Below are 65,770 nucleotides of genomic sequence, written 5' to 3' on the forward strand. Positions count from 1 at the left end.
AGGACAGGGTAAGACGGATATGAGAGAAAGGAAAAGAGGGAATGGAGAGCGAAGTTGAGAAAAAGAACGGGATTGGATGGGGTGTTGAAGGAGATGGCGCTTGGGAGGGGGAAATATAGAAAAGCAATAGAAAGAAATCGGAGAGAAAAGAGGGGAGAAAGGGATGGAATGGAAAAGAGGGTGCTTGGGAATGGGTAGGGGCTGTATACGTCCACATTAAACTTAAACAAAACACGATTCGACAGAAAATATGGGTTGTAGTACATGTACTACATGTATAGTATACACTGGTAAATAATCTTCGTTCAAATATAAATCATTTAATGGGAATCGTATTGTTAAAACTAGGTTAAATGGTTAAAAAAAAGCTGCGTCTTATTAAATCTCGAGCTTCTAGGTTGTACCAGCCAACATGTGCATATAAAACTATGCAATTTGAATGAATGATACAAGAAAGCTCTTGAGCAAGAAACAAACCCCTAGCTGTAATGCTTTAAAATGAACTCATTTCGATTTACAGTCTATAATTGTGAGAAATAGTTGGTAGGAATGGCGACAGATCAAATAAATATTGCTCAGAAAAGAACCATAGAAAAACATCAAAAGGGACGATTTATGTAGGTGTAGTGTTTAAATAAAATCGTGGTTAATTTCTGTCAGTATTTAGCAATAATCCAGTGGACTTTTGAGGTTGACTTCTATTCGTTATCTCCATATTTTACATGTATTAAGCAATTACTAACCTGGTCTTTCAAAAGGAATATAACTTTCTATGAGAAAAATAGAAAAATGAAATCTAATCCATTGAATGATGTCGCTTTAAATTGATGACTATAAAATCTGTGTTTTATTTTTCGGCTTTGTGTGATGTTTGGGAATAAGTAGGAGAGGTGAACGCTAAACAGAGATGTTACAACGCCAAATGTAATAACAACGCAAAATGTAATAAACTGGGATTATTATATTTTGCGTTATTACATTTTGCGTCGAGATCAACGCAGAATGTAATAACGCGAAATGGAATAACACCATTTTGGATTATTACATTTTGCGTTGGGATTAACGCGCAATGTAATAATGCACTTTTTGGTTGTTACATTTTGCGTTACTTAATTTTTGCGTTGAGGACAACGCAAAATGTTATAAAACAACAAGTGATAAAACAAAATATTATTATTTTTTTGTATTGTGTTCAACGCAAAACATCACAAAATTGATTGAAACATATAACAATGGGGAAACTCGCTTCATTAATAGATAGACATATCTATGACCATGAGACAAAGTTTAACGTTACGGCTTTTACGGGTATTACTAAACCTAATTTTTTTAACGCTGTTTCTACCATTTTTATTGAATACTTATAAAACATTAACTAAACTTTGATTGACATGTCTACTTATAAATCAGTCTGTATTATATATTCAACACTGACATTCTTAATTACCAAAGATTGACCAAGGATCCATTAAGAACTCTTGATATGCATGCACGACGTGCATGTGAACATTGGTTAGCAAATTAGAAGTGCATGTGTGTGTGTCTAGAGAGATGAAGCGGGGGGTGGGGGGTTACTCGTATGTTGATCATTGTATTTTTATGCATATGCAGAAAATATCCATTTCATTTTTGAAGAGAGAGAGAGAGAGAATTTTATTTCTCCTGGTCTGCAATGCACATGGTTTGTAAAACAGTATGAAATCTTAATTGTCAAGAAACCCCCCTTCCCGCTATATTTACACCTGCCAGTAAAAATAAATAGATTTCTTTTCTAAATTTCAGGCATGTGCCTATCAAAAAGCAAAAGCAAACTGATACACTGACCCCCCCCCCCCCCCCAACACACACACACATACGTGAACATGCGCGTTTCTAATTTGCAATACCTATGATTTGGATATCATCATATCAACTTATTTTAAATGGCTAATGAAATCAATATATAATGAAATGAGATCTAATAAAAGAATTAGCACATGTTTATTTTTCTTTTTTTTTTTTTATTTTTTCAATTTATTTTCTTCACCAATTGAAGAATCAATTGAAAATTATTCTCAACATGACTGACTTAAAAGTGTGTTATTACATTTTGCGTTGTTGCATTTTGCTTAAACTCGACGCAAAATGTAATGACGCAAAATGCAATAATCCAAAAATCGTGTTATTACATTTTGCGTTGATATGGACGCAAAATGTAATAACGCAAAATGCGATAATCCCGGTTTATTACATTTTCGTTGTTATTACATTTCGCGTTGTAACACTGAGAAAGAGAAAGAAAATTCCCGAGAGTCAATTACTTATTATATATTTTCTATACGACAACTTGAGATTTTGTGGACTAGTGCAGTTTTGGGAATAGAATAGGAACACTAAAATGCCGAAGAAAACATTACCTTATATTTTTATTCTTCTTCAATATATATTCAATAATATTTTCCACCGATTTTATTTAAAAATAAACTTTATTGTTATGACTTCTTTAAATTGATTCAAACTCTAAATGTTGAGGACAAAAGATAAGCAATGGCGAACCATGCAACAGGGGAATATTCAAAGTGATTTCATAATTCATAAAAGATTTGAGATTTGATTTATACTTGTGCGAAAAAAAAAATTAAATGGAAAGATTGTTCAGCTGTGAGTTATTAAATTGTATTATTTCTTGTTATTATTACATATTGATTTTTATGAAGGAAAAATTAAATAATTGTGAATAAGACACTCTTAATCAAAACTGTCCAGTAATAGGGAGAAAAACTTATAAACATACATGTATATATTAATATAGTATTTACGTAAATATTTAAATTAAAAGTACATATAAATTACTATAGGGCATATGTATTTTAACAATACATAAACCCGAGTAATATATATGTACTTTTAATTTAAATATTTACGTAAATGCTATTTCAATGTTGCATTGAATTCAAAGCAGTGTTTAATGTGTGAATTGTGGAGAGAGAGAGAGAGAGAGAGAGAGAGAGAGAGAGAGAGAACACGGATAATTGAAGGAATGTTTAAGTACATGTCAAAATTTTGCGTTCCATAGATTGATTTTTTTTTCTCAATTGCTATTAAGCAATCCTTTCAGTAAAATCAAAAATTTTAGGAAAAAAGAAATAGATATCAGATTAACTTACGACACTTCCATTTTCCTTCCTTGCAATCTAAAACTGCATTACACTTAAAAACCACCCTGGGAATATTTTGCTAAATTATCCACACTACTTGTCAAACAGATTTAGTATTCAACTTCCAAACGCTTTGTCATAACTGTTTCAAATTATCAGATAAAAAGTAATTTTTGAATGTTTTTGAATTGTTAAATTAGAATTTGACGATGAATTCCTACAAAGGAGGAGCATTGCAGACAAAGGACTCCGATATATTACATCTGAAACTCCCATTGTTCACACCTTGGGTGTCAGGTTCTATGCCTCCCATTTAAAGTTACTGTAGATCTATTAAATAAATTGTTCAAAATATTCAATAAATGCAGAAACGGATGATTTCTATCAGTTATTTGTTTGTGTTGGGAAGATAAAGTTTAAAGATCCAACAAAACAGTAACCCCTTCAACACATGATAGATTCATCAGCGATTCGTCATTTCAAGACAAACCCTGGGACTACTTTATCAAAGAAAATATTTATAAGCGTTAAACAAAGAACTGCTTGACACTTACGATGTAAGGTTTCATCACAACTTTGGCAAAAACAGGCCAAAATACAGAGAAACAAGCAAGTGTTTGTGTCAACAGAATATTTAGTAGAACTAAATATTTACATGCATTTGAAATACACTGTAGAAAACGTGTTCAGAGCCAATGATAACTCATTTTCAAGAACCAGTTTGGCTGTTTCCATGGAAACCTTTAGATACCTAGCAAAATGCATTTGATAAAAATTACTCTTCACTAATATCGAAAATATGAAACGTTTGAAATGTCAAAAAAAGTCTGGAATTAGAATAAAACGCATTGGTTCCATCACAGGAGTTCGCGTACCTATCAATTTAACCGAAATTTTCAGTAAATAAAAAAAAATACGTAATACCTATAATAATTGTTATTATTAAAGGTATTACGTATTTTTTTTATTTACTGAAAATTTCGGTTAAATTGATAGGTACGCGAACTCCTGTGGTTCCATGGAAAGGGTTTTTTAATGCTGTTTTAGAGTTCATACACAGTACTTGATCACAATCTCACCTGTCTTTGACTACCATCAAGGTCAGTTCTTATTATGCTTCATGCGCCACGATCTCTTGGCCCTGAGAATCAAAGATTAGAGTACACGTATTTTGTTTCGCAATTGCAAATTCTTTAAATGCCCTTGAACATTTTGGAGTGTAAAAAATATCAGTGGCGAAAGTAAATCATTTCGCATTCTTTATAAAATGAGAATTTTCGAAAAGGATTTGCTTGTTTTTTCCTTTCTATTTCCGTGTCTTTTCTTTTCATAGTTTACGGGTACCTGTTTCATATGTGTTATTGTAGTATTACACTATTTATCGATATTTGGATAACATTCATAAAACAGCAGTCACTTTACATGCAAACACGAGCCTCTCTAAATCGTCATGTCAAAACACGTGCATTTCCTATCGTATTGTATTAGAAGAATAATTTATAAATTTTCCACATATGAACATATTATATCTAACAATTCCAATAGGGGGAAGCTTCAGAATGTAAGAAAAGGTAGAAATTGTCCTAAATTAAAAGATGCATGTATTTAATGTACATCAAATACATGTAGCATTCGTTTTTACCAAAGAAATGAACTTTAACATCGACAAATAGACGACAATACATAAACGTTAACATACTCTGTTTTGTACATTGAGCATTTTTTCAAGACATCATTGGATGGAAACCCCATTTGCAGGTACATACTGCATTACCGGACATTGGACAGAAGGCACGAACGGACTATATGTATTGTATAGATTTTTCGTACTACACATGTTAACTGATGTGCTGTATTGCCAGCCCGTAGATCCCGGGGGGGGGGGCAGTCTGAGTGTAGTATTTTGCTCTAGTAAATTTTCCTTTAGATGCGGATTGCTTCCCCCCCCCCCCCCCACACACACACATCCTCACACACACACACACATTTTGTTGCTATAAGGTCGAGCACTGGCAAATTCTAAGAATTGAACAGTTATTGATGTGTTTTTTTTGCTTGTCAGATTTTTGGGGGGAAGCCCTCCCCCCCCCTTTGAAACCGTTGCTACGGATCTGATTACCTAAGGTTCTTTTTACTGAGTAAATATACCATTGTGGTGGAAGTTTCCGATGTACAGCTATCAGTATATTTTCAGCGTCTGTAAATTAAATTGTTGATCTTGTCCAGACCATCGAAACTTCCCAAAAAGCTAATGTTTGACCGAAGGAGGGAGGGGTTAATCAATAAAAAATAGTGGGAAATATGTATGAGACAATTAAAAGAATCACCAGGTTAGAAAATACATAACTTACATGAAACCTCATGATTATAAGTTTTAATATAAATTATATGTAGGTGAAATCATGACCCTACGGAAGCCGGTAGGTGCCAGATAGAAAAATATTTTATCTGGCGGCCGCCAGATAAATAACTGGCGGCCGCCAGAAACCTATCTGGCGGCCGCCAGAAACTTATCTGGCGGCCGCCAAAAATTTTTTGGCGGCCGCCAAATAATTATCTGGCGGCCGCCAGAAAAATATTTGGCGGCCGCCACATAATTTCTGGCGGCCGCCAGATAATTATTTGGCGGCCGCCAGATAATTTCTGGCGGCCGCCAAATAACTTTATGGCGGCCGCCAGATAAGTTATCTGGCGGCCGCCAGTTATTTATGTGGCGGCCGCCAGATAATTATTTGGCGGCCGCCAGAAAGTTATCTGGCGGCCGCCAGATAAAATATGTTTTCTACCTGGCACCAACCGGCTTCCGTATGACCCTCTAGGTCCAAATGAAATTACATTGTAACTACAGATATTTCAAAATTTCATCGGAGAATACAGAGCAATATCCTTTATCCCGCAGAATACCCGTTCTTCACTTAGATTTATTTACAAGAACCCCTATGTACTTCAGCTTCAAGTTTTCCCAAACCATGTCCTCCTGGGGTTGTGGCTATAAAGGGTTCAATTTTTTAATTAAGGCCACAAGTTGTTTTTTTTTATACGGACCACCTCCTTTAGAGGAACATTCTTTAAAATCTCCGGCCGTCAAATGGATATATTCATGCAATGAAAATAATCTGTGTGACCAAGTTTCGGAAAAAAAATTTCCTGTACCTGTGACCCTTATCACAAAAATGTCTTAAAGATAAAAATATGACAACTCTGTATTATCTTCTTTCATAAAGACATTTATTTGTTTCCTTAATATTATTTACAATGTAATCTAATGTAATGTAGATATATAAGATTTTTTTTATGACCTACTCTCTCTAAGGCACTTATTGGAAATGGGGATATTTTTGTTTTAGTCGTAAGATTTTTGGTGAAAACGGCAGGCTAGTAGAACGCAGGGGGGGGGGGGGGGGGGCTCCCACTTTTTGGACAGTTAAGGGTTTTAAGATGTGTGTGTTTGTTCGTGTTTTTATTTTTTTTTTGCTTGTAAGATTTTTTGAGAGCTCCCCCCCTTTCCACTTTTGAAATCGTTGCTACAGGCCGGAACGGTCACTGAAAACCGTATTGCTCTTCTACAGGATAACCGCCAGTCAAACTCAAAATGATGATCTGGCTTCTTCGTACAATATAAAACGCGTTCTGGGAACCATTATTTCGTAGGAAAACACCGTTTTTCGATCCCTTATTCGTTCCTAGGATGAAAATGAAAATTTCCGAAACCTAATTGCACATCAACAAGACACTTCCAGTCAATATGGTTATTGCATAAAATGTAAGATTATTTTGAGCAGGCACATAGAACGAGTGGGGGTGGGGGGTGGGGGGTGGGCACTACCCCCTCACTTCTTTCTGAGTATAGTTAGTATTTTGCTATAGTAAATTTTCATTAGGTTGCTGGTTGCAACCCCCCCCCCCCCCCAACACATACTTTCTGTTGCAGTGAGGTCGAGCACCGACAAATTCCATGATTTGGACAGTCAAGATTTTTTTAAAAACATTTTTTGGGAGCCCCCCTTTGAAACCGTTACTACAGGCCTGTTGAGAAAGAATAAAGTGTGACAGATAGACGGATACACCATATATAACAATACACCAAAATCTTTTTTAGAAAGTGTGGGTACCATGTTTCTGAATTTAAATTAATGAATATCATATTGTGGCACCACCATTAACCCCATTTGGTGAAAGTATATCAATCTTATAATCTAGACTATGATTCTGTAAATATCTATATGAAGGATATTAGAATAAAAAGCAAGAGTCACGAACTATCAAAATGACTCTGTTTTAAAAATCAACGTGTTTTTGTTCATAGATAGTAGTTTTTAGCTTTTATGGCCGTTTTTCTGTTTTCCTAAATCGATTTTTTTTTTAAAAAGAAAGAATTTGAAATAAGACGATATTTTGATAGATAAACCCAAATAGCACGTCGGTTTTAACGTCAAAGGGCGATAAAATTACAAAGCGATTATTTATGAACATTTGACTTAAAATTTATTATGATTGGGAATCTATCATTTGTTATCTATAATATTCAATACGTAAACTCTTAACTGTATAAATGCGCAAGCCTCGTCCTGTCGAATTCACTTAACTTTTTGATATAAAAGCAAGATCTTGTGTGAATGTTGGAACACAGGTGGAGTTTCAACTTTTCATTTATCGATTTTAATGGGCTAAATATGGTGTGGCTATAATAAGATTTCTTTCATTTCTTTAAGAGACCAATGTGACTCGGATGAGCATTGTGGCATCTCTATATACTAACTGTGGTTCATGACAAAAATATCAGAGTCAGACACATACTTCACAAATATAACCTGGTTTATTATAATTACTAGTATAGAGACAGAAAGAAAATATCAAAAGTAACTGAAATCAACACTGTTTTACTGAGTATCAAATGTTTAAATATAACACCTCAAGTTATCAGTATCATATGACAAACTGGTATAATCATAAAAACTGTTCAAATATAGCTGCATGAACTTTCATTTACTTTTTTTAAAATTACAAATACAATGTTCATGTAAACTGGTACAATATTAGGATGATATTTATAACAACACGTAAATGATGATTACATTGCAATTTTTACTGCATCACTAATACAAACAGCAGGTTGAGTTTGATTCTTACTTATTGATGAAGGATGACCCTATTTCTATCCTGGTGGAAGGTTCTAACTTGCATGATTGTTAGCAATAAATAGCTTCAATTAAACAGCTCAGAAAATCTAGGGCTCATAAAATAGAAGTACTTAGCCCTTGTGACATATACATGTATATTGATCAAAAGAATGAATAAAAGATATATTTGTATTTACAAGATAAATCTATAAAATATTTATACAAATTTTGAGCAACTATTCCACTGGGTACCCTAATTTCACTTTTAAAAATGAAAAATTTTTGTGGCAATAGTTTAAGGAAAACTGTATAAAAAAAAAATCATTCAAATAATATGGGACAATATGTTATTCATTTTATTTCTCAAACACAACCAAGTTTAGCTAAATCATAAAATTGAGTTTGATGATGCAGAAGGAAAAAAAAATTCAAAAAATCCTGCCAACTGTATGCATATGAGGTAATTTTAAATATACATAATCACGTACATTTCTTTACACAAGGATAATTTGTGGATTGTTAAAATTTCCTGAATTGCAATACACTGTATTAATAAAATTGGTTATTTTTTTCATTATTAATAATTAACAATTTAAGAAATCATACAATTTCACTTGTTAAATGTAATTTTAAAAACATTTAAAAATGCAAATTTGTTTGGTTCAGATGGAATAATCAAAATGTGTGAACAAACTCCAGTGTGCAGATATTGTAAAAGTTTCCAACTGGTGTCAAAACATATAAAATCACTCCGTGTAAGAAATATATCTATCTAATGTGTTGTTTTATCTTAAAATAAAGACAATCACTAAGTATTTTATTTTTTACTTCATATTTTATATGTTTTTTTAATTTCCTGGTTATGCACAATATTTGTCATTTGATTGCATTTTCAAGTGTTAAAAAATAGTTTGGGAAGTAAATGAAATAAAAAGCTTCATATCACAATGAAGCGTAACACAACACAATAGAATTCACAACAGTGATTTGGTCCCACATTTTGATTGCATCAAAAGACAATGTTGAAAAAATAGAATCTATAAAAAATTCATCTGACTTGGTACTTCATTAAAGTCTGGATTTCTTCTTCTGCCTTAATGTCCTGCAATGGTAATAAACTAAAAATAATTTATGAAATTATTACAGAAGAGTCTCTGGAACTTCTTTGAAAAGGTTCACAACATGTTTGTTTACATGACTTTATTAGATGTATACCTGATAATTCTGTTAATACCATTTATGAAAATATATTTATCAAAGCACTTACAAGTTATCAAGAAAATCATACAATTATTGCATTTAATATCGAAATGTGAAAGAAATATTGAATTGATAATTTAGAACCAGATTAATCTGATTCCACCTCTTTTATGTGAAATTCAAAAGAATGTTGGTTTTAACATATATACATACATAACTGCAATCAATATCTTTTGCTATCACACAACAATTATTCATGATTTAAACAAAATTCATGATAAACCTTACGTAGAGTGCATGTTGCATGTTGAACTATTAGGAAATATGAAGTGTATACAATAGCAGAACAATATTTACACATTTACATCATACAAATAGACCAATTTCTATGTTACCAGGTAATATGATATTCTCTTAAAATTATGTCAATTTTTGGGGGCACTTTTTTGTTCATTTTCAATATCACAGTATAAGGCATAAAAATACATGAATTAAACAGAAAGAAAGAACAAAAGAAATATTTGAAGACCAAAAGTACTGAAAATCACTTATTATTCACAAATACTTTATTTTAGTGTAATTATGTGAGACTGTCTGCTTGCAAATTTTTTATTCTAGTGTTACATTTGTATTTATTAAAGATTATAAACAAAATAACCAAAAATTCATGAAAATTTTGTCTTGCTTATAAATATCAGATAAATGTCTTTCAAAATAAGGTTTCACAAAAAATTAAGTGATTTACAGTATGCCTTTTTGTATATCTTTTCTTACTTACATCTTGACTGACTGAAGGAATTGCTGCTGCTTTGTCGAGCCATTCTGTCATTTCCTTATATTTTGACATCTGATAATAGCACTGAAATGATGCATCATCACATAAGAGCAAAATATAAGTCATCTACTGGAATATACTGTGCTGAATTTAATACCTGTCAACAGCCCTTAAAACTAGAGATAAATCTGGGTCATTAGAAATTGTTTTGAAAAAAAAACACCATCCAATAAACAAAACAAATAACAATGATCACAAAATTAATTGTCCACCTTCTATCATGGATGTAAAGAATATTTGGTCATAATTTGATGTAACGAAGATATTCTTTTTTTTTCATGCAAAATTTCCTGACCAGTCCGACTCGTAGATCATTAATTCAGAAAATGTCAAATCTTAATTTTAATTTTGTTCACGGATTTGAAGTATAAATTACTTGCTAAAATGAATAACATAATAAATATTATGTTTTTACCTTTCCAATATACAGAAGGTTTTCTTTCCATTTACCAGGGTTAAGACGATCTGCCTGAAAGGAGAAAGACAAGTGTACTTTACAAAGGGAGAAAACTCCTACAATCATCATCTTGTTTAAATTTTCTTATCACCTGATTTTCTTTTTGTTAATAAACATATACAAGTAGTTTTCTACAGATAAAAGAATTTGTCTTCATTTTATTTTTATACGGTTTTCTAAAAAACTGTTATTATGTAGATTCTCAACAGAATTTGTCTTGCTTGTTTATGGAGACATGTGGTTATTACCTCCAGGAAGTGTGTGAGTGCTTCCTCTGCTGTAGAGGTTGGGGGTGTGGCAAAAAGAGTGGCTGCTGCCTTTCTCTCTATCCATGAAAGCATGTAAACCTAAAAGAAATATCAAATGTTTTAATTTTTTTTTTTGATAATATGGAAAAAAAATTCATACACAATACACTGCATATATATTAGAGGAAGGGTGGGGCTGGGGTGGAGGTTATTAAACAATGTTTTTGATTTGAATGATATACTCCAGTGTTACCTAGTATCTATCAAAATAAATTCTATGAAAAATATGCAATGTCATAATAAAAAGGTGACTGAATTTGAATAAAGGACAATGACAACTTTGTGTGGTTACACTTTAAAGGAAAAACAAGATGTGTTTGTGAAACACTGATGCCCCCGTATGGCAGCTTATGGCGAAGGTTAAAGTTTCTTCAAATGCAAGTCAAAATCCAGGCCAAAAGATAAGAAATGTTGATACCCAAAGAAAGGTCTTGTCTCGAGGAATACACCTGTGAAATTTGAAAGACCTAGATACAACTGTTCAGAAGTTATGGCGAAGGTTAAAGTTTTTTAAATAAAAGTCAAACGTCAAGGTCAAGGTCAAAGTGGTTGGTATCCAAAGGAAGATCTTGTCACAAGGATTACATATGTGAAGTATGAAAGCCCTAGCACCAACCATTTAAAAGTTATGGCCAAGGTTAAAGTTTTTCAAAAGTAGGTCAAACTCCTAGGTCAAGGTCAAAGGGTCAAAGTGGTTGGTACCCAAAGGAAGGTCTTGTCACAAGGATTACATATGTGAAGTATGAAAGCCCTAGCATCAACCATTCAAAAGTTATGGCCAAGGTTAAAGTTTTTCAAAAGTAGGTCAAACTCCTAGGTCAAGGTCAAAAGGTCAAAGTGGTGGTTGATATCCAAAGGAAGGTCTTGTCACAAGGATTACATATGTGAAGTATGAAAGCCCTAGCTCCAACCATTCAAAAGTTATGGCCAAGGTTCAAGTTTTTCAAAAGTAGGTCAAACTCCTAGGTCAAGGTCAAAGGTCAAAGTGGTTGATATCCAGAGGAAGGTCTTGTCACAACGAATACACATGTGAAGTTTGAAACCCTAAGCACCAACTGTTCAAAAGTTATGGCCAAGGTTAAAGTTTTTCAAAAGTAGGTCAAACTCCAAGGTCAAGGTCAAAAGGTCAAAGTTGTTGGTATCCAAAGGAAAGCCTTGTCACAAGGAATACACATGTGAAGTTTGAAACCCCAAGCACCAACTGTTCAGAAGTTATGGGCAAGGTTAAAGTCTCATAAAATTTTGCAAAAGTAGGTCAAACTCCAAGGTCAAGGTCAAAAGGTCAAATATGATGGTACCCAAAGAAAGGTCTTGTCACAAGGAATACACATGTGAAATATGAAAGTCATAGCTCCAACCAATCAAAAGTTATGGGCAAGGTTAAAGTTGACAACAGACAGACAGACAAACAGACAAACGGACACACAGACAAACGGACAAACGGACAAACAGACAAACAGATAAACAGACAAACAGACAGACAGGACAAAAACAATATACCCCCGGGATCTTTCGATCCGGGGGCATAAAAAAAGCAGGGAAAATCATGCTTGTTAACTTTTGATAAGACAATGGCCAGTCTGGCTAAATTTATGAGAGTGTCTATTTCTGATCAAGTATGAAAGTCCTTGGCAAACAATGCCACTGACATCTGCATCTCTTACCCCATAACACCACCTGCCCAACAAATGATGATTAGAAGGGTCTGATGGATTAAGTTGTATTGCACGCTCTATATGTTCCTGCAAAAGATAAATTTGATGATCCAGGCAATATGACTGCATATGCTAATCACTAACAACCACTTCTTTATTATACATGTATACTTAAATTCATGCTTAAATATTTGATATTGTCAGTATACATTAATATTACCTTAAATATATAACCATTCTTAATCTTCTCCTGTGTGGATTCATAGTCACCAATACTTCCTAATGTTATGGCAAACCTGCAAAAGTTTATCATTCATGATATCATTATAATTTTGATCTTATGTTTTAGAACAGAGGTGAAAATATTTGTAACAACACATAACTCTGAATGTAAAGTCATGCTACGTTTTCTCTACAAGTAACCAAATCAAATTTTTAACAAAAATCAAATCAAAAAATAAACCAAAAATGAGCCTAATATATCACTGAGATCTTGGATATAATGTGGAAGTAAACATCTAAAACTACACACTTTATATACTGAAACGCAAAAGAAACGCAACATGCTATTTTAGGGGGAAATATATATAGGATATAATTTTGAATCTAAAAAGTAAGGACATCTTCAACTTTGTAAATATTGGTAATTTAACAGTTGAATGATTTTCATACCATTACCGGAAGTTAAGTTTGAGTCCGCTTAACAGAAATCAAAAATTGCATGTTTAACAAAACATTTGGCAATAATATAGGGTTTTAAGGATTTGTATCTGTTCATCATAAGTAATGCAGCAATGTTCCGAAAAATAAATTCTCCTTTCTTTTCCAAAAGCGATGCCAAGGCTTCCTAAAAATGACTTAAGTATGCATTTCCATTGCTCTAGCTGGAAAATCTCAAAATAAAGGTGACTGAGAGTTGCAGATGCAAATATGCACCACATCACGCCTCAACAGGCCTGTTGAGGCATGAATGACAGTCCTTGGACCGGAAGTCCAAGGGTTACTACACTGCGCTTAGCTAGAGAAAATTCGACCTCATCATCTGAAAAACAGGCATTTAAAAATGGCAAAGAATATTTCTTTCGCTCAGATCTCGATATTGATGAACCTACTGCATTGTAGAAATCAAGCTGCAACTGTTGTACATGGCAGTCTTGCACGCTGTAATTGAATGGCTGGGGTGGTGGGTGTTTTAACATTCATGTGTTACTTTCTAAAGTTAAAAGATAATAATTTAGCATTTTTATCAAATCTCTGATGTTTTTAAATCGAGTTTTACCTTACTGTATTCATTTTTGAAAATCATTAGATCAAAAATTCAAATATTTGTAGATTACTGCTTGTTGCGTTTCTTTTGCGTTTCTGTATATATATATATAAAATCGCCATCCATTGTGTGATTATACTGCACTCATAGAAGAATTCAATCACAAGTCAACAAAGGCTCAAAGTAAAAATTAAAGCCTAGTACATGGTGTACTGATATATTCAATCAGTCTCTCACTCCCTTACATTGAAACCCTCTCATTCCTACTCAATCCCTGTATTGTCATTGCTTCCTTTTTGCTGCCGTCTTTGCATTCTTGGCCCTTCATGTTTTCATTCTTTCACCATGAGGGCAATGAAGCAAAGGACTTTGGGAGGTAGAGTGGCCTTATAAGCACACCATCATATAGTCAGTGACTATATAGTCAGTGACTATATATCCAACTCTCATCTACAGAATTTATATTCAATTACCATTTATGGGCACTAGCACATTTCTCATCCATGGCCACTGCTTTTTGAGACAGGTCTTTGGAGGCATACACTAACTGTTTCTTCTTATCCGGATTCCCCCTGCTTCCCTCAATCTGTGCAACTTGGTATGTACTCTTGGCTAATCTCCAACAATACTCTACATTGTCAACAAACTACAAAACAATAATATGCATACAAAAATACTGAAGATAATATTCAGATATGTCACAAAATTATTATTATAAATACATTTTTCTTAAACTGTCAACCTTACATAATGGCATGCATGCAAACTACTGATATGTCTATACTTTAAGATACACTTAAAATGATAAAAAAAAAATCTAGTAACAAAACATTTAGATTTTCAGTTAACTTTAATGTTAAGAACAGGTCTTATGTGCTCAAGGCACAGAGGAGTAAGTAAGTAAGTAAATAAAGAACATGTTTATTCTAATACCCTCTCTTTGTTATTTTGTAGCATTTCATAAGCTCTTAATTTATCTTCATCAGTTCCATCAAAAAGTTTGTCAACTTCCTTGAAGAAAGTATCTGTGTCATCCTTCCTTTCCTCCTGTTGCTCTTCCCAGCCAATTCTTGTGTTCATTTGTGTATGGATTTCTGTCTGAAGGTCATGAAAGTTGTGGAACTCATAATCTGACCTTTATAAATAGAATTCATAATGATAATTTTTATCTCTGAAACTTTGCTTTGCAAATAATGCTCATTAAAGAATTTTTACAGTTTTAATTTGGTGTTGTCCCAATCACTGGTACTGGAGTTTTCATATGTCCATTTTTATGCCCCCGGATCGAAAGATCCCGGGGGTATATTGTTTTTGTCCTGTCTGTCTGTTTGTCTGTTTATCTGTTTGTCTGTTTATCTGTTTGTCTGTCTGTCTGTTGTCAACTTTAACCTTGCCCATAACTTTTGATTGGTTGGAGCTATGACTTTCATATTTCACATGTGTATTCCTTGTGACAAGACCTTTCTTTGGGTACCATCATATTTGACCTTTTGACCTTGGAGTTTGACCCACATTTGCAAAATTTTATGAGACTTTAACCTTGCCCATAACTTCTGAACAGTTGGTGCTTGGGGTTTCAAACTTCACATGTGTGTTCTTTGTGACAAGGCCTTCCTTTGGATACCAACAATTTTGAGCTTTTGACCTTGACCTTGGAGTTTGACCTACTTTTGAAAAACTTTAACCTTGGCCATAACTTTTGAACAGTTGGTGCTTGGGGTTTCAAACTTCACATGTGTATTCCTTGTGACAAGGCCTTCCTCTGGATATCAACCTCTTTGACCCTTTGACCTTGACCTAGGAGTTTGACCTACTTTTGAAAAACATTAACCTTGGCCATAACTTTTGAACGGTGAGAGCTAGGGCTTTCATACTTCACATATATAATCCTTGTGACAAGACCTTCATTTGGATAACAACCACTTTGACCTTTTGACCTTGACCTAGGAGTTTGACCTACATTTGAAAAACTTTAACCTTGGCCATAACTTTTGAATGGTTGATGCTAGGGCTTTCATACTTCACATATGTAATCCTTGTGACATCACCTTCCTTTGGATACCAACCTCTTTGACCCTTTGACCTTGACATAGGAGTTTGACCTACTTTTGAAAAACTTTAACCTTGGCCATAATTTTTGAATGGTTGGTGCTAGGGTTTTCAAACTTCACATATGTAATTCTTGTGACAAGACCTTCCTTTGGGTACCAACCACTTTGACCCTTTGACCTTGACCTAGGAGTTTGACCTACTTTCGAAAAACTTGAACCTTGGCCATAACTTTTGAATGGTTGGTGCTAGGGCTTTCATACTTTACAACTGTAATCCTTGTGACAAGACCTTTCTTTGGATACCAACAACTTTGACCTTGACCTTGATGTTTTACTTACTTTTAAAAAACTTTAACCTTCGCTAGGGCTTTCAAATTAAACATTTTTTATCTTTTGGCCTGGATTTTGACTTGCATTTGAGAAACTTTAACCTTCGCCATAAGCTGCCATATAGGGGCATCAGTGTTTCACAAACACATCTTGTTATTTTTAATTTTGGAAAAAGTAATTTTGGTAAGGCTAAATATGAGGATAATAAGCAATTATTGAGCTGTATGTAATTCTTCTTTAATACTGATGCAGTGAATGAGATCTGACGACAAAATTCATGACAGGTTTTAGTATTAGACCTACTAAAACATTATAAATCATTACAAGTGTTCACTCTTTTCAGTATTTGGGTGAAGAGGAAATTCGAAATGAAATGTATACCCTCCATAAGCATCCTCATATGCATCATCGTCTGTCTCTCCACTGCTTGAAGTGGTGCCATAAAATGCAGGGCTCTTCCTTTTACGTTTGACAACCTTCTCCTTCAATTCCTCAACCTCTTTCCGAAGACTGGAGATAGATTCAGAAATAAGTCGTAACTCTCTATCAACATTCGTTGTAAATCGAAAATAAATCAGTGACCCTCCGACTCCTATAACTATCCCCGCTCCCAGCCCCCCAAGAAACAAAGAATTATGTCTGAGAAACGTTGACATCCTAAAACTGGCTAGATCTTGCGAAAGACTACGACATGAGTAGGAGGAGTGATCACTGTGATGAAGGCTTCGAGATGTAAACACTCGTACCGGAAATGAACTCTGATGCATAAAGGGAGTTCACTCTAGCATGACATCAATGAAAACACATTGTCTGAAGTGATACCAGATACTTTGATTGTGGTGATATCATTCATTATAGATACATGGAAAAGTTTAAGTGGGGTTTTCATTGTCATCACCAATAATATCGAGTGAAAACTATGATACTTAAAGAACTACTGTTGGAGATTCAGACGTAAACACTCGCAAGGGAAGTGCGTTAAGGGAGGTTACTCTTTTGTAAACACGGAGGGTGACAACTGAGGAGGGAGGCATTTATAACGTTTTCTCTGCGTTAAGCATCAATACAAAAACCAAGGGGAAAATGCCTTTTGTTTTGATTAGTACACAGATAAGACTGGTAATAGCTTTTGCAGTTATTTCTTGTGGAATCTTATCATAAAAAAAAAAAAAATTAAAAAATTTTTGAACTGCTCTTTTTTTTCAAGATGCTGACAAGAATATATTCATGGCAACAATTTCTCTTTACTACCTGATACAACTGAACCATTCGTTTAGGATTAAATTAGTTTTACTTCATTACAATGTTTATGGGAGAAATAAGTTTATAATTATTATATTTATACCCCCACTCCGAAGGAGAGGGGGGTATACTGTTTTACCCTTGTGTGTCTGTCTGTGTGTCCGTGTGTCTCTCCGTAACAAATTTTTGTCGCAGTTTTCTCAGCAACTACTCATCACAGATGATTGAAATTTTAGCACAATCTTTTTTTAGGCATGCCATATGGTGGGATTCATTTTTGTTTGAATCCAATATCAACTTCCTGTTTATCTGTGCGTCGTCTGTTCATAAAAAATTTCATTGCAGTTTTCTCAGCAACTACTCATCAGAGATGCTTGAATGGTGGGATTCATTTCTGTACGAATTTGATGTCAGCATGAGAGTGTATATTCACATCACAGTGGGGGTATTACTAGTGAGCATTCGCTCACAGACTTCTTGTTCTTTATGTTTATTGTTATTTCTAAGGACATATTCTATGATTCCTTATTTGTAAGAATTTTACTGTCAGGAAACTGGTCCAACAGTTTGTGGAGATGAATGGAGTGACCCAGATTTGATGGAATATCTTGGAGCCAGATTGACAAAAGCCTTAGGAAATAACTTGTAAGATATACTGTAGTTTATTATATTACATAAGGCACAGTATAAGTTTTCTGTGCATATTTCTGATTAATGGATTTTTGTTTACAGTAAAGAATACATTTCTGTAGACCCAGTGAGGATTATACTGGACAAGTTAGAGAAGAGGGGATACAAAGTAATAGCCATGACTGGTCTTGGTCAGACATGTATATGGACACTCCAAAAGGATTCACAAGATTCTTAGGATTGTGTTATGAAATATGCTTGACAAAATATATTTTTTGTATTAGTGAAAATGTTGTGAAAACAATTCATATTGTGCAGGATAGACATGTCTATAAATTTTCACATATCTACATTCCATAAATGCTTGCATGGATAATGCAGTGTTTAACAATAAATAATACAAACTTGATTATACCGGTTTATATGTTACATAGCCTGATGCATTATGAAATTGTGTCAGATATATGATACAAAAAAAGGCTATTTCTAAAAATTGTCTTTTTACTCCCCTACCACCCCATATTAAATTGAAAGGCCATGTCTTCATCTTTAAATCCCAGAATCTATAGAATAAATGTAAGAATGAAAGTTCAAATAGTTCTCTTTAATTGTTTTTTATATATAAAATTGTTAACATCCTCACTGTCTGGAAACTTGATTTTGAAATTAAAACCAGGAGGCTAGCTTCCTTTTCTGGCCAACTTAATATCTCTATAGATCTGCAGCAATTGTGGGACCAAAAGGTTGAATGGTACTCTTTGTGTCCTTAACATTAGTACAGAGATTCAGACCTACACGTCGTTCTACTTACATACAGGATATTTATACTATTCATTTTACGGTATATTGGCTTAATCCAATAAACCGGGATGATAATACGTGTATATTTACAAGGCTTGCTGAGCAAATTTACAAGTTGGTCCGTGTAGTACAAAATCACACAATTATAGAGGCTCTATTTATATCTGCAGATAACATATTTCAAAACATTTTCTACTACCATGGTATTCTCTTCATATCATTAAGTTTTGATTGAAATTTTTTTCTTTTAATATGCTGTGTCATTCTATGATGTCACTATCAAACAAAGTGAAACAAAAAGGTAAATTTTCCAGATGCTTTTTGAATGAGGCATACAAAATGAAAGCTAGTCACTATACATCTATCACATCACAACTTTGTAGACAGGAGATGCTGACTAAAAATATTGCACTGAAAGTATTTCTACAGAATTTTTGGTACATGTACAATAAAATCTTGGTTGGTAGGGAGTTACTTCACATAAAAAAGTAAGAAAATATATAAGAAATACTTCATATTCTACCATTATTCACAGGAAGTTGATAAATTGAGTGGATTGTGCACATGTGTAAGTAAGTTTGACTATGGTACATGTGTATGAAAAGTTTAAACTTTATACTGTTGACAATTTTTTCTGCCTGGGATTAATTTACACTATGTACATGCGGTCAAAAATTTTGTGCAGAAATTTGTTCATATAAAGCATACTTAAAGTGTGGTCAAGACATAAAATGGCAATTCAAGAAATCTGCGAAATCTTCACCAGTGGAATAAACCAATATTGTGATTCTGCAGAATTATGACCCCATGGAAACAAGATGCCCACATACCACAATGCTCACCTGAAATACTTTAGCCCTGCTGTTTTTCCACAGATTTTTATACTCTCTTGAAAAATTGTGACCTCATATTATGGTCCAACCATAACTTTTAGACTAAGGGGTCTTTGAATTCACACATCATGGGGATGCTTCAACATCAATATGACTAACATGACTTTGCAGTTATGAAGAAGAAAATTTGCTCCTGAATTTAGCCAACTCTAATCCGGGGTCAATAATTTAAAAAAAAAAATGAAAACACAATATGGGAATGTTTGCAAATTCATGGCTCTGTTGTGTTTCTTTACAAGACTTAAACAAAAATTTCTTATATTGTTCTATGTGAAAATTTGATACCCTGTTGTGGCCCCACGCTACCCCCAGGGGCCCTGAGTTGAACACTTTAAATCTACACTACATCTGGCATCAGGAAGCCTTAAAAATTTACATAAGTTTCATGTTTTCTGGTTTGGTGGTTCTTGAGAAGAAGATTTTGAAAGATTTTCCTATATATTTCGATGTAAAACTTTCATCCCACCCTACCCCAGGGTCCATGATTTGAATAATTTACAATCTACATTATGTCTGGAAGCTTTCACATAAATTTCATCTTTTCTAGTCCAGTGCTTCTAGAGAAGATTTTAAGATTTTTTTTTTATATATTTTAAAGCAAAACTTTGATCCTTAATTGTACTGGCCCGACCTTACCCACAGGAATCATGATTTGAACAATTTAAAATCTACCCTTCCTCAGGAAGCTTGCACATAAGTTAACCTTTTCTGGCCAGGTGGTTCTTGAGAAAAAAATTTTTAAAAAGATTTTTCTTACATAATTCAATGTAAAACTTTCATCATCTCTGACCTTATCCCCAGAAATCATGATTTGAACCATTTAGAATCTACATTTATACATAAGTTTAACCTTTCCTGGTCAAGTGGTTACTGAGAAGATTTTAAGATTTTTCTTATATATTTCAATGTAAAACTTTCATCCCCATATTGTGAGCCCACCCTAACCCTGGGGGTCATGATTTGAGCAATTTAGAAACTGTGCTTCCTCAGGAAGCTTCCACAAAAGTTTCGCCTTTTCTGCCCTGTGGTTCTTGAGATGATTATTAAGAATTTTCTTATTTCAATGTTAAATTTTCATTCCCGACCTCATCCCCTGGAATCATGAATCTTCACCTCCATATAGGTTTCACCTTTTCTGGCCAAGTGGTTACCAAGAAGATTTTTAAATATTTTTCTTATTTATTTCAAAGTAAAACTTTCATCCCCATATTGTGGTCCCACCTTATCCCTGGGGGGTCATGATTTGAACAATTTAGAATCTACACTTTCTCAGGATAATAGTGTTGATTCAAGTTTGTTCAGAACATGATCCAAGGGGGTGGGGGTGGGGAGGAGGGGACCTCAATGGGGATTTTTTTTTTTTTTTTTTTACATAGGAATATACATAGGGAAAATCATTAAAAATCTTCCTCTCAAGATCAAAGCCATGATTGGTACAGTAAAACTCGTTTAGTACGAACACTGATATAGCGAATTTATGGATATAGCGAAGTTTTTTTGCAATCCCCAGTAAATTGCTTAACAATTCCTTGTAAAATTTTACGAACTCAGATATAATTAATTTACGGCTATAGCGAACTGATTTTGTTTCCCCTAGAAGTTAAATATAACAAAATTGACATCTTTTATAGCGAATTTTAAAAGATATTAATTTTTAAAATATTGAACTGATAATAATTTTTTAAGTATAAATATTTAAAACTCAATACGCGAGTTTCGAGATTGTAACTCTCCAACGATAGAGGCGCAAAAAGTATCCATATCAGCATGGAAGTGGGACAGGTTGTTAATGTATACAAATGTGCATAAATAAATGAACGATGGCTATGGCTTTTAAAATTCATTTCATGTTATAGAAAGGTGATAATGCTAAGAAATGATCATTTTGATGGTTTTATAAAGCCCTACTATACATATTTACAAAATTTACTATCATTTAGAATACTAGAAAACGAAAGAACCGTCATAGTCTTTTTAAGAAAATAATTCTTTGATCGTATACAAACCTTTTCTAAAAGGTTATTGGGCTCTTTGAAGTTACAAGAGTCATTCAGAATGCCGACGGACAATGATCAGATGTGTGTGTATTTATTAGAGATCCATATCTCTTCCCTCGTTTGATATTCTCATCCACTGATATTTTCTTTTGTTCCGATTTTTAATTTCTTTTGTTCCGAGTTTTTGTTCGCAGAAAAAATTGAAGCCTTAACTTTAATTCAGTTATTTTCGAGTTGAAGATTGCATCCCGACAACAGTTACGATGGTATATCGATGATGTAATGTATCACATATATAAATAACTGTCCCACCTACTTGCTTACGAGGGCACAAAAATCCCCTCCGTAACGAAAGAGCGCACCAAGGGAGATAATCTCGAAACTTGTGTATTCATTCTAAAACTTTTGAACTCCAAGATAATTTTTTTAAAATAAATTTTAAACGTCCCTAAATACATTTGGTAGTCATGTTTGAAGGAAAAAATTGATATAACAAATTCGCTATGCATACTTTAACAAATTCGTTATACGGATATAACGAATTACGGATATAGCGAAGTAAATTCGCAGGTCCCCAGAACTTTGCTATAACCGAGTTTTGCTTTAATATTGATATGATGCATTCAAAGGTAGTGTAGATTCAAATTTGTTTAAATCATGACCCCTGGGGGTATGTTGGGGCCACAACGGGGGGTCAAAGTTTTACATAGGAATATATAGAAAAAATCTTAAAATCTTCTTCCCAAGAACAACAAAGCCATGATTAGTCATACTGATATGGAAGCATTCTCAGATTCAAGTTTGTTCAAATCATGACCCCCAGGGTAGGATGGCACACATCTTTTAAAATCTTCTTCTCAAGAATATCAAAACCATGATTAGTCAATATGAATAACGAAGCATCCTCAGATAGTATAGATTCAACTGAAGTTTGTTCAAAATGACACCTGAGGGTAGGGCGGAGCCATATTGACCCAGGTGAGCATTGTAGCCCATGGGCCTCTTGTTGTCGATGAAGTGCTCATTTTTTGAAGGGCAGGCCTACTCTAGAAAAAGTTTAGTAACTTTGAAAGGTTTTAAACAAAGATTATTTTAGCAAGTTTGAGCTTAGAGCATGGAAGTAGCAAGTGTGGCCTGCTGTCTCTCATGCCAATCTGCAAGTTACAGCTCTTTATACATGTACTGACAATGAGAACAATAAGAACAGTTGAAGTATTGGCTAGGTGGAAAAGAGGGAATTACTAAGACAAAGCTCATAACATCTGGATAAAGATACAAAAAAAATTTATAAAGATACATAACCCTGATTTACCAAACTAGATAGGAATAAGAAGTACCGCATAACAGGTTACCGTATTTTCACAATAGTCCAATTTTCACTTTCTTTGTGAGCAATTATAGATTGCAAAAAAAGGACTCACTGATAAGAAGTGTATGGATTACATAGGCAACTTAAACCATGGTAAGAATCGCAAAAATGGGACACTGCAAATTAAAAATAACTGTTTTGGGATCTTTTTTGTCAAATTTGTAATGCACAGAAAAAAACCTTATACAAGATTTTCCCAAACTGTATTTAGCACATATTGCTTTAGACAATAACGACTTTAAATACATTTCACTTATTAGCTAAAACTAAAACTTTTCATTTCGTCTTTCAGGAACAGTTAACAATAACTGCAAAGCCATTTTTTGCAATTTGTTTATATTAGGGAGAGGGACTAGAGAATTTACTGAACTTAATTTCTGAGGTCATAAGCTTGAATCAAAGGGATATGTCAGTTTTGTTGGTTTGGATGAGAGAATGATATGAATGAATGGAATATAGTTGTGATAAACCCAGAATACTGCAAACTTTGGACATCAATGTCTTGGTGCAGACCATCGAACAGCGGCAGCCCTTGGTAATCCCCCTCAGCAGATGGTGGACATCAGTGTCTCTGGACAGTTGACCGACAGTTGGCCCTCCTCTTTGACAACAGCAGACATCATTGTCTCAATGCGTTTTTTTAGGAGGCCCTCGAAAACCTACCTCGGGATACATCTAAAAATGTTTCTTTTGCTTCAAACTCTACTTACGAAGTGATCTTTTCCAGTTCTTTTTCTTGAAAATGAAGTTACTGCATTTTTTTTCAGCCTAAAATGCTTTCCTTCCTAATATCCAACACAAAAAACTAGAACGCAGTCCCTATATGGGCATCTGATTACTGTTCAATCAAAGTGTTCTGGCCTTTTTGTCAATCCTTTAAATAAAAGGAAACTTTTCCTGCCATTGTAGTTTTTGTAATTCCATAAGATCAGCTATTATACAAGAGATAAGAGGTTAGAATAATTTGTGATTCTATTCTTTGCAATTTTAAATTCACTGAAAAATAACAAAAATTGGACAACTGAAGAAATCACTTCTTATATCATGGTCTTTATTGTTCACTTGTGGATTACTCTCCTTTGAGCATCTTTTTTAAAACTCTGGCCTTTTCCAATAATAGTATATTTAGCATCTAAGGAAAGCATCTCAAACTCAACACATCTTAATTTTTCACTATTTATATATTAAACATGCATAACATGATAGGCCACATAATTGCAAACATTAAGTAATTTTCTTTTTTGGATACTTATAACTATACTATATTTATACAATCATGTAACGTAAATATTCAAATATCCAGAGAATGAAAACTTTTCATTCATGTATATTTCAGAATTGTTGTGTCATCATATTCTGCATATTTTACACCAATGACTTATGTATCAATACACATGAAAACAAGAAATAAAATTATCAGCTTCTTAAATTAACATATAAACAACCATTATATATGATAAATAGGGGAACCTGTACCAATGATACAATTCACCTAATTTGGATACCTCATAATCATTAAATCAAAGTTTTTAAAATACCATACTACATGTACATCAATTACAATTTCACAGTTGATTGAAACATATGATTAAGAGAGTGGACATGAAGCGAGTTAAATCTCTTTAACCTTCATTAACCCAAGTAACATGCATTTCTACCATCTTTTTACTCTACTGTGAGAATGAATCCCCCCCCCCCCCCCAGCAGTAAAAGCAGTTAAGCCAATCATGTCTTCAGCATAGCTGAGATGCATTTTACAAGTTGAAAAACACATATAAGTATTGCTTACATGAATACCATTACATGTACAAGTACTATATAGCAGGTCCTACCATGTTCAGCTAAATTATTGCACTCTTTGGTAATATTTATATGGCACTAAAGAACTTTACTCTGTAATGACCAATATCTGCCCCCAAAAATCAAACTTTGATGTAAAAATCTATAATTATGTTCTAAATCAGAAGGATATCAGTAGACTTGGAAGCATTACCAGTTTTCATCAGCCATGACACCAATGTTAGAGATGTCATTAACAAGATTAAAAAAATTCAAAATTTCAATGATTTTGAGGGAATTTTGAGTCATCGAGCATACGTCTTGATCTTTTAATACAATGTGTAGAATTATAAATCAATGAAATACATCAATATTGTTCCGGGGCAAGCTTACACTCGTCACAGAAACAAGAACTGCTGCTGATCTACTTCCAATTATATTTTTTATATTTATATTTTTTATAATTATATTTTTTGTTAATTCAGATTTTACAAATACAATTTTGTACATTTCTAGAGATCTTCAAAATCTAATTGGTTTTTATGGAGGCAAAAATATGCTTTCATCGTATATAGTTCTTTATAGTCTCTTGTGATGTGCCATTACCAAGTTAGCAAAGGCTCCGATTTGATGATTTTTGACTAAAGGTGTATTGGAATTATCAAAATATGTGAACAACAGAATATATATATCCTTGTATATGATATCTAAATTTGTTTCCTACCACTCATCTTTGCTTAGTGATTCAGATACTACTGGTAATAAATAAGGAACCAATCAAAGAAAACTTATAAATACTTATGTTTCTTCCCTGACACTGCTTCCTCATTTTACTGGAATGAAAACAGCTTCTACATCTGCAGATCCAAAAGATAAAAGAGCCAACATTCACTTTGTGCATAAAACAACCCTGACAATATGACTATCAATCAGTCATCATCCTATATCCAATCATTGAACTTCAATACAAAGCATAGTCTTCATGCTTTCGATGCCTCTAAACTATTTCCTTCCTGGAGTAAGTAGACTTACTGCAGAAAAGGAGCTTGTAAAATTGCAGTTTTTGAATTTTATAGAAATTGCATATAGGCCTATTGGAGTGCTCTGAAGTGTTGCCTGAAATTCATGAGAAGGCTACAATGACACAATCTATGAAATTATAAAACAGAGACTAGGAAGAAAATTCTATCACATCTGTCATAAATGTGGTCATCGTTGGGACCAAAATAATAATTTAAGTATTGGTTAGTAAAACTGAGCAGTCTTTCATAAAGTCAAATAATATCCATTGCAGACCTTGATCTTTAAATCTTGAAAGTGTGATTAATACATTATACAAGTAACATAATGAAATAATGAACCTAAACCTGTATTTTGTAGATGCAAATTTAACAGGAAAGGAGAAAATTTATGGCTATAGACAAGGAATATAACCCGGGACTCCTGCATCACTAATTAGGGGCTAATCACTGAACTATCCAGGCCAATATCCACAGTCCATATAATCCAATCCCTACATTTCTCCCTCCTTGTCTTTGCCCTTGAAGACACTTAACCCAGATTCTTTGACCCCTGGCAGGACTTGCACCTGAAAGTTCAGGGATCTGGAATCGAACCTGGGGATCCTCGCATTACTAGTAAGGTGTTCAAACCACTAATCTATCAAGCTATTCACGGTCCATATAGCCCAAACCAGTTCATAAGGTTTGCAGTCATGTAACATCTAGCTAGAATGCACACATCTTATATACAAAATCTAAAAATTTACAATACATTTTATGATACAAATTCAGGGAACACAAATAGTGATAATTCAGAAGATCAGTAATAGTATCCTGTATAATTGCAATCATTAGTTTTTAAGCCTTGAGACCTGGTGAGTGGATTGTAGGACCATTTACTGGAACAGTAATCAGCTCAACATTCAATTAATTTTCAGAGCTGTTTCAAGATAATTGTAATTCAGTTTCATTTAATAACAAAGTTTAGAATAAATGAAATGCACAAGCTCACTGATACTTTATGCAAAATAGAGGTTAAAAAAAGATTTTAAAAAACCATGCAACCAACAAAATGAAACAAAACAATCACAGTGCTATAGAATAAACAAGCATGGTTTGTGAGTTAACAAAATTCTTTAATAATTAAACTCTAGCTCACTTATTTACATTGGTGTGTGGTTATTAATAAATTAAATGAATCCTTAACTGATTTATACTTAATAGATAACACACAAGTCACAGTTAACATCTCAGCTATGCAGTCTTACACAAAAGTTAATCTTATTCAATTATACAATGTAACATACACCAATGCCAAATTCAATTATTTCTATTAGATGGACTACCCAACTACTATATACAGGTATGGAAGATTATGCACATACAATATTACTTTGGCTACTTTGGGTTAACCAGGGATATAGGTTTTTTTTTATAATTACAAAAAGTAGATACATTCTACTTGTATTGCACTTAAATAAAAACACTGACACTGTTGGTAGATTACAGATTGCTATACATACATGTACATATTATTTATAATAGCAATTTTAATTGATGTTTACATATTATTTATTACAGAAATTTTCTTTCTATATCATTTTTGGGGGGGCATGCTCCTAGCCATATGTGTACAAATAATTTGACATATATCTTGCTACCTACATTACTTACAATACTGGGTAACATGAAGCCATAAAACTATCAGAAAGCAATGCACATCTCTTAGTACTTTCATTACTGAATTTCCATTTATGCACAATCATTTGCTTAAGTTAAAGAACTGTCAGACATTTATTGCAAGTGAAAAGTCTATAAAACAATTTTGATACTATACAGGGTGGAAATCTATGACCCCCCTAAAAAAATTATTAAAGATCTATCATGTAATGAGCATCTTATTCCCTTTTTTTAAGGTATGGTTCAAATCTTGTGGCACACAATATTGGAGGTATTCTCTACATTTAGAAACTATCAGTCTAAGCTTTATCAGGTTCTTTTTTAGCAACAAATAAATAGCTAGTACACATTAGATCATCATAACCCGGTCCCCTCCCCCAATTTTACATGATCACAAAGTACAATTCCTAGACATAAAATCAAGACACACATGAATAAAACTGAACATCTACAGATTGATTATCACAGGACAGAACATGCAACACATAAAAAGCAGCATTTATGACTTGAAACTCTAAGCCACCATCATGATACCAGTTAAGCAACATCTTATGTTAAGTGGGTTTTGTCATTTTCCTTATTGATGCATTGAAAATGGTCTCTTCATGTTGTTCCTTATGGATGGTAAATTAAAGTCAATGGTAAATTGAGTAAGATATTAGATATGTTGTTAAAATTTTTCCTTTTTCTTGGAAGGAGGAATAAGATGGTCCGGTAACTCCGCTGGTAAGTCATGGCCTTCCAACTTAATCTTTATAAGATGGTTTGCCAGAGCCCACTCATCAGTGTCCAACATTCCATCCTTGTCAATGTCTGCCAATTTCCAGATTTTTCCTAGAACAGAATTGGGTAGCTTGCTTTTGACCATGGCTTGCTTGGCTGCAGCACCAGTGATTTTCCCATTAATTGGGTTCAGCTTATCAAACTCTTCATCATACTCCATCTTGTTTTGGTTGACTACCCATTCCCTTTCACCTCTTCCTTCATCAACACCTTCTCCTCTACCATATCCAAACATGCTCTCATTCATGGTATCAAATGCTCCACCTTTTACTTGTGGCTCTTTTGACATGACTGCTTCCTCATTTGGAATCATTTGCATCAGGCGGGCAATGTCCGTAGCCAACATCTGGTCAACAATTTCTACAAGTTTGGGCTTAAAAGCATGGAATTTGGTGAAGTCATGATGCATTAGTTGTTCTTGCATGCGTTTCATGTCTGGGAAATCTCCAAGAGATATCTGATGGTCTCTCTGTATTCGGCCATAAATGTCTCCCAAATTCTTGATCAATTCTTTTTTCTTGCTGTCCTTCCCAAACATGGAGGGCATATCTTTTCGGAGTTCACTGATAATATATGCATGGACCTGAAATAGGAAATAACACATATTAAAGAGCATTCAACAATGTGTGTCTTGAAACCTTAACGGGAGACAAAATCAAGTACAGCAAAATTTAATGTTATAAATTAGCAAGATAACCTGTTTCACCCAGGTCACACACACTGATTTTGCAAGCACATGATGATGACACTCTCAAATAACATTTTTCCCTGGAGAAAGTGATTTGGGGGGGGGGGGGGAAGCTTGTGTTAAAATGTCAACAACTCTTTAGTTTCACTGTTCTCAACCTTACATTCCTAAGCATATATAAATCACAGACAATGTTCAGTAATCTTTGCAGGGCCATAAAATTTCACACATTCCATAGTAAATTTATGCAAAAAATTTAATATCATTTTCATGAAACTTAAAACCATATGTAGGTAAGAAAAAGTGAGCAAGTGTATACTTAGCGGCACTTATTAAACAAAGCTGAAAAATATCTACCAGTATCATTTGCACAAAAAAGGACAAGGTAGCTACTTTATCTTTTGTCCAGCAGATAATTTGTGTATTAATTATTAACATATTAGATATAGTAATGTATTGGTCCATTGTCATGACATTGTTATTCATACAAATATGTGTATTTTACCCATGTGTATTATTTCTACCATGTTTTCCTAATACACCTGTTACTTCAATACAACTAATTTGTAACCTCTACATTTATGTCAATTTAAACCATGGCCAAAGGCATTTATTTTCTGGGGGCCAGCCTACAACATGAACAAGATCTCATAAAATGAGAATACACATACACCTAACTTCCTACATCTTAGCAACATGGATGTTAAGTATCTAAACGTAATTGACACATTTATGTTTAAACACAGAATTTAACATTAGGTGCCATTTGAATAGAGATCTATCTATCAAGAGTATTGAGTATTTCCATGAATGCACAAATTGGGGTTGTTGCTAAAAATATATCATTCTAAATCATTGAACATCAAACAAAGAGAAACGTAACAGATCAAATGAGGAAGACAATATGAAAATAAGGAAAAGAAATATAAGTAACCTCTATTAAATATGAAGTGGTGTTGCTCAATATGTAAGATGAGGTATCATTTTGCCTCTAAAAAAATAGTTCTTATATGCTGTGTTCATCTTATGTAAATTTTGTCTGTACTTATGCTTAGGTATATGATATGTGTGATGTACATCTTATATATTGTACCTGTACCAGTACAGTCATCATGGTCATGATTTAACATTCTAATTAAATTTACATGTCTGAAATGCATCTGTTACCAAGTATTTTTATTTGAACATCTGTACACAATCTATGCAATATTCACAGATATATAAACATATATTTTTGTCTGATTATTAAGTAACTTCCTGAAAGTGACACTGTATACAAAAGAGCAAGATATGAAAAAAGTTTTCTTCCCTACAGCAAGGTAACATTATATATATATATATATATATCACAATTAAACCTAATACATGCACGAAGCTCGATCTTGATTATATATATCACTGAACGTTAACCAGCTTGAAATTGCCACACCTAGGAGTGCGTCTGGTAAAATCTGCTTAAAAATTCCATGCCTTTCCTTTATATGATGTTGAGCAATGGTGTCAATTATTAAAAATATCACGGTTTACAATAATAATAATGTACTGCTTCATAATTTTCTTTTGAACACCAGTTTGTCTAATTTTACCATTTTACTATAAATGATAGAAATAAGAATTATAGATGAAGAGTGTACGTATGTGAATGATATTGTATCTTTTGCCAGAACCATGTAAATTGACCCCCACTATAAATTAATAATACCGTAATCATTAAAAATAAGCACTTGTCATGACAACCTTTTGAAATGTTATTCTTATGGCTATGAGTCAAAGTCTGTCTCTCACAGATAGCTCTGTATATTATGTAAAGTTACAAAATGGCACTTATTAGGCCCACATATTAATTTAAATTATGGAATTTACAATTCTATTTCCTTACACTTTGACCTGCATTCTCATTCTACAACCTGTAAGAAGTATATATATATTTATTACATTTTCAACAGTGAAATACTGTGATTTATTTATTGAATAAAAGTGATATTCTCTCACAGTGTGAAAGAATACCAAAATGATATTCTCTCACAGTGTGAAAGGATATCAAAGTTAGTAAAAACTAATTTCTGGCATGTCATAAGATAGAGATACCTACTAAACATCTTGATAGAGGTAAAACTGCAATTTTCTTCCCAACTATGATGCTAAAATCCATGCTATGTAATGTTTTCAATCTCACAACTGCTAAGCTATGACGTCTCAATCGCTCAACTATGATGTCAAGCCTAGCTATGACACTGTGTTAAGAAAAGACAGAGGCAAAGGGAAAATCAAAGAAAATGTAATAAACAGAAAATTCAATGTTTTGTAGATGAATATGGAATTTATTTCACTCGTGAGACAGGATTTTATTTTATATTTTCACTCGTGCTTCGCACTCGTGAAAATATAAAAAAATCCTGTCCCACTCGTGAAATAAATTCCATATTCATCTACAAAACATTGAATATCCTCTATATAATCATAATGCATTGAAAAAAATCTTCAATACAAATAAGGTGATATAATATGTAAATAAGTTTATACAGTATCCTGACAAACTAGATCAACATTCTGATTCATCAACATGGTATTAAATTAGCTTTCACCAAAATCACTTGAATTTTAATAAATGTTCTGACTCAAAAGCAGGTTATTCTTTACAACTTCTTCACAAAACTTCAATAATTGGCAGCATGGAAACAAATATCTTTTTCTACTATATTTTGACTTTCAATATAAGGCTGTGTGGTGCTTAAAACTCGACTCAAATCACAATGTCAAATAGTGATATACCGGTATGCTGAGTATTTATCTCATGTCAATTCATGCTTCAATAGCATTGAAAAATATTGGTAAATTCCAATAATTTTAATCGGTAATTAGAGCATTTTCTATAATTAAGCAAGTCTAAAGTGTGAGTGCATGTATTATCAGCAACAGCTGATAGCCAAAATATTGTTGGAAATATCTATTAAACCTGTTCATTCATTTAAAAATAAAAGTCAAATCATCACAAATAGCATATAACTGAAAGTATGCATGTCCAGGGATTTTCTACTGCTCAGTGTAGGACTGAATTTCGGCACAATTCCTAGCTGCAGATTTGTTGCTTGCTAGTCTGAAAAAAATTGGGATGGGTAATCAGAGAGCTCCAGTGCCACCCATTGAAAAAAAAAAATGTATATTAATTTTTATAGTGCACAAAAAAAGTGTGCTATTCTCTCCATCTATTTCTTCATATATTTAAGCTGCTATCTCAAAATATTACTATTAGCATATGTTCCAAGCATATTCTTTTACTACTTCCACAACAAAACATTCCCCAAAACTGTTGTTAAAGCTGAACACGACTCGTAAATAGGCATACGCCATTTTCAATATTACTATCTACGATATCAGCACCGGGATATACTTTTCATATTCATTCCATGTCACGGGTATTGGCGTGGAATGGACCCCTGTGTTCGTGCTGGTTATCTTGCATTACCTTTGTTTACATTTTATCGCAGTTACGTGTATTTGTGTTTGTTTGTATACTGCACTGACCTGTGCAACTGTTGTTTCTTTGGTATCTTTCTCTCCTGCATTAGAGGAAGTATACAGTAATGCTTTGTAGCTACTGAGTGCTGTATAGCATACGTCTGACTGTGACGACTGATTACACTGATTCTGAACAGTGACTGAGTGGCTTTATATAGGGGCCCTCAGATATAGGCGGACAAATTCCTTTTACGAATCGTGTTCAGCTTTAATATATAGCTTTTCTGTGCATGGAATTGAGATCATCGACAGATCTGCAGCTAACCATTTCCTAATTGCAAAGACCCTCTTTTTTTCCTGAAAACTTTCCCTTTTTTCCCCAAACAAGTCGCATTAAAAATTTGATCGGGATCCGATTACATTAAAACATGTACAGAGCATGGATGGAAAGACTATTTATACCATTTAAGGCTTTTGCCGAAGGCAACATGAGCTTTAAAAATTTTTTTTAAGTTAATAGGAAACAAAGTTAGAACTGTGTAATATGATTGACGTCAAGTGATAGTATGCTTATTTATACTAGGGTGTAACAATACTGTTAGAAAGTATCATGAAACATGTACATCTATATGAAATCGCAATATTTCACCTATCATATTTTGTGTTTAAAATATATTTATTCATTACAAATGAAATGGATTCAGGGATCGAAATTCACTATATACAACTCGAGTTAGAATTCCCAAATTGCGAGTTAAAAATTAGGTAACTCGCAAAAACTTGTGAGTTGATTTCTTTTTTGCATTGAAACTGTAGCAAAATTATATAATATGACAGAACACAATACTTTTGATTTAAATCAGTAATTTAAATAAAAGTCGCACTGTAGTTGTATTTTGTGTATTGTATAGTAGTTACTTTTTCCTTAAGTTACATGTATTTAATTTATATAAATTTAACTTTATATGAAAATTGGGAGTAGTCTTATAAAATTGTGAGTTCACTTTGTTGGTACTCGCAATTATTTGCGAGTTGTAATTTTAGGGTGTTTCTAACCCTGCGGATTGAACAGCAGGCATAATGCCTTTAATCGTTCTCTCCATGTTTGCTACCTCTTTTGAGGTCTGAATCTCCCTCTTTTTCATCACAGTTGGTATAGCAGGGGAAAAAAAAAATGAGATTTTGTATTTTACACATAATCCACATGTTTGGGATTTACTCTTGTTATATACCGGTAAAGAAAAAAGTACATGGGAACTTCTTTTCTTTTTCATGGCCAATGCTTACATCAATATATAGGAAAGTGTAAACAGTTTATATTCTAAAGGCAAAAGTCATTACAGCTTCCAGCGTGTTTCCAGCTTGTATAAATTCAGAGGATGCATGATTTGAAGCATTACACTATGCCTCAATGTCTAAAAGGCACACTCTAGTTAAACTGTTTAATAATGTTTGTAACTAGATGGACTGGTTATTAATGTGGCTGATCATGAGAATAGGAGTTTCCTCTATAACAAAAACAAGACTGCACAAGCAGTGTTGATTTTAACCAAGTCATTGACTCCTTGGCCATTCAAGCAATCACCAAGTAAACAGTGTATTCACCATTCCGCTTGTTTGATGAGGTTGTATGTAATTTATTCCTACTCTATAGCTACATGTATGTACAATTAGTTTATTTCATAAAACACTGCTCGTACTTAGCTAAACCACTAATTATATAAAATTACACTTCTTTCCACTAATATGTCAATTGACTTTAATTTAAGTTGTAAAAATTCTTTAAAGCAATTATCATATTTTAAATTGATATTTATCAGTTGTACTTCAATATCTTTGATCATTCTTCATACATTCATTACATGTAGCTGATTAGGCCTAAAAAAAATTATGTTTGTTTCCTGTAACATTCCCAAAAAATGAAGGGTCAGTAGGTCGGGATTTTTTTTTTTTTTTTTTTTTTTTTGCTTATGAAAGGGGTCAAACATCCCCGGACTGAATTAACTAGGTGTGATATTTACAGCAGACACCCAACATGGCCGTCTAGCGGCAGAAAATGAACTCCAAATAGTTGTGGGGGAAATGCTTGATGTTACAGAAACGATGTCTTTATACTTAAGGTAAATGTTGACTAGTTTGAGATATTTTATATCTCAAATAAAGTTACAATTAACATTTTTTGTATAAATTGAATCAGCTGATTGATCAGACACAGATTTGGCAGAAAAAAAAAAATCCACCCGGGGGTAATTTGAATGGGTCTGGTTACAGGAAACAAACATATCTTTTTTTTTTAGGCCTTAGCATGATTAACTTCGTCTAATTGTCAGGTTTATATTGAACCATATAGAAGTGAGACTTTCAAGACTACACATTTATTAACTAAAATAACTTGTATAGAGAAGCTTTGTTTCACAGCCTCTCCCATATACCCATTGACAAGATCCTTATTTTATCATTAGGGTTCACATCACTGTAATTACAGCCTTTCATTTAGGGATGAGTTCCAAAGTTCTATGTCTGACAAAAAAACTAATTTCACATACTTTTCATCAAGACCCTTTAAGGATGATTCCATATAAACATGACTTATCAAGGCTTTCCTGTTCTTGAAAAGATTCTTAAATTTTTTTTGTATGTGTTTCTATTGCCCATTGAGGTCTCACCCTACCACCTGGGGGATCATGGTTTGAATAAACTTGAATCTACATTAACAGTGGATGCTTCCATATACATGATATACATATATACATATGTCACTATTCATGACTCAGCTGTTCCTTGGAAATTTTTTAAAAATGTTTTTGCTGTGTTTTCCTTCATTATACTTTGATTGTCCATTTTGGCCCCACCCTAGGGCTGTGTTTTGAGCCAAAAATTTAGAAACAAAACAACACGATATTTTATAATGCGATATGCAATATATTAGATTCTTTAACAAGTCTATCAGAAAAGTCTTATAATCATTTAATGCATGAATTTTATAAAACTAATCGTTTTGTAACTACCTCCTTAATGATTATATCATTCTTGATCAATTTTAATTCAAAACATTTAAATATAATCTTTGGTGATTGAAATTTCCAACTTTTTTTTTTTTTTTAACAAAATTATGTGAAAAACTGCTTGCCCAATACTTATTGGAAGTTATTTTCTTGATATGATACATTCTTAAATATCAATACGTATCAATATATTGATACAGAACTACGGTCTACCCCACCCTACCAGGGGTCATAATTTGAACAAACTTGATTCTTTACTACAAGAGGATGATTCTGTGTAGATATGTACATATGACTGATCATGTTCTTGAAGAGAAGATTTTATTTACCGGTAAGAATTTACTTTATAAACCCATGTAAAACTTTGTTCACCCATAGTTGCCTCACCCTTCCCAGGGCTCTAAATAATTGATGGCCCGCTGGTCTGGGGCCAGTGAATTTTCAATCTGGGCTAGTACATTGCAGAGGGCATGTGCCCTTTGGGTCAGCATTTTTTATGCATAATAAAATTCATTCACAGTCGGGCTAGTTAACTTGACAGGGTTGTGTGTCACAACTTCTGCTGTTTCTTGTTTTTTAAGTTGTACTTCTAAGTATCACAATATAAAAATTAATATTACTATTATTATTATGGCTTTGGGCTAGTCTTTTTTTAATCTACTGGCCCAGAGGGACAGTGAAAGTACTAAGCTAACCAGTAAAAATTTAAGGCAATAGCCTGAGTGACCAGTAAATAAAAATAATTATTTCTAGCCCTGCTTCCCCCAGGGTTCATGATCTGGACAAGCTTGAATTTACACTATGTCAGATAGCTTACAAGTTTCATCTTTTCTGGCCCTGTGGTTCTTAAGATTTTTAAATGACCCCTTCCAATTTTTAATATTTTTTTATTATCTCCCCTTAGAGGAGGATGTGGCCCTTCATTTGAAAAAAATTTAAATCCTCCTTACCCAAGGATACTCTGTGTCAAGTTTGATTGAAATTTGCCCAGCTAGTGGTTCCGGAGAAGTTTATGAAAACAATGACAGACAATGGACAAATTTCGATTAGAAAAGCTCATTGAGCCTTTGGCTCAGGTGAGCTGAAAAAAATTGATGAATATTGATTTAAATTTTATTATATAAACAAATACCAGCTAAGTATTTATAACACTGTAAATAACTTAATTATTATAAGTAATATATATTAATTATTATAATTCATCAAGATTCATAACTTGTGACAAATTTGATCAATAAAAATGATTACCTTTGCTAATCTAGCTCTCTTTATAAGATCATTCAGCTTCCGCAGCGCAGCATTACGTGGCAAACTCTGAAGATCATGGAATAAATCTTGCTCTTCTAACTCGAAGAGTTTTCTATTCATATCAAAATGTAACGGATTGTCCCAAAAAGATCCTATGTAAACTCTGGCTACTTCTGGTGTATTTAGCACTTTTCCCAAAGACCACATCAGAGCTCCGTACACTCTCATTAATTGCTGATGATCCACCATATCAGCCTTGTTGAGAACAATACGGATTTTGTCATCATAGCCCTTTATGGCATCAATAGCCCTTCGAAACTCATCTGAAATGTCCAATTTGTGTGCATCAAACAAAAGAATAATTCTGTCAACTCGTTCTGCAAACCACTCGAGTACTCCTGCAAAGTCATATCCTCTATCCACCCTTTGCTTTTCACCAGAAAGGATTCCTGGTGTGTCAATAATAGATATACTGTCTAAAACTGGATTGTTTACCATTGAACACTGAAATCGGTTCAGGAAAGCATTTCCGAATTTTGAAAGAGGTCTGAACTGTTTTTTAGTGTCCACTACTAAGGCATTTCCAGGAATCACCCCCTCTTGGTCCCCATTCATCACAGCAATGAATCTATCGGTTGTTGGTTCAGGACCGATACGAATACCTGGAAAATCTTGTTCCAGCAAATACCTGATAAATGTTGTTTTTCCTGTAGAATACTGTCCGATTAGAAGAATCAGGGGCTTGGATTCAAAATCCGGATCTTCGAGGGGCGGGGAGTGAAAGTCGTGAAATTTGTAATGCTCCTCCAGAGGCAACAGCTTCGCCTTGTACAACTTTTTAAGTCCTTCTCCAACTGTTTCAAAAAATTCGGGCTCCTTGCGACGTTTTTCGTCGCCCGTCAACCACCGCAGCATCTTGAAGTTTTGGTTTCACTATACTCTCAGTTTTCCAACTTTCCTATTGACACACCGTCTGCCGAGTGGTGATACCGGAAATGATAACCAAACCTACATATTGCGCAAGTCAATGACCTCACAGAACCCAACCCCACTTCCCGCAAAATTATTTTCGTATGCTTTCTAGACCCTTCATACCTTTCAGATAATAAAACTAGAGAACCACCGTCTATTTTGAACACGTGACCGCAACGTAGAAATAGTAATGTTTTCATTTTGGCACAGCTGACACCCAAGGAAACTGAAGACTAAAAATCAGAACTGTTTAAGGGTTTTCTGTTTTTACCAACATTTAAAGCAAGAGTATGTCATTTCTGATAAATTATTTTAATAATATTTGCTAGATGGCGATGTTTGTCGTGTTTATATTCGTATAATTATCAACTGTTTTGTTGTCATCATCTATAAAAGGAAAGGATAAAAATAGAAATGAATTTTACTTATCATGCTTATGCGTCATGAAATGTTTTGGATGTTGACATAGTAAAAATTTTATCAAAGAAAAACAATATAATTATGTCATAGGTATATAACATAATAGAAAGGACAAAGACAGGAAGTTGACGAAAAGGGGGGGGGAGGTGTTGTTACATGTATTGTCATAACGCATACTGTTAACAGTCCAAATATTAAGCATTTAGAGTTAGGCTTTGTATATATTCTCATCATATCAAAAACACCTATGACAATTAAAAGGTAAGTAACAGATCTCTGTATAAAATGGACAATTTGGTCATGTTGGTAAAGGCTCATATGGTGTATTTATGATAATATTGTCAAATAATTATGTAAGAAATTTATCACATAGCTATTGCATGTTTTACACTGTTTTATGTATGTAAATTCACATTATTTGACTTGATAAAATTCATGCAAAAACCATTAATTGTGATGACACATCCATGGATATGAAAACGATTTCTTATGATCGAGCTATATTCACTGTATAAGGAAATACATATATATCCTAATTTAAAAATCTTTTGATAGACAGACATGGGTAGAATATTTCTTAGACACATAGGAGGGACCAGGCTATTCTCCTGTGCTAGTTGTGACACGCCTCTAACAAACAGAGCAGAGTTGATTTCAACAAGATTCACAGGTACATGATCTGAACGTATTTTTACTTGATTATTATAGCCCTGAGTGCAATTAATCATGGAGTTTATATGCAGGTAACAGGCACTTTCATTAATTTGTATGAATCTTGTGTTATCAATGAAATGATAAATTTCTTATATTTGAAATAAAAAATTATGATGGGAAATGAAAAAGCAAGCCTGAAAAGAAAAGTTTTCATTAATACCAAAATATCTCTAGACTTAATTGTAGTCTAAGCATGTTGAGGGATATTCTCTTGTAATTCCAACACTTTGAAATTGTATATATATTTTTTCTTGCATTAATATTATCTGTGTAACAACAATTTTTCAGATAAATGACAACTGTATTCTCAATGCTTTTTTAATCTGCAAATTTCTCTTCTGATTATATGATTAATGAAAATATAAATGAACATGTTTACTTTATCGTATCTAATTTGATTATAAACTTTCTTTCGCTACTGTGGAATCATTTAAATTCGTGGGGGTCAATGTTCGTGGGCAAGCAAAATTTTATTGGTTCGTGAGGACGTAATTTCATGGGTAACTCATATATACAGAAGATTCAATGAATGAATATGTTGACAAATAATTGTTCGTGGGGATGTAAATTCGTGGATAAGGGTGACCCACGAAATCCACGAACATTGGTCCCCCACGAACATTGATGATTCCACAGTAATTCATAAAAATTTCTTATATATATATATTTTGATACTAGTACTCCTTAGTCCTATATGGGCAAAAGAACTGCGAATGATAGTATTGTTCTCCCGCTTACCTCCAAGTCAATTTTCAAAAGTTAACACATTTGAATGATTTTTCATATTTTTGTAGATATATATTTTCATAAACCATTACTTATTTGGGAAAACAAAGAGAGATAACTCTATAATTTTGGTAAAACTTGTGTTTTTCACTGTAGAAATCAATGGAAAACAGAAAATATTTTTAAAACATCTTCCCCCCCCCCCCCCCCCCCCCCCCCCCCGTGAAACAAAAATTCCTTTTTACAGTTAATATGGATCGTTATTTCACATATTCATAACAAAGCTTTTTGTGTTTCACGGGGGGGGGGGGGGGGACATATTTTTACAGACAAAAAAAGACAAAACTGCTCATTTATTCACCAATTTCGAAGGGATTTACAACTTTAACGTATTTTATCAATTACATATGTTTAATTTTATATGCGTAAAACATAAGAAAAGATTTAAGGAACATTTATTCATATCCAAGAATATTATAAAATGTGGTGATGCTTTAAAGCCCAATTTCAATGGAAAATGTCATCTACCCCCCTTATTTAAGAGCTGGAAATGGGGGTAATTAACTAACACTTGTATTAAAATTATCAGTCACTTACCATTGAACTGTTCTTTGCATTGAACAAAGATTTTACGGCCAAATTGCCATTAGTATTGAATTAAATGGGTGTAAAATGTAGGCGGGAATCGGGAGTTAGCGTGCGTAGTTCTTATGATTATAGGACATATTGTTCTAATTGGAAAATACATGTACATGTACACTATATATAGATTGAGGTGCCATAGCAGAGACCTATACCAATGTTGATATAAATGTACACCTTCATTTTTTCTCTCATGTATATAACATATAACATATATCATTTCAGTTTGTGTTTATTATTTTTTCTTTGCTTTGTAATGTCTTTATTGTCTTTGAAAAGCTGTGTAGCAAAAATGCAAGTTAAAGCCAACAACTACTCATAAATAATACTGCCTGTCATACATGTATATCAGTTTACTGTTTAAGGTTTTTCTAAAGATGGCAAAGTTTTTGAAAAAAGCTATACTTGTGTGGCTAAACCTTACAAAATAGGGCATGGTTATCCAATATGACAGATGACAATGTACAAAAATAGAGAAATGAAACTCTAAAACTGTAATCAAGTTTGAAGAAAAAGTACTGAGTTATGGAGGTTGTAGTTGAAAACTCAAAAAGTATGACAACAACAGAATTAAGTAATTTAGTGCCATATAGAATTATTTGTGGTGAAAAATATATATGCAGTCACTGTTTAAAAGTTCCAAATCAACAAAACGTGTACATTTGAAAAAGCAAACTGAAGATGTATATATATATATATATTGAAACAGTTATATAGACTGGGTCCTTGGACAACAACCCTTGAATAGATTTGTTGCCCTTAACTGAAGGTTTCAGGCAACAGATCTATTTTTGGGTCAAACAAAAACATCTGTTATCATTTGAACCCAGTCAGCAACTAATAATAATTATATAGGTCTCTGGTTATACATACATATATGATTAAAGTAAAGCAGTATGCATTGATCTGAATAATGTGGGTGGTTCATGTTCCAGCTATTAATTCAGAGCAATAAGCGGAAAGAAAGATATTCAGATCTCATGAATGTTTTCCTGTTTATGAAGTGAAATAAATGCAACTGAAAGTAGTTTATTTCTTTCTGTAATCTAGGAGCCACAGGAAGAGCCTTCCTCTTCAACAAAGTGGTTAACTTAAACTACAGCGAAGTACAGGATCGAGTCATGTTGACAGGGCGACACATGGTCCGAGATGTATCCTGCAAGAATTGTGACGCGAAGCTTGGCTGGGTGTATGAGTTTGCCACAGAAGACAATCAGAGATACAAAGAAGGGCGAGTGATCTTGGAGAGGGCACTAGTGACTGAAAGTGAAGGTATAGAGGAACATATCAGCCATGACAGTTGAAGTAAAAGGGGAGATACTGTTGCCTTAAAATGTACAAAGCTGTGTGTATATTTTAATGAGATTAACTTATCACAGGATATATAGTGCCAGAAGAGTTGTTTACGAAAGTGTTATAAAGACAGTTTAAAAAATTCTGTGATGACAGTTTGAACTGGCTTGCTGTCTAGAGAGATAGGGTTGTTTCAGCATGTTCATTTATGTGAGATGAGTTTCACATCAGAAATGTAAATTCAATGTTATGCTTGTTGAGAAATGTTGATTCCTAACTTGGATTTTACTTGAGCAGTTATCCATATATCATAAATTTTAGTAGTCCATGTTCAGCTACATTCAGCAGTACATGAATTTCACATTAACTTTAAAAAAAAAAACAACAAAAAACAAAAACAAATCATTCCACCTACACATTGCTATGGTTTAATAATTTGACTAAATGATTAACTCAAGACATACAGATAGAGAGAGGGATAAACAGAGAGAGAGAAAAATATGAACAACTGAACACATTTGAGTACTTATATTAGTAGTTGCATTAAAAGGTAGATGTATAATGAAAAATATATTTAATTTTTCTGGAATCCATTCCTTTATCAAAATCTCAACGTTTAGTACACCTGAGTCACAATGCTATTTCTTTTGGTCTGTTGTTACTTAAGATTTAAACATATTCAGCTTCTTCTCTGAATGACTGAGCCCACCAGTTAGCATCTATGGAAAAAGGGAAACAAAACTTTGAACTTCATGATCTCTGCCTTCCTTGGGCCTATGGGGTGGGGCCAGGACCATCGTAGTTAATAAAATCTTCAAAAATCTTCATTAGTCCTGGATATCAAGCAGTCAACTATTTGCATGGTTATAATAAGAAATGATCTCTCTACTAAATTAAAAATTGTGAAATTCCTGGCCCCTGGGTTCAGGCTCCAGGGTGGAGCTAAGTTTGTTATATGCTGATATTTGAAATGCTTTAATTTATTTCTTATAAAATCTTCTTTTTTACTCATTTTACTCTTGTACATCTAGCATGCAAATTGTTGGCATGATTATTATAAGTACTAATTTTTTTTTTACCAAAGTTGTTAAATTCCTGGCCCCTGGGTCCATTGTTAAGGCCTTATTTGTTCACATATTGAAAAAAAACTTTGCATCTTAGAAAATCTTCTTCTATGCTCATGGAAACTAAGCAGGCAAACTGTTCAATGACTATAATAAGTACAGCACTCTACCAAAATTGTGAAATTCATTGCTCCTCTGCCCATTGTTCAAGCCCCTTAGTGGGGCTTAATCATGTATTGAAAATTAATTAAATCTTTGAAATTATTTTGTCAAAAGGACATCTATCAAAGAGCAAAATAATTATAAAATTACTATAAGTGTAAAACCCTTTACCAATGAAAAATTCATGCCTTTTGGGTCATTGGTTTAGGTCCAGGGTGGGATAAGTTGGTCATACAGTCAAACCTCATTAACTCGAACTTGTTCAACCTTCAGAGATATCTGAAGGTTTGAGATATTGAGGGTAAAATATACTTAAAGGAAAAGGGTTTGGGACTTCCAAATCACTTCAATATATCAATTATATTCAATATATCTCTGTTTGAGATACCGCAGTTGTGTGATGTCCATCCATCTTCGCTAGCCAAGAGTTTATGATCCGCTGCCCTTGATGATGCGATGGAATGGTAACCATTGGTTAGCAAAGATTGATGTTACACATGCAGTGTGTATTTGATGAGCAGTGAACAGCGCTGATTAATTCCTTTCCTAGCTGTTTTCTTTATTGTCTCTCTGTTATTTTTACATAAACTCACATGATATTTCTTTAAGATGCTCTATGTAGATGTTCAAGGATATTTTACTGCTGTTTCAGGGACATTTTCACAAAGTTATGAAGTTTCTATTCATTGTCACTTCGATCATAAATATTTGATGTTTCTATTTATAGGAAAGAAACTTTGTACCAGTGCTTTTTAAAGATGAATTAACATTAAATAAAGAAAAAAAAATATCATTCCAATGTGTGGAGATACATAATAAAAACTACTTTATTTGTCAAATGACTTGTATTTGTTTTTGCTTAAATGGCCAGTAATAAGGTATTAAAATAACATCTTTTATGATTCAATTTTTTTTCCCCATTTGAAAATTATTTTTTTGGTGCATGAAAAACAGCCATGGAATTTTGACATTTTGGGAATGGATCATGTATTTGATTAGCCCAGTAAGAGTTGTCTTTCTTGAATTAGGATGCTGATTCAAGCTAGCTCAAGCAGAAAGATTAATTCATTTTGACATTTCACCAAATTAAAAATCAATCTGTCAGAAATATTATTAATAACACAGCAATAAAGTTGTGGAGGTGTGCAACAGTCATTTGTTATAATGTCAGACTTTTAAAAATTAAAACCGCTGATACTAACTGTTCTTAAATGAAAGTACTTTGTGCATGAAAAAAAATACTCTTCAAGAGACCAAGCCCTTGTGAACCAAACTTGCAAACCTGCTTCATGCTTTACACATTTTTGACTTTACAAAACCACTGGGCCAATTTCAACCAAACTTCCTACAAAGCAGATATAGATGAAAGGAATTCAGAATTGTTCAATTCAACAAAGTGCCACACTCATTCAACAGGAGAAGATTAAGAACTAGTGAATATTGATGGCAAGAGGCCCAAGGACATTAAATGTTCACCTGAGTAAAATGTAACACTACAAAGTATTCATAGATTGAATATAAAATAAAATGAAATAAGCTGATAAATGAAGCTATGTTGCCAAAAGCAAGGGGAATAGGATGATCAGGGATCAGTAAAATAATTGTGCTCAGTAACAAATATTAAAGTTGATCTATTAACTTGCCTGATGAAATGAAAGTACATTTTAGGTCATCCGAGTCACTCAGGTCTGTTTTCATGCATCGTCTGTTGTTCGTAAACTTTTGAACATTTTTAGCTCTTTCTCTGGAACCATGCACTGAACAAGTTTCTACAAATTTTGGTATAGTGCATCTTTGGGCAAAGGGGGACAAAAAATTTGAATTTCTTCGTCCTTGTCCCCGTGGTGCCTGAGCTCAGGGTTGGGGCCAAAACCAACAAAATTAATGTAATTTTCACAAATTTTCTTCTCTATTCTTGGACATGAAGCAGTCAAACTGTTCTTATGATTATAACATACAATGAGTCCTTTACCAAAACTGTGAAATTCATGGCCCCAGGGTCAGGGGTTCTGGAGTTGGGTGGGGCTCTATTGATTGTATAGTGAAATTGCATAAATTCTTTAAAAAGCTTCTTCTCTCCCCATGTACATTAAAAAAGAAACTAAGTGCATGTTTATGATGAGCAAACAGTCAACTGATATTTTAACTAAGTACTATTAATGTGAAGTAAGTCGACTAATGATTGACACTGAGTGAAAATTTTGTGCTGATGGGAACTGCATTGCTTTGTGACTGGGTTTGATAACTTGTATAAATCTGGTGTAAGAGTGGGGCTCTTTTGATTATATAGTGAAAATGCATTATTTCTTTGAAAATCTTATCTGCTCCTGGGTATTAAGCAGTTAAAACAAGTACATGGTTATGATGAGCAAGGGTGCCTCTTCCAAATTGCGAATTTCATGGCCCCTGAGTCAGGGGTTCTGGTGTTGAGGGATGATCTCGATTATGTAGTGAAAATGCTCAGATTCTTTGAAAATTTTCCCTTCTGCTACTGGATATTTAGCAGATAAACTAACTGCATAATTATGATGAGCAAGGGTGCATCCTCCAAAATTTGTGGCCCCAGGGTCAGGGGTCAAGTGGACCATGGCTAAGTGTTCTGAAAGTGGACAGGGCTGTATAAATTTGTATTTTACTGAGAGAAGTTATTCTCCTTTGCTATTCACCTATGATAATTAATCATTGTAAATAATGTAATTGAAAAGTCAAATTTAAAAAGAGATTTATACAAAGATTTTTATAATATATGATACAAAGTACTTTCATAGTTCTTTAATGGTCAGGTAGACTTGTTAATTATAGATGAATAAAAATGAGGAGAAAAATACCTTAACTTTGTACATTAAATGTTCTTCATAAACCAAGAGAGGAAATGTGATGGGGTTTACCAGTAGTTCTCAAGCACTATTGTTTTCTTTCGTTTACAAAATAATAGTGACAAATTGGGACATGTACAGATAAGTAAATAGATCTAGTTTAAGATGTATTAAGGAGTAACAGACTAATTATTTTGTTGATCCCTAATCATTATATTTCTTTACTTTTGGGCAACATAGCTTCATCTATCAGTTTGTTGTATTTCACACTTTTATGGATCTTTTACAGTGTTGTATTTTACTTACATTGTAGGTGACTTTTAATGCATTTGGGCCTCTTGTGGTACTTTTGCATTAAATATTATGAAAATTTCTTGTATAATTCTGTTATTCAACTACATGTACCTTTCAATTACATTATTTAAAGTGGTTAATTATCATAGGTGAATAGCAAAGGGGAATAACTTCTTTCAGTAGAATACAAATTGACCAAGTGGTGCAGAATTTCAAAAATCTTGTAAAAATACTCTTGCTTATTACAACTTTATATACTCTGTTTTCCTCATAGATGCCCACAAGCAGAGAAGATTTTCAAACAAATAATGCATTCTAACTAAAGATTCAAAATAGCTCCAACCTAACACAAGAGCCACTAACCCAGGGGCCAAGAAATTCACAATTTTGGAAAAGGCACCCTTGCTCATCATAACCATGCAATTTAATATAATTGCTTAGTATCCAGGGACAGAGAAGATTTTACAAAGAAATAATGCATTTTTACTATATAATCAGAGAGCCTCACCTAACACCAAAATCCCTGACCCAGGGGTTATGAATTAAAAACTTTTTGAAAAGGCATCCTTGCTTATCATAACCATACAATTATTTTAACTGCCTAGTAACCAGGGGCAGAAAAGATTTCTAAAGAAATAATACATTTTCACAATACATTCAAAAGATCCCCCCCCCCCCCCAACCTGAACCCCTGACCCTGGGGCACAAATTTCACAATTTTGGAAGAAGCATCCTTGCACATCCTAACCATGTACTTATTTATCTGCTCATTGTCCAGGAGCAGAGAGGAAGATTTTCAAAGAATTAATGCATTTTCACTACATAATCAATAGAGCCCTGTCCTAACACCAGAGCCCTTTTACCCTGGGCTATAAAATTCATAAATTTGAAAGTGGTACCTTTGCTCATCATAACTATGCACTTGGTTTGTTTGTTAAAACTAGGGATGTCAACGAATAGTCGACTATTCGACTATCAGTCAAATGGACCGACGATCGAATAACGAAACGACATTCGAATAAACAAATTCAATAAAAGAGTGATAAAGAAATGGAATTCTCATCCTAAAATTGGGAAACCGTCTTTCCTCAGACACAGTCGATAAGATAATTTTCCTCATTAAAAACTGCTGACTTTACAGGTGGTAAGTACAGTGATTAGAAATGTTTCACTTCCGCGAGAATTGTCAATTAATGTGTTGTTTTTGTAATGAAATTATCTTGCTATATTGCGCTTTCTTTGTAAAATTATTCATTGGACTTGATCTCATACCATGTAACCATTATAGCCGTGACATGTTTAGACACCACGATAATTACTATAAAATTAATGTTCTTTTACATATTTTAACGCTGCATTTTATTTGCGGAATTTTGCATAGCATTTCCGACATTTTTAAATTTCATTTCCGACAATTTTTATTTTGAAATGCAGCCTATTTTAAAGACACTATAGTTATAACTAAAAGTATATTCAAATATTTAACATTATCACAGACACCGTGTGCCCCCCCCCCCTTCTAATCATTCTAATAAGCTTTAAAAAATATATATCGTACTGTCATTTTAAAACCGACTTTACAGACTGATTTATGAACATGATTGACGGGGAAATCATACATTTTGGAGAAATTAGCGGTCCATATTTAGTAAATATAAACATGCTATCCACATTTTAGGTCCATGTGAACATCTGTGTGTAACATTTGATGTAACTTTTTAATAAATTTTAAAAAAGGGGATTTGGAGTTAAATATGCCATGTACCAGTGACGTTTGAAATTAAATTTTAGTTTCCGAAAAAGTTTCGAATATATTCGACTATCGTTCGGATAATGCAATCGAATATTCGACTAAAGAAAATAAATATTTTGACATCCCTAGTTAAAACCCATGCACTTTCACTGTATAAAAAAGAGCCCCCCCCCCTTTCTGCAGAAACCCCTGACCCTGGGGCCACAAATTTCACAATTTTATAAGAGACACCCATGATCTTCAAAACCATACACTTAGTTTGTCTTCGGAATACCCAGGCCATAGAAGAAGATTTTCAAAGAAATAGTGCATTCTTACTATATATTCAACATCCCCTCTTCTGAACCTCTGACCCTATGGCCACAAATTGAGCAATTTTGGAAGAGGCATCCCTGCCATCATAACCATACACTTTGTTTATCTGCTAAATACCCAGGAGCAGAAAAAAAGATTTTCAAAGGATTATACATTTTCACTTTATAATCAATAGAGTCCCTGACCCAGGTGCCATGAAATTTACAATTTTGGCCAAGGCTACTATGATCATAAAAATATGCACTTGGTGTGTTTGCTTTATACCCAGGGACAGAGAAGAAGACTGTCAAAAAGTAATGTATTTTCACTAAATAATCAATAGACCCCCCCCCCCCCCCTCGCAGAACTCATTACCTAGGGACCACAAATTTCACACTTTTGGAAGAGGCATCCTTGATTATCATAACCATGCACCTAGTTTATCTGCTTCATATACAGGGGGAGAGAATACGATTTTTAAAGATTTATGCATTTTCACTATTTGATCATTAGAGCCCGGCCCGCCCTAACCCCAGAACTCCTGACCCCGGGGCTATGAATTTCACAGTTTTTGTAGTGGACTCAATGTTTTATTACAATGCCAACAGTATAATTTGAATGGTTAAAGTCAAGGAGTTAAGAATAAGATTTTTAAAGATAGCTTTAATTTTGATGGTTTTAGCCCCACCCAAAGGCACCAGGTAGGTAAGGACCATGACATTCACAGTTTTTTTTAACCCATCACCCATTGATGCTACATGTCAAAATTTGTTGAAATTGGTTCAGTGGTTCAAAAGTTTACGACCGACGAAAACAGATCGCAATTGGTCACCTGACTGACTCAGGTGACCTGAAGAACCACTTGGCCAGAAAACACAAATCAGGAAAAGCTTCCTAAGTACCAGTAAGTGTACATTCATATAATTGCTTTAAATCTCGTGGTTCCCAGAATGTAAGATGGATTAAGGGATCAAAACTGTTCATGGAAATATAGCGAAAGAAATCGTTTTTAAAAATACAACTGGGCTTAAATACTAGTAGTCATATTAATATGTAAGCATCCAATGCAGCTTTAAAAGGTTACATCATGGCCCTTGGGGTAGGGTTTAATTATCTTTTTTAGAACAGGCCATGATAAATCACATTATGAAGCAAGCATCTTCAGATTTAAAATTGTCCATATCATGGCCCTTGGGGGTAGGGTCGGCTGGCAATAGGGGATCAAAGTTTAAGATTGAGAATATATATAGGAAAAATTCTTGAGAGCAGCATAACATTCAGAGGTGCACCAACTGAGCAGAGGTGATCAAGTCCCAGCCCGGAACAACTCAGCTCAGTCACGTGGTGACTATCATATCGTATATGTATATGAATTCTCTGACAGGGAATTGTCTCATGCTTATCTTCATCCATGAACCTCTTCTTATCTTTTCCACTGACTTGACCATCATGTTTATGGCAGCATAGAACAAGATACATGTAACTGAAACTGTACAATCTGTTGTGATAATTCCAACCTCCAGGTGTTGCCATGTTGCGGCGACGGCGTTAGTGGTGAACCTTCACTGCAGTCTGTGTAACACTTAAGCTGCATCGATATCTCATCTGGTACATGGTACTGCTACGTGTAAGTTAGACTAGTATACGAGGAATGGAAACAAGCATTTGCCAGATCCAACCGTATGACTGCCAATTCTTTTTGTCTCTGATAATTTGCGCTCTTGTATGTTCAATGCTTTCTGAAATGCCCGAAACTGGCACCTGTTGAATAACATATACATGTATATTTGAAGTCATCCTCTTCAGCTTAAATTAGTCAAAATTACTAGAATTTTTTTTCCGTGTTCAATTTTTTCATCTATTGTGATGAAGCATCCCCAGATTGGTGCCAACTTTTTGCTAACTGCCGATTCATTACACGACTCTCAGATGTTTTTATACACGCTATTTTAAGACCTACTCATTATCCAAATGCACTGGAAACTGCTGTACTGAGTTAGTTTAAACAATAAAATGCTTTCTTTGGTTGTAAGTACGGGAATTAATGTCGCAGCTGTTACAGAAAAAAAAATACTTAACCCGCGTAAGCGGGTTTGTGAATTTTTTCTGGAATAGCTGCGACGTTAATTCCCGTACTAAAAAGAAAGAAAGACATTTTATTTTTTATATTTATATCTTAAAAAAACATTCAAAGTAAATTAAATATGTTAAATATTGTATTATTGATGTGTGTGTTATTGTATGCATAACTGATGGAACAGCCGTTGCTTAAGAAATCTATGCAGGTGGCTTGCTTAGTGTTGTTTATGAAGTGATTAACGGCAATGGTTTTTATAAGAAATAAAGGAAATAATATCCATTGGATGTAAATATATATTCATAATATCTCATCTAATGCTGCATGAGATTACTTTTAAGGCTTGGATGACCAGGATTGAAGGTCCAAAGTTAATGTATGTCCTATATTTTATAAAAATATGCAAGAAAAATTGGTCACGTTTTGCACACATTTGAACAATAGGTGTAAAATGCGTTTTGATAGCAATTATAGTGTGCCTTCTGTCTGGGATGTACCTAGATCTACCCGCATCTTATATCAGCGTTTTGAAAATCAAAATCAAAAAGTAGAATTTATTGAAATCAGAGACAAATAAAATATGCATGTATCTCTGATTGTTGAAATGTCTATGTCTAAGGCCAGTCTTTACATAATTAGATGAATGCGAAAAATAACTCACCAATTCCAAGTCAGTGAAAGCTAAGGATACCGGATAATTACAGTAACAAGCTGAAGATTATCATAATATTTTTTGTTTTAAAATAGTTTAATCTTCTTATACGTATGAATTTCATGATTAAAATATGTATGACTACTATTTGTTTATTTCCTTATTTTCTCCCATTCAGAAACTATGGAATAGGCTATAGCAATTGAGTAATTATCTTACCTGGACAAATTCCCGTTTCGCACACATTTTTCCTTCAAAGAATTTTCAAATGTGTGCAAAACGGGAACAAACCAAACCAGAAGTCTCTCTCGAGACTGAAGCTCTATTGTTGTGTACTTATAAATAAGAAAGATGTATTTTAGTGAAGTCAACTTGCGTAAAAAGCCTAATTAGACTAAAACTTTAGGAGGAGTAGCACTTTAAAAAAAGAAGTTTTTAGTAACCACTGCAACATCTTTCATCATAACAAATAATACAAAAAATGGAACAATGCATCATTATTTTGTCTAATTGTGTATCAGATCTTGTAAAAATCAGTCTATAACTGTAGGAGGAGAAGCATCTTGAAATAAATTTTCAAAGAAATTTCTATTTTTAGTAACCATGGCAACATGGCTCATTGAAATAAAAAATCAAAGTACTTTGAGTACCGATAGACGGTGGCATGAATGATTTTGTTTGTCACTCTTGAGAATTTTTCACTCATATTGAGACGCCACCATTGCTGTTGGTGGGCTGCAAATTTGAGATCTATACTCAGCACTCAGGGTCATTGAGCAGTGAGGGATCTTTTTCTGGTCAGCACTTACTGCCAAACGGGACCTCGGTTTAACGGTCTGATCCTGAAAAACCGGTCTCCACTTCCCGCTGTGGGATTCGAACCCGCGACGTAAGGATCGACTCCTTACTCTGTGACTCTAGAACAAACGCTCTAACCACTGCGCCACTCCGTCACTGGCATGAATGAATGAAATGAAATAAAATATTATGAGAATCTGTAAAATGATATGGAAATTATGAAAGTTTGTTGCAATTTTTCACAATACATGTATTTGATAACTTAATTTATATTTGCATCAGTATGATGAGGACATGCATGAATTGAAGTTGTTAAACAATTTATTGCAAGATATTTTCTACATTAGTTTTATTATAAAACAAGTTTTGAAGAAAAAAAATGTGCTGAAATGCCAGAAACGAAAGATCGATCGTTTCAATATTTTTTTGTTCTATGCATACGATGTGATGTGCAGACATAATTGCAAATTTAAAATGAAAACATATTTGTGATGATGGACACTTTGAAATTATATATTCAAATTATTTATTATGGGATCCTCATGTTTAATTTTTTTTTCATTAATTACGCGTCAGTTTACCCTAAATTTTAAATAAAGAGAATCAAAGGCCCTGATATATTCCTGTGGTGACCAAAAATATTTATTTTAAGATAGCTTTCTATACAAGCATGTGTGGTTCCAAGTTAGATATGTTTTTTTTTTCAAATGAAATGAGTTTGAGGTATTCGAGGAAAAATAATCAACCCATGTGCACTATATAGTGTATTTAGTTATATTGTAATGGAACATCATAAGTTGAAATTTGTCGTGTTTCAAGGGGGGATAGAACATCAACAGTATATTTCGGTTTTTTTGTTTGTATGTTGTTTAACTTCCCTCTCGAGAATTTTTCACTCATATGGAGACGCCACCACTTGCCGGTGGAGGGCTGCAAATTTTGTCCTATGCTCGGCATTTACGGCCATTGAGCAGTGAGGAATCTTTATCGTGCCAGCACCTACTGCGACACGGGACCTCGGTTTATACGGTCTCATCCGAAGGACCGGTCTCCACATCCCACAGTGGGATTCGAACCCGCGACGTAAGGATCAACTCCTCACTTCGCGACTCTAAAGCAGACGCTCTATCCACTGAACCACGCGGGCGACGTATTTTTCCGTGAGTGAATCATTTTAATTTCTATTGAAAACTGCTTTTTGTGAAGACTTATTGTAACGTTATATGTAACTCATTTTTAAAAATTGCGTTTAAGTAAATACCGAATTCATTGTACCTTCTTAGCATTTGAAAATAATTTTATGAGCTTGCATTTCGGTGATATCAAATACCAAATGAGAAGTGTCATGAAATCGTAGTGTTTTAAAGTTAAAATTATAACTTTATAATTTAAAATCTTATACTCAGTGATCAATTATCAAATTTTGCCAACCATCATAAAAAAAAAAAGTAAACATTTTTTTTGTAACTTATTGGAAAAGTTGTTGAAATTTGGAGTAAAATTGAACCCACAATATTATTTTTAACAAAAACTAACTTTTCATAAATTATATAGTAAAAAAGGAAAATGATGAATCATTTTTGGCTATTTATTCTGTAGATTGTGCGACATAAGTCATATGCTGAAAGATAATATGAAATAGACTTTATCTTTAGATTCCCATCTTTGAAAAATTTTCTGTTAAGTTTACTTATTTCTAAAAGGTTGAAAGACTTCAAGAGTTGTACAGTAGTCTAACTTTTTTGTTTGCTATATACTGTTCGAAAAGAAAAAAGAAACAGAAGAACAGAAAACAAAACATTTTTCAGCCTCTATTTCTCTTACGTAATCTTAATATGCACCGACCCCGCTAGTCATTGCGCAATACGAAGTTTTGGAATTAAACACATGCAGGAGAAAACTAACCTAAATTAAGCCTACTGAATTCGCAAGAAAATCCTAATATTTCATGTACATGTATTTGTGTAGCTTTTTTCTTACACTTTTTTAAAGGGTAAATTTTGTTCGAGGCACGATAAAATTTTCAAGTACAAATGAAATATATGGGTAACTTATGTCCGTCACAGTCTTGTAATTATAGCTTTGATAAATTAGCATACGTTCAGTAGTTTTTGTGTCCGAAATAATTAGACAATGGCCTTTTTTATAGATAGAACCATAATAAACTTTGAAAAATTTATGGCATCGTATCTGCCTTCAACAAATCTCTTTTATGTAAAATTTTATTAAGAGGTCGTTATTTTTTTTTTCCATTCCGAAAATATATCTCTTTCTAATACAGTATCGTCAACAAAAACTAGAAATTCAAATAATTTAAAGACACCGTAAAATTTCAATTAACTGTATAAGTACATGTATTATTGTATAAAAATTCTACAAAACGTCTCAAACAAAACAAATAAAACATTTAAAAAACATGCAGTTCTGCAATAAGGAATACGCAGCCCTCGAACCATGTTTATTGACTTTTTTGGAAATGGAGAAATATGGGGATCGACGGTTTCCAAGCATGGAGTATCTCGTAATTAGGGAAAAATAAATTGAGAAATCTCATAATTAGCGTTTGTGGCATATCCAAGAAACAGCCAAGAGTGTGTTGGTTTAACAATAATTATTGGTAAGGTGTTAAAATGTGAAACCGATATCCATAAATATTTTTCCCCCAGATTTTTTGGCTTATAGTAAATTTTATTGAAATTTTACATTTACACAACGTAAAAAAAGAGCTGACTTTTGGCATTTGTTTCATGTTCATAAAACAGTAAACTTTGTGTACGAATTAACTTCTATGGTTTGCATACGAATTGATTCCTTATATACGAATCGGTTTGTGTACGAATTAGTTGTAAGTCGGCGTAATTTAATGAATATTCATGAGGCGAGAAATATTATAACGGCAAATATCAGGAATTAAACTTTGCGCCCATAAACAAAATGTCATTGAAATAACTTGAGAGTATTTGTAAACCATGTACATTTATTTATGAGCATCAAAACAACCCCACTTTCATTATTTTGTCTGTGCAAAAATCGCCGCTAGGGTCCCTGTGATTTTACACTGTTGTTTATTCATAGCCCAGAGTGGCAGCAATAGCCTGTGGCTGTAAATAACCACCGTCTAAAAACCGATATACAGAATTGTACATCTTAATGCAGTCTACTTATGTACCAAGTCTTATTGAAATTGAGGAGGAGTAGCGTTTTGAAAGAATTTCAAAGAAATTTCTTTTTTTAAAAACATGGCAACAGCGTTCGTCGAAATTATACATTGATAGTATTTGATACACAGAATTATGTATCTTAATGTAGTCTACTTATGTACCAAGTCTTATTGAAATTGGACCAAAACTGTAGGAGGAGTAGCGTTTTGACAAAAAAAAATTTACAGACAGACTGACAGATAGACGGACAGCAAGACAGACGGACATCGGGCCTTACCAATGCATAAGCTCTTCTGGTCTCTGACCAGTAGAGCTAAATATTAAGCACCAATCATTTATTACTGGTAGTTCCCTACCGATGAAAGCGGAGGGAACTATAGGTATCCTCCATGTCTGTCCAGCTATCTGTCTGCCCTTCTAGCTGTCCATCTGTGACACTTGGTTTTCAGCACTGTTTTTCTAAATACTTGCAAGGCCGTAAATACTCAAATTTTTAGTGAGGCAAGGGATCTGGGGGGCACCCGAGTCCCAAGCGGGTCCAGGATAGTGTCCTGATTGGGATTCTCGGGGAGGGGGGGGGGGGGTCCCGAAACCTTGGTTTTAGCAAGTTGAAGACTTAATCTTTGGAAGTTTTCACGTTTTGAATTATTTTCATATGCTTTCTTAAATATTATGAAGCACCTGGTGAGATGATCGATTGACAGAAATTGAAACTAAAGTTGAAAGTATTGATTTAGTACAAAGACACACATAATTAATTAAAGTTCAAAGTAAAACTTTTTCACTTTTCAGAAAACTCTGAATTTTTAGTGATGCATTTGCCTCACTTGCCTCAATGGTAGTCACGGCCTTGTACTTGTAGATATGTCAGTGTACCTTGATAAGTTACGGGTCAAGTTTGCATTTCGTTCCGCGTCGTTGATTTTTTGACGGAATTACATGTATAGCCTTTTTAGACGGTGGCTATTTATAGCCACAGGCTATTGCTGCTGGTCTGGACTATGAATAAACAACAGTGTAAAATCACGGGGACCCTAGCGGCGATTTTTGCAGAGACAAAATAATGAAAGTGGGGTCGTTTCGATGTTCGAAAATAAAAAGTACATGGTTCTCAAGTTATTTCAATGACATTTTGTTGATGGGCGCAAAGTTTATTTCCTGATATTTGCCGTTTTAATATTTCTCGCCTTATGAATATTCATTAAACTACGCCGACTTAATGTTAATTCGTACAAAAACTAATTCGTATATAAGGAGTCAATTTGCATGCTAACCACAAAAGTCAATTCGTACATAAAGATTGCTGAACATGAAACAAATGCAAAAAGTTAGTTCGTATACACATCCTTTTTTACGTTGTGTAAATGTAAAATTTCAATAAAATTTATTAAGAGTAAAAAAAATCTGGGGGAAAATATTTATGGATAATGGTTTCACATTACACCTTACCATCTTAAGAAATAAGATAACTTCTCCATTTCCGAAAATTCAGTTAACATGACTCGAGGACCGTATTCCTTGTTGCAGAACTGCATGTTTTATTTGAGACGTTTTGTGGATTTTTTATACAATAATACTTATACAGTTTATTGAAATTTTACGGTGTCTTTTGATTAATGGAATTTCTAGTATCTGTTGACGATACTATATTAGAAAAAGATATATTTTGTTTGGAGGTCCGTGTTTACTCTGCTCCTGTTTTGTATTGTTCAATGGACTTGTGATGCTTGAATACTGTTCGTTATCTCCATATATTTCATTTCGGAATGTAAAAAAAAAAATCACGTCCTCTTAAAGTTTACATAAAAGAGAGTTGTTGAAGGCAGATACGATGCCATTTTGCAAAGTTAATTTCGGTTCTATCTAAAAACAAAAGTCATTGCCTAATTATCTCGGACACAAAAACTACTGAAAGGATGCTAATTTATCAAAGCTATGATTATAAGACTGTGAGGAATAAAAGTTACCCATATATTTCATTTGTATTTGAAAATTCTATCGTGCCTCGAATAAAATTTACCCTTTAAAAAGTTAAGAAAAAAGCTACACAAAAGCATGCACATGAAATATTAGGATTTTCTTGCGAATTCAGTTGACTTAATTTAGGTCAGTCTTCTCCTACATGTGGAAATTTGGCAAAAATGGGGATCCAAAGATAAAGTCTATTTCATTATCTTTCAGCATATGATTTATGTCGCACAATCTACAGTACAACGCCAAAAGTGATTCATCATTTCCCTTTTTACCATATATTTTAAGAAAAGTTAGTTTTTGTTTAAAAAAAAATATTGTGAGTTCAATTTTACTCCAGATTAGCAAAATTTGATAATTAACCACTGAGTATAAGATTTTAAATTATAAAATCACAATTTCTAACTTCAAAACACCACGATTTCATGACACTTTTTGTTGTAAAATTTAACTTTTTCATTTGATACTTGATATCACTGAAATGCATGCTGATAAGATTATTTTCAAATTATGCGAAGAAGATACAATGAATTCGGAATTTACTGATACTCGCTCATATCTGCAACTCACAATAGGTTTTTTAATTGTTCCTCAAATATCTCAAACACATTTCTGATTAAAAAAAAAAAAAAAAACAAAAAAAAAACAAAAAAACAAAACAAAAAAAAAAACCGCACATCTAACTTGGAAGAGCTCCTAAATGGAACCACACATGCATGTATAGAAAGCTATCTTAAAATAAACATGTTCGGTCACCACATGAATATAATAGAACCTTTGATTCCCTTAATTTAACATTTAGGGTAAAATGAATTGTTTTAAGGATTAATTAATGAAAAAAAAAGATTGAAGTTTCGTGCATCTCAGCGCATTTTTTTTCTTCAAACATTATTTCATAATAAAACTAAATAAATGTAGAAAATTTCATGCAATAAATTGTTTAACAACTTCAATTAATACATGTCTTCATCATACTTCATCAAATACATGTATTGTGAAACATTGCAACAAACTTTCATAATTTCCATATCATTTTACAGATTCTGATATCATTTTATTTCATTTAATTCATTCATGCCAGTGGCCAGTAATTAGAGCGTTTGCTCTAGAGTCAAGGAGTAAGGAGTCGATCCTTAGGTCGCGGGTTCGAATCCCACTGCGGGATGTGGAGACCGTTCCTTCGGATGAGACCGTTAAACTGAGGTCCCGTGTCGCAGTAAGTGCTGGCCAGAAAAAAAGATCCCTCACTGCACAATGGCCCTGAGTGCTGAGTATAGATATAAAATTTGCAGCCCACCAATGGCAATGGTGGCGTCTCATTATGAGTGAAAAATTCCCGAGAGGGACGTTTTAATTTAAACAAACAAACAATTAAACAAAATCATTCATGCCACCGTCTATCAGTACTCACAGTACTTTGATTAATTTTTAAGGGAGAATACATAACACTACTAGTATTGCTTATGCATGTACAAGGGAGCTAGGATACATTTAGAGAAAAACACTTACGTACAGGTATTGCTGTATTATGACAGCATCTAGTTTAAAAATTAATTTGATATATTTTAAAAAAAGTATAAGTAAAACTTAAGATTCATTGAGGTCGATATTTTGTTTAAATCCTGTTACATGAAAGTCATCGAGTGTCGTCTGTTTGATTTTATTACGTGACAGCATCTAGTAAACACTACATGCAGGTACTTACTTCGGTAATAATTTTTTTTAACCCATAGTATAATAATTGCATGTATTATACTATTGTAATGGTAAAGGGACATTTAAATAAACGCACTGAAGACCTCAAATAATGGAATGACCTGACTTCCCTTGGCATAGACTAGCCCAAGGGTATATAAAGCGAAGCTTTGGGGAAGTCAGGCATTCAGAAGTTAGCTGAAGAAGCCGACAGCTGAATCAGAAGTGGCAAAAGAGTAATTAAATAAAGAAGTAGTAAGGGTAAGAATAGAAGCCATAGAGTAGAAGCACCAGTGGTAAGTAATCCTAGGGAATTGATGTTAAGTTCTGGGTGTAGGATATCTGAAGAAGATTGATACACCCAGTTCTTTCCTATCAATAGGAACCTTGGAGGAGAAACACGGTGCAAGAAGCATACCCAGTCCCCGTCTCTAGATAAGAGGAAAAATTTTTAATACTGTGTGATTTACCCTAAGACAGAGCAGTCTTATCAATCATTGTAATTATAAACTCAGACAGAGTAAGAGGAAAACTTAGTATATATATATATCCCTTGTAAGAACCCAATCATACACGTTACATTTTGGTGGCAGCCGGTCAAGGGATAGAGTACAAGGCGTTTTCTGATTAAATTTTAATTGTTGTCTGATTTACTTTGTATTAAAATTTTTAACATTTGTGATAGTATTGACACCAGTTACAGTGAACAAGTGATACCGGGTGCTTCAGAATTAGTATATTGACACCAGGTGCTGTGAACTCAGTACAGTGTTACACAGTATTGTGAAATCAAGTGGCGATACCTGGTGCTATTGGCACCGGGTGCTGGGAACTCGGTGCAGTGTTACTAAGTGCTGTAAAGCCAAGTAGTGATACCAGGTGTGTACCAAGTGTAGTGGTATCAGGTATATTGTAATTGGGTGTAGGGTATTAAATTTATTGATACTGGGCATTTTTAGAATTAGAATATTTAGAATTAGTATAGTTCTTGTGATAATTGAACGGAGTATGGACAATATAGAAGCTGAGCTGTACGCTGATCTCAGTGCAATTGATGCTAGGAGGGAAAAACTGAGAGAAACATTAGATAGGCTGAAGTCAACGCCCCAGACTACAAGGTCAAATGTAGTTCCAGACTCCGGGGTAGATGTTAGAGACAAACTTTTAGAAAATAGTTTATATGAATTGACATCAAAATCGTCCAGTAACCGTGGCACGGAGGGTGCAACCAATATGAGGGACACCTTTGATCATGTTGATTACCCTCAATCAGGTTACGCACTGTATGGAGAGGATGAGCATAGGGGCATGAGAGGAGACAGTAAAGCCAGTAAATATGACTTACTGAGGAAAAGTTCCATCAGACAGCCTGTGTTTTCCGAGGCACGATCCACACCTGGTTTTCCTTGGTGTACTTCAGGTGCTACAACGACGACAACTAGTGTAACCTGGACAAAAGGGCTAGGTACCGGAACTGGCTCTCATATTGGGTACCATCAAAATCCAAATGTGAGTATGCAGGGTACACAAAGTAATGATGGAGGAGGTTCATATGGCAAAACTGTAATGAAACCAGCGACGTACGACGGAACCGGGTCTTGGATAGACTATAAAGCTCACTTCGAGGCGTGCAGTGATATAAACATGTGGAATGCACACCAGAAAAGTTTATATCTCGCAGCGTCATTGAGAGGACAAGCACAGACTGTCCTTGGTAATATGAAGGGAGGTACGGCTTGCACATATATGGATTTATGTGATGCATTAGAAGATAGATTTGCACCAGCCAATCAAACAGAGTTGTATCGGGCAATGCTGAGAGATAAACGACAGAAGGCGTCCGAAACGTTACCGGAGCTTGGTGAAAGTATAAGACGCTTGGCTCACCTAGCTTACCCGACAGCACCTAGAGAAGTTACCGAGATGATTGCCAAGGATCAGTTTGTTGATGCGTTGACAGATTTTGATATGCGCTTACGCATTCAACAATCACGCCCTAAGTCTTTAAATGATGCTATACGTTTGGCGGTTGAAATTGAGGCTTTCTGTAGAGCCGAACGCCAACGTCGGCATGATGTCGGTTTCGCAAGAGGAGCAACTAGAGATCAAGAAAATAACAGAGAGTCTCATAAAGACTCAAGTGTGAGAGATGAAATGAAGCAGCTACGTAATGAACTGCAGGAATCATTAAGAAATTTAGAAAGGAAAATTGCAGACATGGCTGTAACGAAAGAGACCCCGAGACCACCCAGTTCTAATCAGTTATTGAAACCAGATGCTTTTCCATACAAATGTCACAACTGTGGAAAGCGTGGTCATAGAATTAAAGACTGTTGGGTAAAGAATAAACAAATTAGTGAGAGGGTACAGAAATCAGAGTCAAACGATGAATCAAAAAGTCGCTCAGAGACTCAAACCCGGAACAAAAGCAGTAAAGTTGTATCTAGTACAACTGCGGTCAAGCAAGGACAATTCAATAAAGAATCTGGCTTATTCATCAAAGCTTTTGTGAATCATGTGCCATGCAATCTGTTGGTTGATACCGGGGCAACCTTGACAATTCTAGCAGATAGACTATACAATGAAATAGAGAACACAGGAGATTGTAGACTAGAACCTGTAAATCAAAGTATACTAGGTGCAGATGGAACACCCCTGAAGGTCCGAGGAAGAGGGAATTTTTCACTTCGACTTGGTGATAGTGGATTTGAATGCCATGCTGTTATAGCAAATATCAAAGCTGATGGCATTCTTGGTTTAGACTTCTTAAACTCAAGCAAATGTTTGGTGGACATTTCACAAACAAAACTATATGTTCATGGTGTGGAGCATAAGTTGCAGTTACAAGGGCACATTGGTTGTTTCCGTGTAAGTCTTAGAGAAACAATATCCATTCCCCCTAGAAGTGAGTTGGTATGTTCAGGCCACTTGTTAACACCCCCGGGGATCGTTATACCAGGACCGTTAATGATAGAACCGAACACTAAATTCCAGACATGTGGAAAGGCCTTGGTAGCCAGATGTCTGGTCAGCTCAAATGCGATTGTAGCTTTACGATTGATGAATACCACTGACCAGATTCAAACTGTATTTAAGAACACAGTAGTGGGTATGACATCGCCAGTATCTAATGTTTTTGAGCACCAAAGTGAAAGAGTTGTGAACTCTGTAGAACCTGGAAATAATGAAGAACACATCCCAGAACATTTAAAAGAATTATATGATGTTGCAGTCAAAGGTTTAACAAAGGCACAAGCAGAAGGCGTTAAAGGAACTTTACTTAGGTTCCAAAACATATTCTCAAAGTCTAAGAATGATTTTGGTAGAACTTCACTAGTAAAGCATAAAATAAACACTGAAGATGCTAGACCAACTAAACAACCCCCAAGAAGGTTACCACATCACGCTGCAGAGTTCGTAGATAAAGAAGTAGAGAACATGATTCAAAGAGGGATTGTGGAACCTTCGTCAAGCCCATGGGCAGCAGGAGTAGTCCTTGTAGAAAAGAAAGACGGCACCAAACGATTTTGTGTAGATTACCGTTCTCTCAATGGTAAAACGGTAAAAGATGCATACCCATTGCCCCGAATTGATGATTCGCTAGATCGCCTGAGAGGTGCTTCTTGGTTTTGCACTTTGGACCTACACTCAGGTTATTGGCAAGTGGAAATGGAAGAAGCTGATAAACCCAAAACCGCATTTGTGACAAGAAGCGGGTTGTTTCAATTCACAGTCATGCCCTTTGGACTGTGTAACAGTCCAGCCACTTTTGAAAGATTAATGGAGACTGTCCTCGCTGGCTTGAACTTCAAAATCTGTTTAGTATATATTGACGATATAATAGTTTTCGGCAGTACATTTGAGGAGACGCTTAAAAACCTGGAGCAGGTATTTGATAAATTACAAAATGCTGGACTGAAAGTAAAGGCTTCAAAATGCACTTTGTTCAAGAAGGAGGTCTTGTTTCTTGGATACAGAGTTTTAGGTGAAGGAGTGCACACTGATCCCCAGAAAGTAACCGCTGTTAAGAATTGGCCAATACCAATTGATGCCACTGAAGTTCGTTCATTTGTAGGGTTATGCAGCTACTATCGAAGATTTATTGCTGGATTCTCTTCCATAGCTAAGCCTCTGTTTAGGTTAACAGAGAAGGGAAGGGAGTTTAAATGGACCTCAGATTGCCAAGAAGCTTTTGAAAAGCTAAAGAAGTGCTTGGTTACTGCTCCTGTACTAGCACATCCGGACTTCTCCCTGCCTTTTATTCTTGATACTGATGCTAGTCAGCTAGGGCTAGGTGCAGTTCTTTCGCAGGATATTGAAGGTCAGATTAGAGTAATCGCTTATGCTAGTAGGACATTATCTAAGAGTGAACGCAAGTATTGTGTTACAAGAAAAGAGCTCCTAGCTGTTGTTTTTGCTTGCAAACATTTTCGTCATTATCTGTACAGCCATAAAGTAATTGTGCGAACAGACCATAGTGCTTTAAAGTGGCTTATGAATTTCAAAGATCCACAAGGCCAACTAGCAAGATGGATTGAGTTATTGGGCACATATGATCTTGAAATACGCCATAGACCTGGGGCAAAGCATGGAAATGCGGATAGTTTGAGTAGATATCCATGTCGACAATGTGGTTTTGAAGAAGTTGTACAGGACAAAGCATGCGATGTGGACGTTGTACATGCTGTAGATGCAAACCTAAGCCCTGCTAATTCAACATCTGTGGAAGACATCCAGAAACATGATTCAGATCTATTGAAGGTTAGGGAGTGGGTAGAAAAAGGCCAGCGACCGGATTATGCTGACATAAAAAGTGAAAGCAATTTGATTAAGTCCTTGTGGTCACAGTGGAAGTCTTTAGAAATTAAGGACAATTTACTATCTAGAAAATGGGTAGGCGATAGGAAAAGTTGTAATCAGGTTTTGATCCCTTTATCAGAAAGAAGAGAAATCCTTAAGCAGTGTCACGATGTACGCACATCAGGCCACCTTGGTGTTGCAAAAACTTTGGCAAGAATTCGAGAGAAATTCTATTGGCCTGGGTTACAGAGTAACGTTAGGACCTATGTAACAGGATGCCCTCAGTGTCGAAAAAGAAAGACTCGTTCTGCTGGGAAGACATATATGCAGTTGGATCAAACTGGATGCCCAATGGAGCGAGTAGCTACGGATATCATGAGGCCACTTCCTGAAACTGAAAATGGTAATAAGTATATCGTAGTAATCTCTGACTACTTCACTAAGTGGACAGAAGCTTATCCTCTAAAGAACATGGAAGCACAGACTGTGGCTGAAGTTTTAGTGGAACAATTCATAACTAGGTTCGGTGTGCCACAGATTATACACAGTGACCAAGGCAGGCAATATGAAAGCAAACTTTTCGGTGAGGTTTGCAATCTCCTTGGTATACGAAAGACCCGAACCACAGCGTACCATCCTAAGTCCGATGGAATGGTGGAAAGATTCAATAAAACATTGGCTACAATGCTTAGCGCTTACGTGTCTGACCACCAAACAGACTGGGACAGAAACTTGCCTTATGTCCTCATGGCATACCGGTCTTCTCTGCACGATAGTACAGGCTACAGTCCAAAAATGCTAATGCTAGGGCGGGAGGTGGCAACACCTCTAGATATAATGTACGAGTTACCCAGTGGGAAATAAAACCAACTTATGTGCATGATTATGTTTGGAAACTTCGTGAGATTTTGGAAGAGGCACATAGATACACACGCCAAATAAGTAAACAAGCAATGTTGAGGCAAAAGAAGTACCATGATCAGAATGTAGTTGGGAAAAGTTTCAGCGTTAATGATAAGGTTTTAGTATTCTTTCCACAAAGAAGCGTGGGAAGGTCAGCGAAACTTATGAGTTTCTGGTACGGTCCATATACAATAATAGAGAAACACACTGATGTTACATACAAAATCAGCAAAGATGGCACTGCAAATACCCTCATTGTACATGTAGATAGGTTGAGACCTTATGGGACTCAGGTTCTTAGTAATGAAGCGGATAGTACTGACAAAGAACAAATGGAAATGGAAAATGACTGTGATGAACCACAGTTAGATTTATTGGGGAACTCGGAACTAAATGAGTTAGAACTAGAATACTCTAGGCGAAGGCAATGCAAACGCCCTGCACGGCACTCAGATTATGAATTCAATTATGTATTATAAACTTAATATGTTTTGCTACTTCACACAAGTTACTTTATTTTTATTTAGATCCAGAAAGATCAAGATGCCGTTGACTAAGACTACACCCCGGAAACCGGGATTCTTGTGTTCAATATGCTTACTTCGCCTTCCCTCTCAGGACGAGTGGCGTAGCCATCTTTTGGCTTGTGGCATGGCTGACATCAACAAAAGGAAGTTTGAGTGTGAGATGTGTGAGCAGGCTTTCAGTAAGAAAACCGTGCTAACAAGACACATGAATAGAGTGCACTCCTGGAAAGAGTCAGAAGAAACAGTAGAGTCAGTGCCAGTGGAAAAATCTCCAAGAAAGTCTCCTGAACGTGCAGAGGAGGATTGGCAGGAAGATCCGGGAGAGCTTATTTTCGAGGAGACTGATTTAGAGGTTGGAAGGACACATAGAAAGAGGACTGCTCCATGTCTACCAGGAGTGAAAAGACGAGCTGTAGTTACCAGAGATTTATCTGAGGCTGAAACAGACGGTGAGCAAAGGAGCAACGCGACAGCTACTCAAAAGGTGTCCTCAGATATCCAGCACTGTCCTTGCTGTAAAGGGAACTGTGTAACAACTGACGTCGGGACACAGACAGAGCTAAAGGTGGATACAGCCAGGAACAAGAGTCACCAGAAAACAATACGTGTTCTAAAGAAGTATCAGAAGGATGGTGAATCAGTAGAAAGACTAGAAGAAGACATTTGGTTTGACTGAGCAATCTAAATGATATGTATATTGTGATTCTATGCAGTTACTGCTTGTTAACTTAATTTTGGTGCATGTGTTAAAAAGGGCCTTTTGTAATAACAGTTTCTTATAACGTGTTTCTTGAATACAAGATAGTTTCAGGATATGTTAAAAAAAAAAAAAAAAAAAAAAAAAAAAAAAAAAAAAAAAAAACCTTAGTTTTGAATCAAATCACATGCGAGACGCATGATATCAGAGGCGTGGGTAATGTAATGGTAAAGGGACATTTAAATAAACGCACTGAAGACCTCAAATAATGGAATGACCTGACTTCCCTTGGCATAGACTAGCCCAAGGGTATATAAAGCGAAGCTTTGGGGAAGTCAGGCATTCAGAAGTTAGCTGAAGAAGCCGACAGCTGAATCAGAAGCGGCAAAAGAGTAATTAAATAA

The 65,770-nt window shown here is 34.4% G+C and overlaps 5 protein-coding genes across 5 annotated transcripts; 3 read left to right on the forward strand and 2 right to left on the reverse strand.

Moving 5' to 3' along the window:
* Positions 1 to 7,980: 7,980 nt before the first annotated feature.
* Positions 7,981 to 17,087, reverse strand: LOC133182418 (regulator of microtubule dynamics protein 1-like). Its single transcript, XM_061317261.1, has 9 exons — positions 16,742 to 17,087; positions 14,913 to 15,114; positions 14,453 to 14,625; positions 12,933 to 13,008; positions 12,722 to 12,799; positions 10,998 to 11,096; positions 10,708 to 10,761; positions 10,236 to 10,316; positions 7,981 to 9,359 (listed from the first exon to the last, which is right to left on the reverse strand). The coding sequence occupies exons 1-9, from the start codon at positions 17,014 to 17,016 to the stop codon at positions 9,306 to 9,308; spliced, it is 1,092 nt and encodes a 363-aa protein (XP_061173245.1). The 5' UTR covers positions 17,017 to 17,087; the 3' UTR covers positions 7,981 to 9,305.
* A 48-nt stretch (positions 17,088 to 17,135) lies between these two features.
* LOC133182419 (GTP cyclohydrolase 1 feedback regulatory protein-like) lies at positions 17,136 to 18,641 on the forward strand. Its single transcript, XM_061317262.1, has 3 exons — positions 17,136 to 17,479; positions 18,153 to 18,247; positions 18,335 to 18,641. The coding sequence occupies exons 1-3, from the start codon at positions 17,444 to 17,446 to the stop codon at positions 18,468 to 18,470; spliced, it is 267 nt and encodes an 88-aa protein (XP_061173246.1). The 5' UTR covers positions 17,136 to 17,443; the 3' UTR covers positions 18,471 to 18,641.
* Positions 18,642 to 28,419: 9,778 nt separating this feature from the next.
* On the reverse strand, positions 28,420 to 37,951 carry LOC133182420 (EH domain-containing protein 3-like). Its single transcript, XM_061317263.1, has 2 exons — positions 36,936 to 37,951; positions 28,420 to 29,118 (listed from the first exon to the last, which is right to left on the reverse strand). Exons 1-2 carry the CDS (start codon positions 37,848 to 37,850, stop codon positions 28,423 to 28,425), a joined length of 1,611 nt encoding a protein of 536 aa, XP_061173247.1. The 5' UTR covers positions 37,851 to 37,951; the 3' UTR covers positions 28,420 to 28,422.
* Positions 37,952 to 38,091: 140 nt separating this feature from the next.
* Positions 38,092 to 43,767, forward strand: LOC133182423 (protein yippee-like 5). The gene is made up of 3 exons (XM_061317268.1): positions 38,092 to 38,195; positions 38,883 to 38,997; positions 41,460 to 43,767. Exons 2-3 carry the CDS (start codon positions 38,889 to 38,891, stop codon positions 41,711 to 41,713), a joined length of 363 nt encoding a protein of 120 aa, XP_061173252.1. The 5' UTR covers positions 38,092 to 38,195; positions 38,883 to 38,888; the 3' UTR covers positions 41,714 to 43,767.
* Positions 43,768 to 64,685: 20,918 nt separating this feature from the next.
* LOC133182753 (uncharacterized) lies at positions 64,686 to 65,345 on the forward strand. Its single transcript, XM_061317601.1, has one exon. It carries the CDS (start codon positions 64,686 to 64,688, stop codon positions 65,343 to 65,345), a length of 660 nt encoding a protein of 219 aa, XP_061173585.1.
* The last annotated feature ends 425 nt before the right edge of the window (positions 65,346 to 65,770 follow it).

This window comes from Saccostrea echinata, unplaced genomic scaffold, assembly GCF_033153115.1.
Source record: "Saccostrea echinata isolate AGI-Se365-2 ecotype Australia unplaced genomic scaffold, CSIRO_AGI_Sech_v1 ptg000009l, whole genome shotgun sequence".
Lineage (NCBI taxonomy): Eukaryota > Metazoa > Mollusca > Bivalvia > Ostreida > Ostreidae > Saccostrea > Saccostrea echinata.

Coding starts and splice junctions, on each gene's coding strand:
- LOC133182753 (XM_061317601.1), top strand. CDS start 64,686: ATGCCGTTGACTAAGACTACACCCCGGAAACCGGGATTCTTGTGTTCA.
- LOC133182419 (XM_061317262.1), top strand. CDS start 17,444: ATGCCTTTTGTTTTGATTAGTACACAGATAAGACTG. Junction 17,480..18,152: donor TTAGTACACAGATAAGACTG/GTAATAGCTTTT, acceptor TTTTACTGTCAG/GAAACTGGTCCAACAGTTTG. Junction 18,248..18,334: donor AAAGCCTTAGGAAATAACTT/GTAAGATATACT, acceptor TTTTGTTTACAG/TAAAGAATACATTTCTGTAG.
- LOC133182418 (XM_061317261.1), bottom strand. CDS start 17,016: ATGTCAACGTTTCTCAGACATAATTCTTTGTTTCTTGGGGGGCTGGGA. Junction 13,009..14,452: donor TGTGCTAGTGCCCATAAATG/GTAATTGAATAT, acceptor AAACTTTTGCAG/GTTTGCCATAACATTAGGAA. Junction 12,800..12,932: donor AGAATGGTTATATATTTAAG/GTAATATTAATG, acceptor TATCTTTTGCAG/GAACATATAGAGCGTGCAAT.
- LOC133182420 (XM_061317263.1), bottom strand. CDS start 37,850: ATGCTGCGGTGGTTGACGGGCGACGAAAAACGTCGCAAGGAGCCCGAA. Junction 29,119..36,935: donor AGAGAGCTAGATTAGCAAAG/GTAATCATTTTT, acceptor TTCCTATTTCAG/GTCCATGCATATATTATCAG.
- LOC133182423 (XM_061317268.1), top strand. CDS start 38,889: ATGGGTAGAATATTTCTTAGACACATAGGAGGGACCAGGCTATTCTCC. Junction 38,998..41,459: donor GATTTCAACAAGATTCACAG/GTACATGATCTG, acceptor TCTGTAATCTAG/GAGCCACAGGAAGAGCCTTC.